Source organism: Telopea speciosissima, chromosome 5 (genome assembly GCF_018873765.1).
Source record: "Telopea speciosissima isolate NSW1024214 ecotype Mountain lineage chromosome 5, Tspe_v1, whole genome shotgun sequence".
NCBI lineage: Eukaryota > Viridiplantae > Streptophyta > Magnoliopsida > Proteales > Proteaceae > Telopea > Telopea speciosissima.
Window position 1 is genome coordinate 15,316,020 of NC_057920.1, and position 71,635 is coordinate 15,387,654.

Consider the following 71,635-nt stretch of genomic DNA (forward strand, 5'->3'; position numbering starts at 1 on the left):
GAGAGACTATTTAAGTGTGACCATTTGGTCACAATAGAGCAACCTTACCGTTGCACCAAGGCCCCAGGGGGTAATGTTCATATACGTGAACGACTCAGAGCCGTTCAAATTGAATATTATTCTATCTAAACGGCTGTGAATCTTTCACGTACGTGAACATTCCCTGTACTCTGACCACTCTCTTTCCCATGACTTCCCCCACTAAATACATTACTTGAATTACTACCTCATGTGGACTCAACCCATACCCATAAGATACTTACTATGCACATGTATACATTGCATGTACACATAACAGGAACCGAGTAGATTTTAGTGGGAGAAAGTATAGGTTGAGCGATTCAAGAGAGAACTGTTGTGGCCCTGTGAGAATGAGAACTGTTCCGTGGGTAACATTCGTAGTTTGGAAAGAAAGAGGAGTTGTTACCTAGGGTTGTAAACGGATCGGATTCGGCTCGGATAGTGCTATATCCGCATCCGCATCCGATTAGCTATCGGACGGATTCGAATAGTGCTAAATAGATACGGACACGGATACGGATCGGATATTTTATCCGTTTACATGTAAATATAACTTTTCGGATAGCCATAGCCTATCCGTTTCCTCATCCATTTAGCTTTCGAACGGATTCGAGTAGTGTTAAGCGGATATGGATACGAACCCCTTTTACCTGTATACGGAAACGAATTTCGGTTATTCATTTACACCCCTATTACCTTCCTTTATTGTAGTGATTCTATTATGGTTTAGTACAAATTAGTAAGAGAACCCCAAAAGATTTTTGTATGTTTTCCCTTCCCTTCTCTGTCTTCTCCCTCCCTGCCGCAGTATTGTTATTAGATTTTCCAGTTGTGCAAAAAACCCTAAACACCACATCACCGCCGCCGACGACGACTCTGCAACACGACGGTACCTACCTCAATTTGAATAGGGAGCGCCGAGAGGGAAAAATAATGGCGTTTATAAGTTTGAAGTCCATCATCGAGATCCCTCTTATCCCTACTCTAACAACAACAAAATCCCATCATCAGTACTTACTACCCAAAACTCCTCGTAACCTTAGTTTTAAATACAACTACAGTTCTTCTTCTTCTTTGCCGTCCCTTTGTTTTTCTAGATCCAACTCTTTTTCTCTGCTATCGACATTCAAATGCAATTATTGTCGGCCATCAACGAAAATTTTCAAACTTGAGCCGGAACCAGTTTTCTCTTCTGTGAAATCCTTTGCGCCGGCGACGATAGTTGACGTGGGCTGCCCGGTCTCTGAAGATATAATCAATTGCGCGATCGATGGCATTGGCAATTATGTTACCGTGGAAATCGACCGGAACGTTCTTCCTGGCAAAATACTAATCCATACCATTAAGAGCGATCATGGCGAAATAGTAATCAATTCCATTGAGAGCGAGTTCGATGACTCTCTACAGAAATACGACACGCCCGACCATCGCTGGTGGCGGCTCCCTAAAATAGCAGCAATGTCCGTCATGGATAGACTGGGAATCATATCCGTCGGTCTTTCGGTTTCTATCGAGAACAACGGATTATCACAGTTGGGGCAAATTGGAACGAGCGCTGGTGCAGCTGTAGCGGCTGCTGTTGCTGTTAATGAGCTTTTTGGCGGGAAATTGTCTCTCTCAGATTTAATCCGAGCAGTTCTCCTTGTACAGCATGAATATCCTGGTGATCGTCCCATGGAAAATTTAATGGCAACATTGATGGGAGGTTTTGTACTGATCAACAACTACGTGCGTCTTGAAATAATTCCTCTTGAATTTCCGGCTGAGAAGAATTTGTTTTTCGTTATAGTAAAACCAGAAACTCAGATGAATGGACCACCTGGTCAAACGAACATGGACGATTGGAGAACCCCTGAACGATTGATTCCTGGTCTTAAAGTGGTGAAGATAGCTGGTGGGGGAGCATTGGGGTGTAGAATATTTTGGGATTCGGCCTTTTGCAGACGTATAGGGTACAAGGAGGAGATGTCTGAGGAGATTAAGTCAACATTAATTCCTGGTATGGTAGAGGTGAAGGACGCGGCATTGGAGAAGGGAGTACTCGGGTGTAAGTTTGTTGGGCCAAATGTTGTTGTTGCAGTCACTGATGATAAGAAGAAGAGTAAGGAGATTGGAAATCGAATGGTGGAAGCTTTCCTCATCCATGGAGGTGTGAAGGCTTCTGCAGTTGTTCACAGTCTTGATCGGGTTGGTGCCAGGGTTATTTCTTCACAGCCGCTATTCAGATGCAGCAGCGATTCTGATCCACTGCAGCGGCGGCGGCCTTTGAGAGGGACAGCCTTCACAATTGAGCCGGAACCAATATTCTCCTATGTGAAATCCTTTGCACCTGCCATAATACCAAACGTCGGTCCGGCGGGGTCTAATCAGATCAATTGCACCATCGATGGCATCGGCTATTATGTTTCTGTTCGCATTGATCCAGAGGTAGATCCCGGTGATTTCACAGTCTCTGCCATTAATGGTGTTGCCCCCGAGAAATATAGTTCTATTAATTGTGCCGCTTCACGAGTAGTACTGTTTATCATGGATCTGCTGGAAATCAAATCCGTCGGTCTTTCCCTCTCTCTTGAGGAGAAGGGATTTCCACCGTTATGGAGTATTGACCAATCGAAAGTTGCTGCCGTTGCTGCAGTTGCTGTTGCTGTTAATGAGCTTTTTGGCGGGATATTGTCCGTCTTAGGATTAATTAATGAGGGTATCAATGGTGCAGCAGATTCTGAAAACTTCCGTGAACGTCATCCCGACTTCGGTAGTAATTTAATGGCAGCACTCAGGGGAGGTTTTGTGATGATCCACAACCACAAATCTCTTGAAATGATTCCTCTTGAATTTCCAGTTGATAAGGAATTGTTTTTCATTTTTGTGAAACCAGAAATCGAAATACATGATGAAGGTGATGATGGAAAGAAGCCTTTTCATTCTGGTTCTGGTTCTGATTCTTGTTCGGTAATGCCTCCTCCGATTGAGTATCCACTAATTCCTGGTTTTGAAGTGATGCACGAAGCGGCGGCGGCGGCCAAGGGGGAAGCAATCGGGTGTAGAATAATTAATAACAGGGTCAGTGATGAATATTTGGAGAAGTGTATGGAGGAGTGTAATGAATCAACAATTCCTGGTCTTGCAGCGGTGACGAAAGTAGCATTGATGGAAGGAGCATTTGGGTGTAAGTTGGTTGGGCATAAGGTTATTGTTGCAGTCACTGATGATATGGAGAAGGGTAAAGAGATTGGATATCGAATGGTGGAAGCTTTCCTCAACCATGGAGGAGGTTTGAAGGCTTCTGCAATGGTTCAGAAGCTTGATCGGGTTGGTGCCAGAGTTATTAGTAGTAGAGAATGATTGAATTCCTTAATTAAATAGCAGTAGTAGTCCTCGTCCCAAACACTATAGATTAGTTAAACAATTTTCCTGAACTTGAGATAGAGAGATAGGGTTTTATTTTGTCATAGTAGGTTCTTCTGATTTCAAATTTCATATATTACTTTTACATTTACAGTGCTTTGTGTAGATCATATAGTTTGAAATGAATCTAATGTGCTAATTATCTGAGGTTTGTTAGTAGTGGCTTGTGTTAGGTATTTTCCAAATGCGACATATGGGTTTAATTAATTATCGGATCGATCATTGATGAGAATTAAGAAATATAAGGGCTGACGTGGCTTACTACTATTTTATTGAGATTGATCGGACCAGCCTGGCCTATTGTAGAAGTGGGTTAGGGTTTGGAGAATATTATAATTACTAATAATGAGGGGTCCCTACAGTTACTATTCTCTTTTCTTTTTTCTCCACAAGAAAAGGAGTTGTGGGAGAGTCTAGAAGACTGTGGAAGATCCATATCGCGATTATCCAAGATTATTCGAGGATTTACAACCATTCTTCATCGGATTATGATTGTTCTTCGGTGTATTCTTATATTTATTCTTCATCAAAATACGTGGGTGTCAGATATGCTTTATTTCCCTGTTCCTTTTATTCAATTGTGTTCTAGATCTTTGTATGGAGATGGATTCAGGTTTGACAAAACCCATTGCTTTTCTAACAAGTGATATCAGAGCCATCCATACAGATCTAGAATCGATTGATTGCTTATTTAAGAACATGAATCGAGTTTTCAACGGCAGAAAACGGATTTTTTTTATCGAATTTATGGTAAACTCGTACGTTTTTTGCTGCTACTAGATTTTTCCACCGGAGATAAATTAAAAATTTTATATGGGTGCATAGAGCTCGTCGAGGTGATCGCGGCAATATGTGGATCGTCACCACCGGCTGTTGGACATGCCAAAACGCACCGGCCGAAGCGGCGAGTGGATCCCATTCGCTGGTTATGTTTAAATTAAAAAAAAATTGTTAGCGATAATGACGTCATCATGACATCGTAGGGCTGACGTCGAGTTTTCTTCCGGGTCACGTTTGACCCGGTCAGAGCTGGACCCGACCCGTGTCAAAGGTGACCCAGACTAGATCAACTGGGCTCGTTCAAAGATTCTCGACACGGCCAACGGTGACCCGACCCGAGACCCGAATTTTATCCCGAGTTTCTGATCCGATAACACGATTGGGTGGACTGGCGGTTCAATACAGTTTGGTTCATTCGCTCCAGTTCAGTTCTGCCTTAAAACACAAAAAAAAGGGGAAATGACCAAAAAACTTCAAATGGCCCGTGTGGGTTCGTTTGGATGAATTTTGAGGTGCAATTTTTTTTTTGTGTCTGTTTTTTCGTGCTCTTTGTTTTGATATGCAATTCAGTATTTCTTGGGTAAATAGAAACTATGATTTTGGCGATTTTTGCGTGTTTCAATAATCTTGAATGTATAGTATATTGACGTGGAGCATTGGATTGAGCTCCGGTTTGGACCGATGTGTCCGATTTTCAACAATGTATTTTGGGCATTCTGTTTGAATAATTTTATTGAACTTATGGGACCCGTTAAAGACGATTATATCACTTTCGAATGGCAAATGGGGCGAATGGAGCATGGAATTGGGCTCTGGTTGGTCTTGTTTCATTCGTAATTTTAAGACCTACCTACTGGTACCAGGCTTTGGGACGTTTAATACTTCTAGGGACCTATTTTGGACGATTACGCTACTTTGAACATATTTGTACTATTTTGGGTTGACTATTGCCACTTGGACTATGAATATGCATGTCACAACACATTATGGACGTTGAATGTGTTTACTTCCACTTACATTGCTGCATATCAGGCTGAAGAATTATGAGAGGGTAAAATGGTGATCCACCAAAGTGGCCCATTGAATTCTGTTATGGTTCTGTCAAGGCAGCGGAATAGGTAACATTAACCCAAAGGCGGTGTTGCCAAAGATTGACGATGTAATATGCACATACATTAGAAGGGATGGTAGTCTAAGGGTTCCTGATGCCCAAATGTGCTGGGATTTCTGAAAACTACTGATATTTTCACGGAAAGGCAAGGTGTCCATCCAAAGATAGTATACTTAAAGAATTTGGGATACGTGGCCTAGGGTTTTCTTATCGCTCAAAGGCGGAGAAAAATTTTTGAAAGTCATCGACATCTCGCGGTATTTGCAGTGCAATAAATTATTGTGAAATTGAGTTGCATAATCTAGGAGTTTTTCTATCACCCAAAAGTGGAGGGAAATTTTTGAAAGTTGTTGCTATCTCGTGGTACTTGCAAAGCGACAGAGATGTGTGCATTTGACCCGAAAGGGCAAGAATGCAATATTATGAAGAAGTATTGTTGATTGATATTTATCATCTAGATTGCATACATATATGTATCTGACGTGTTGTTGATGATAAAAGTATAGAACCACTGATTTTATGATAATATGTTGATACATGTTTGAATGATGAATGAATACGCGATGATAAAAGAACATGTTGATTATGTTGTAAGATACAGAAACCTTTGATATTATGATGTTGTGTTTCTATATGTTGATGGAAAATTATGTTATTAATGAATAATAACTTATTATGGTAGATGAAATAATAAGTGAATGATTATGGTAACTGATGGTTAATTAACGTGCATAATGAATCATGAACGAAATAATCCATCAATAAAAATTGAAATGATGAAAGATTATGTTAAAATCAATTTGTAAACCTATGAGATATAACAGGCCTTGAGCCATTTGACGGAAGCCACTTCGATGGTATGGATTGAAAGCATATCAATAGTATAAAATGATGAAGCCAAACACTGAAATAAAATAAGAAATAATGAAGAGGAATGAATGAGCGAATAAAATCACGAAGAACATATTAAAAACAAATTGATGCACTTAACAAACTATGATTATACCCTTAAAGGAATTGATATCTAATTGTGCACAAGAAGAATACTGAGAATGGTGACTTAACTGAGAACAAAAGATATAATCAGTTCGATAGTTTTGATTATTTTATACAGAATTTATGGTTTGAATCTTTACTTTCAAACTTGGCTGATTCGGTTTGTTTGATTCTCTTGATCAGTGGGAGTACTTCTTTACATGATTGATCTGTTTGTGGATTGAGAATTCTTCTTTATTTGATTGATATGCCTGTTGAGTGGGAGAACTTAAAGGATATATTTTTCGTTTTGATTATGATGCTTCTGCTTGATGTGATGAATAGCACTTGCATGCATGCATATATCGTTTGATGTGTTGAAAGTCATTTTGGTCTAAGGATATTCGATTGGCGACGAGTCAAGTCGTTCGGCTATTTCTAACCATGGATGTTCGATTGGTGATAAGCCAAATCGTTCGATTACTGACGAATATGATGATATTCAAAGGTAATCTATGAGTCGTACGACGCTCATGATACGTTTGAGGACCCACAAGGAATGATGACAATATTTATGTGATCACAGATGTGTAGGACATTCCTTGTACAAAATTATCTCAAGGCGATTTATGTTAGTAAGTAAATCTTTGTTAGTGGCTAACAGAAAGTGATATGCCGTATGTTGAGGTGTATTTTTTGCTGTTGCTTGACATTGATGTATTTGTTAACTGGATCAAGGTTTAGTAGCATTATAGTTGTATTGAGATTCCATGGCCACATCTGATAATGATGACCTTACAATTAATCTAGCCCAATTGGGAGATTGTTAGGTGTTTTTCAAATGCGACATGTGGGCTTAATTAATTATCGGGTCGATCATTGATGAGAATAAAAAAATACAAGGGCTGACGAGGCTTGCTACTATTTTATTGAGATGGACCGGACCAGCCTGGCCCATTGTGGAAGTGGGTTAGGGTTTGGAGAGTATTATAAATACTAATGATGAGGGGTCCCTGTAGTCACTATTTTCTTTTTCCGTTTCTCTACAAGAAAGGGAGCTACGAGAGAGTCTAGGAGACTGTGGAAGATCCCCATCGCGGTTATCCAAGATTATTCGAGGATTCGTAACGATTTTTCATTGGATTATGATTGTTCATCGACGTATTCTTATATTTATTCTTCACCAACATACATGGGTCTTAGGTACACCTTATTTTCCTGTTCTTTTTATTCATTCGTGTTCTAGATTTTGTGTGGGGATGGATTCGGATTTGACAAAATCCAATGTTTTTTTAATAGCTTATTAAAACTTGCCGAGGTTGTGTGGTTTGCTAGCTTCTCCCTTGGCTTTCAAGATTCTCCATTAATACTCGTTGTCTTTCAATTTCTCTGATTGGATCAACTCTTGGGAAACTTTCAAGTCCCTGGGTAAGGAGGCCAAGTTTCATTTCAGCAAGGCCTCATTGCTTACACGGCATGGTATATCTGACTGGCCAGAACGATACCTCCTTCGGTTGACAGAACAAGAGCCCAGCAGAGGTTGCATCTGCGACTGTTATAGGCCACCAGGAATTCAATCATCAGCTGGCTCAATCCACCATCTCCACAGGCCCACTCCTCCTCGTCCTCCCAACCTCAGTTTCCCTCATCAGCATGGACCACAGTAACCCCCTCCCACGTGCCTTACACGTAGGGCTGCAATAGGGTCGGGTTGAGCCAAGTTTTTTGGTGGTATCGGGAAATTAAGGTTGAAATTAGGCTCAAGACATCCAGCAAAAATACAAATTTTTTTACATTATACTTGTTGGTCATTATTATCTAATCGACCCGGGTTCTCCCCCCATGCAATTATATTAAAACTGGCTCATATATATTAAGGTTGGTGTTGTATTAAAGCTGCTTGCTGTTCTATTGCTTCTCTTTTCGACCAACTTCGTAAAGAAATGTGAGAAGTGCTCGATCAGGAAGAAAATTTGTTGCGATTGAGTGTGGTTGTGGTTCTTGTTCAGTTTAGTTGTATATTAAATGAAAAAGATTCATTCATGTTGAGGTAGGTATATTATATATTTGTTTTTTTTGTGTTCTTGAAGATGGTAATCTCTTTATTAATTATATATGGTTTATCAATAGGTAGTAGTGAGTGAAAACAGTTATATATCCCTTGGAACTCGATCACTTTTTGTTTATATTGTATATTTGATTATAATATTGATGATGTTAATCCCTTTATGTGATAATATGTCCCTTGGAAGTTGGAACTCACTTTTTGTTTGGGATATGTATATCAATAGATTGTCGTAGTAGTAGTAGTAGTAGTAGTAGTAGTAGTAGTAGTAGTATATGCCTTCAACGCCTTTGATTTTCTTCTTATTCCGTTTTGTTAGAAGTGGAATTATGAATATTTCCAGCTTTACAACATATATGCATTTTTGCGGTTTGGGTAATGATGCAGCTAGTGAGGTATTAACCGAGGCGCGTCCAATTGCTGGTTCAAAACTATTTTTCAGGGGACAGAGGCATCATTTCACGGTGCCTTTTGAGGGAGCGAGAACGTAGAAAACACCATAAAGATCTTTTTTTTCCATTATTTGAAATAGAAAAAAAAAAAAAAAAAAAAACTACTTAAATCAATTATTTATAATCCAATTTAGGTATCCGAAACCCAATATATGAAATATTGGGTATCTAAACTATAATTTGTAAAAACCTTAGGTACTTTGAGTGTCATTTACCCTTAAAAAAAAAAGGTTCTTTGAGCCATTGAGACCATGGTTCGTGATCTCGATATCGACTAGATCGGATCGGCCGATTCGTATCAGGATCGCCCAAACTGAGGCAAATATGACACGTTTGTCCTTGTTTTCTTATAAAAAATCTATTTTTTTTTTTTACATTTTTAGCACTGTTTGTACACGGGGTGTCAATCGATCGGTCTCGGTTGGGCCTAGCTGGGCCTCACCAATTTTATAGGCTGCACCATGTCCCACCATTTAGGCATTCGGGCTTGCCTTGGGTGGGTATGGTACGGTTTCATTTCGGTCGATCGGTGTTCGGTCTTTAATCGGGGCAGCTTTATTTGGACTAAACAGGCCTAAAACGAGTTAATGAACCGTTTAACTCTAAACGGTCTTTAAACGGTGTGGGCTTACTAATTGACATGCAACCAGAATTTTAAGTTCAAACTATCACACCGTTGGACAGTCATTGTACACCTCAACTCAAAGTCAAATAAAGTTTATCCCAACTAAAATAGCAGCACAACACCGAATAGAAGCACATCTGACAAAGTCAGTAGAGGGAAAAATAATAGCAACACAACATCAAATAGAAACACATCTAACAAAGCAAGTAGAGGGGAATAAAAAAAATAGCAGCACAACACCGAATAGAAGCACATCTAACAAAGTAAAATCTAAAAACTAAAACTAAGCCTCATCCGTTAAGTGTATATAACCAATAAATGTCAAAGACCAACAAAGAAACAAACAAAAGAAAGGAAATTTAGAGGGAAGGGGAGGGGAAGTTTATAAGTTAAAGGGTTGGATTGGGTCGGGCTGTAACAGGACGGTCGAGGTCGGGCCTAGAATCGGTCGGTTCGATCGGACACCCGATGGGCTAGGACCCCACACCGGGACCAATCGATTACTAAACGTGTCGGGCTTACCGGACACGTTTAGTAATCGGGCCGGGCCAGGCTAGGATTTAATCAGGCGGGCTCTGTCGGGCCTGGAATTGACACCCCTAGTTTGTACAGTTGGATCAAATCGGTATCAGGATCGGTCTTGGCTGAACTTTTTTTTTTGTTTTTTGATGAAATAAAGTGTAATCACACAAACCACACACCAATCCCAAAAGGTTAACCGACTTTTGGGACCGTGGAATGGCGGATATACACAACACACACCACACACACACACCCGATCTGGGACTAAACCCGTCTTGGCTGAACTTTTGTTCCTGCATCTATTGCATGATTTACAGTTGTATCCGTTGAGTCATTCGCAAAAGCAGCTCTTTCAAAAGCACCCAAATCTGATGAAGGAACTGTGGCCTCTTCCCCCAACAACATATTTGTATTTTATGATCAAATCAAATCAAACCCAATAAGAGATTTAAACCCTTAAAATCTAAAACCAAGAAACAAAGAACAGAAGATAGAAAGAGAGAAACTTGGCGAGCAAGAGAAAGAGAGAGTGATGGGAAAGGGTGGAGAGTGGAGAAGGAGAGGAAGAGGGAGAGGGGAAGATAAACAGAGGGCCAGAAGATGGATTCAGGGAGAAGCAAAATCTAGACCGTTCCTTTCGGGCCCTCCAATTTCGTCCTGTGATCTTCCTGCTGTAATGCAGAGTATACCCTCCATCAACATTAAACTTGCGGTCTCGATTCAGATAGACCTCGAATCTGTTATCATCATAAAGCACATATCCAATGGCACCTTCTGGGAGAATCCCTCTTGGGAAATTGAATTTCTTCTTGATTTCTGATTCAAAAACTCATCTTCCCCAAATCGTTGCGATTTGGGGAAGATGAGTTGCAGGTTTTTTTTTTGTGTTTTTTTTTCCCAGGTAAGGTTATTTTGGTCATTTTACCTTATTCAGGGGCAGAATGGTCCATCGAAGTTCAAAAACTGGAATCCGTTATGTTATAACGTCTCTGTCTAACGGCAGAGACTATAGTGGTACTTAGTTTGGAAAGTAAGGATGCACGTGGAATTAGTGAAAGTTCAGGGGGGCAACTATAAGTTTGACCATTTTTAGGGAGTCATTTGGAAATAACCCTTTCAAGAAAGAAGTTCTCAATGGGAGGGAGTGTTCCGCCCACACCTAGAAACTGTGTGGGGATGGGGGAAATGATTGCCTACCCCCTATGAAAGGTGAAAATCCCGTCTCCATGATGCTCCTGCTTGCACTCTCATTGGCCCTCGCACACGCACAAGGGCCACACTCCCCCACAAAGAATGCTCTCCCATCCTTTTATATCTCTATCTTAAAGAATTTCCTTGGCTGCCAGCCTTGTAGCAGCAAAATTTCGTCCAATTAAAAGAGGGTGTCATTGTGTCAAGTTCTAAATACACCTATAGAGGAATCATTTAAACACTCCCATAAAAGAAAGAGTACTTTATGTATTTTTTTTATGAACAAACAAGTGTGTAGTTTTTTTATAGCATCTTACTTGCTATCACCAATAGTTGTTGAGCGCAGTTGGTCATGGTGTTTCTCATTGAAGTACCAATCGCTGGCATGTTTCGTGTTCGAGACATCCCCTCCCCCTCTCTAGTTGGACAATTGACCCTCCCTTCCGCCCTCCCCCTCTTGTTGTCCTATGGGCATCTGACTTGCTATCGCCAACAGCTTCCTAGCTCACAATTTGGATCCTCTACTGCTGAGCTGCCCATCCTACACCGTGCTATGAAGACACAACAAGGAGTGAAATGACCGCCTTATCCCTGCCCGAGTGGGGGTAAGGCGATCATTTCGCATCTTGTTGTGTTTGCGCAGCAGGACACTTGAGGCAGCTCGACAGTAGAGGATCCGGATCCGCTTAGTGCACCTCCATCCATCCCTCTAGTTGACCTATGGGCCCTTGTATAGGATTTTAAAAAAAAAAACCTTTCTATCTAGTACGTAATACTATCTTCGGTTTCTCATGTTTATTGCAAAGGAGTGTCGCTAAAAATAAGTAAAGAGTTGCTTCTTCTGGGTATTTGGGCCTCTTTATCGAGTACGGAATTCGGATCACTTCCTTGTACAAGAGAGCAGTTACTCTCCTTGCACTCTATATGGCTCACATGTGTCCTTCACAAAAATCATATGGTTTGTCATTGCTATCTTTTTTTTAAGGGTCCTTCTAGGCATCACTATGTTTGCTAAAGTACATTGCTTCATTATTTGCCACTTGAAAGTACATGGGTTAGTCCATGTGATAGAGGGGGTTAATCCATGTGATTGAGGACTGTAGAAAACATTTCAATGCACAAATTTTAATCTATAGTAAGCAAGAAAAGCTACTCAAACTCTATTTGAAAGTTTTAATAAAATTATCAAAATGCCATCAAATGGAGATAAAATATAAAATACAAAATGACATCTTTTATAATTTTAGTTACTTCATCTATTCATTTTAAGCTAAAATTGTACCACTGAGTTGTTTGTCTGATCCTCTATCACATGGACTAACCCATGTACTACCATGTGCCAAATAATGAAACGTACTTTATACTTCACAAGGCAAAGGAATTGGGAAGAAAACTCTTTTTTAATAGATATCAGAAAAATAAGTGGGATCAACTTATTCTTTATTCTCACTTTATTTTTTTCTTCTTCTTGGCATTCTCTTTGCCAGTGCTGTTCAAGGACTTCGCCTGGAGAGGAGCTGGGGCAGGGTTGCAGAGGGGGTTGGGGAGAAAAAACAGAGGGAGGTGGGGTGGAGTTGCGAGACAGGACGAAGGCGGGGGTAAGAAGAACATGAATCTAGATCACCTCCCTAGTCGGGTGGGGTGAGAGTAAGGGAGGATAAATATGTAGGGCGGGTGTAGGGCGGCAAGTTGCAAAGGGGTTGCAAACATGGAGGGAAGAATGGGGAGTAAGGGTAGTGGGGGTTGGGAACGAGGGGAGAGGGGAGATGTTGAGGGTGTCGAGTAGGAATCGTTATCCCCTCCAATTCCTCCAATTCCTCACATGGGAGCAGAAATGACCACCCTACCTCCTGCCAAAAACACTGCCAAAAGTGGGATCCACTCCCCCCTATTAGAGGAATTGGAGGTGCCCACAAATTGGAAGTGTTAATTATACGTCGAGTAGCTTGATTCAAGCTTCTTCTTCTACTTGTAATTCCCTCTTCTTTTTTTCAGAATGAAAAGAAGGAGAAAAGGTAGTCCAATTTTTTTATATTAAAAAAACAAAAAAGAACATTACTTGGTCGAGTGGCCCCCACGCTTAAACACAAAGGATGTGAAATGACCACCCCACCCCATGGAAAGGTGGAAATCCCACCCCCACATGGAATGCACGGCATGCTTCCATTGACCCCATGCTGGCACAGGGGCTATGCAACCAGGTAGCGTTCTCTTGCCCCCAATAAAATAAAATAAAATAAGACTAATAACAATTGGTTGCTGGTCATTGGTTTGATACATGCTGGCTCACTACCATACAAGGAGAGCAAGTACGCGAAGGTGATCCGGACTCCTTCGCTGACGGGAAAGCTGGTCAGGGTTTAATCGATCATCCCATGCAGGGAAATATGATATTATACAATGATAAGTTTTCCCGATGTAATGATCTTAGGCTTAGGCTCTCAGCTCCTGTAATGATCTCATAAATCGAGTTCTGCTCTGTTTCCTGTAATGAAGACAAAGCCAATTGCTTTACAAAATTCAGAAACTTATTCCAGACGACAATAAGAATGAAAATGCTAACTTTACAGAATCCGTGAGCCTCATGAGCCTTACAGAGCCCAATCACCCATTTGACAATAATTTTATTTTTTCTTCCCCCTACTTAACTGGGTTCCTGGTGCCCAGTAATCCCATCTGACTTGTCTTGTTCTTATAGGGCAGTGAACAACCTATGAGATTAGCAGAACTCCAACAAGAAAGAGTATTGGGTCACCCTCCTCTCCTAGAATTGATTTCTATATCTGGAGTTTGCAGCAGCAAGCAGAGATGCTCCGATTCCAGACCCATCTTTTGTATGTTCTATGATTACATTCTTTGATATTTCAGATCCTAGAAGCTCTATTACTGCATCTTGGAGATATCTTCTATACTGAGGGTAGTGTTCATATAAGCCTCCATCCATTGCCACCACTGTCCTTTTCCCGAATATGAGACCATTAGTATCCTGTTCCATTTTTTGGAGAATCCCAACAATTCCTGCTCCAGCCAGTCGTCCACCTCGCTTCACAATGGTATCACAGACTTCTAGTACTATCTTCCTTGCACTTAAATTGGCACTCACCTAGCCATGGTTCACACCAAATTGTATCATAAGTTCATAACTATATACAAATCTTGAATTCATTAGAGTTATAGAACAAGGTTTACCCCAAAAATGTCTCTTAAAATCAAGCCAACTGCTTCCAGATCATCAGATTTGTCCTGCTGCATGGTACATAAATCAGGTGTCCTACAAAAAGAAATTAAGGTGAAGACTTCAGACTGAGCATGCAGTAGTTCACAGAAGGATACATGATATTGAGAATAACCTGATCAAAAGTTTGGTATTTTGTCTATCTCAGTTAAAATTCTGAAGAAAATGGTGACGAACATGAAAACTTATCAACTAAGAACCAGGAAATCATAGAAGAACAGTGGTTATTTGTAGTAGGCGAGGAAGATTTACTCTTGGGGCTTATGACTTTGCTTGGAATCCACAGAAAAAGATTTATCAAGAAATATTTATTCTATTTCTTATTCAAAATAGCACTCCATAAGCGAGCCATCTATAACCTTGGTAAAGGATGAGGGAACTTCATTCAGGCCATCTTGTTGAAGTTTCACAAAGTCACTTCAATTGATCATCTGAATTGATTTCTAGAATTGAGATAAGCAAGATCCTGTACACAAGTAATAGATGCATTCTAGTAACATGCAATAAGCTATATGATCAAGAATGATAGAGTTACTCCTCTTCTCCTTTTACAGATGGGTGCTATTGTCTACCTTTTGTCCCTTTAAAACCTTGCTCTCATTCTCAAAGCGGACCTTGATCGTTTGAAATAAATTTTGGGATTGAAATCAACTATAGTAATAGAACATTCTAGCAATTAATATATTCATGTTAGCTGAACCTACTGTGTTTCATAAACTTGTAAGAAGTCAATGTTGATCCATTGATGGGCTAGTGGGCATCATCTATGATCTACATCCATACAGTTACCCAATTCTTTACTGATCTTCCCACTCAAATTTGATTACAGGGGTATCAGTTATCCAAAGGCCATAGTAATACCTAGATGAGCTGTCAAAGTTTGATTTGATGCTTGGAGCTTATTTCATACCTGTATGGAGTAGGAAGTATTATTTCTGGACCTAAAATTCTGAGCAAGTTATTCCAGGTAGTTCTAATAATGGTGTTGAAATTTTTTTGGTGATAATGTTTCTCAATCTTATGAAGCAAAACATTAAGATATTCTCAATCAAAAGATGCATCAATCTTTTCCAGCAAATATAAGTCTACTTTGTCTACCTCAAAAAAAGTGTATGGTATTATATGAACACATTTTGCAGAAACTCCCATATTGCAGTTAGTAAAGACTGGCTCTCAGATTTATGACTCATTAAACACTAAGGCAACTTGCCATTGCAAATGGATTAGCTAAGTTTCATGAACCATCTATATTCCTCTTGGATATCAAAAAATCTGCTGGTCCACACGACACCAAATATTAACAATATATTACAGTCAAGTCAGAACTGAACTCAGCTCTCATTGGACAATTTTGGTTCAGACAAGTGACTACGACTCATCAGAGTCTTAAGGATCATATCAACTAGCTATTTTCAAGTGTATTAACAGAAGTAATCAGAAGCTTGCCTTAATATGAAAGGTGTGGGGAGCTTTTCTGGAACAGATTCACCAAATAAAGCACCACATTCAGCCATTTTGACTAACACTCTTCTGACGATTTCACCAAGGTACATACCAGATATTGTCTTCTCAAATATCTGCTCAATTATAAGAGGAAAATATATCATACCAAAGAAGAATTCAGAACATCAGATAACTTATGCATAATTATTCAAAAACAGAAAAAATGGCAAAAATAATTTTTACCTGTTCACCAGGATTTATGCTTGCAGCATCCATTTCTTTATCAAATTCTGTTAAAGGAAGACCATTTGAAAAAGCTCCCCACTCAGTATTGATAATCTGCATGTATGAAGAGAAAATACAGTGTTACCAAAAACAAATTTCAGGAAGAAAGGAAAAGACAATGAACCTTGGAAATCTAGGCACCATAAATTTACACATAACAAGTGGTTACGCTACCTATCGTTATCCTGAGTAATTCTCAACAGCTACCTCATTTCACATATAATTTGTGGTAATCCATGCAAAAAAATTCCACAACTGAAGTCTTAATCCTTGTGAACCCACCACCCACCCCAAAAGGGGATGTTGCATGCAGTTGGGTCATCCAATACCCTTCTGCAGCTCAGAGGTGAATTTGTTGATTGGTTGAGTCTCCACAACTTAGTGAAAATTTCATTGCTTCAAATATTTATAATTTGATGAATGACTGCATACATACCGTTCTTCCATAACTAGGCCTCTGACCCTGCAGTTTTGGAATAGCATCCATATGTTCTACATAGCATGCATTCGTTCCAGTCCCCAAAATGACGGCAACCATTACATCATCATCCCAGTATCTTGCCCCAGCAAGTGTCCCAACTGTATCATTGACCTACTTTACAGGAATTGAAACAGATTGATCACTCCATGCATGATGAGTATTAATCCAAATAAAGAACATAAGCTTCAACATCCATGTCAGCATTGGCAGAGCCTACCAAGGCAGATACGTGCATGTCTAATTGTTGTCTTTCCATAGCTTCATTCAAGCAAGCAACTACATCTTTTCCTGCCTGTCAAGAATCAACAGTTCACTTATGTTTTGCAATTAGAGAAAGTCATAGCTCATGAATGAAAAAGGATTTATGCAAATCCTCACAAGGGCAAACAAAGGGTAGAGCCGGTACTAATAACTGTCACATTGGGTTGAAAAAATAAAAACAAACAAAAATAAACATTCTTTTTATGCAGGGCTTTCAATGATGTACTCTTCCAGCAATAACCTTGAACGTTAGAGTTTCTATAGGGCCACAGGCTAAAGTGGGCATTCTTCTCCAGCTGGCTCACTGATGGATTAACTTAGCTTCTAACAACACCACCCCCCCACCCCAAAAAAAAAAAAAAAAAAAAAAAGAAGAGGGGGGGGGGGGAGGGGAGAAGACAAAAGGGGTAAAAAGTATTGCAAGAGAAAAAGAAGTTGATTCAGTCAGATTCAATGTGAATATAGTCATAACGCCAGAGTTAAAGTTATAGGTTTGCTGCGTTCAGAACTCCGACTTCTGTTATTGCTTATCAAACCCATTAGCAATGCAAACCAAGCATTCCTAGGTCTCAAACAGTTAGTCTGGTTTCCAAGCTTCTTTCTTTTGAGAGTCACTTAGCTCCATTCTGGGATTCTACAAGAATGGCCATCCTTTGTTAGGTTTAATGAATATAGCGTAAGACAAAATACTGACGTGGAGGAATGTGAAACTTACCTCCATTAGGATTGACAATCCTGCAGTTCTGTCGAACGAATTCTTTGTTTTCTCTAGTGACAGCAACGACGACTTTTTCGGCAATAGATGAATGGTGCTTCTGGTTCCTTGTTTCTCAGGCATAGGGAGAGATGGATATCACTGTACGTCACTGGAATTAGGGACCAACTAGAAAAATTAATAATTCCCTCTCGTAACCACCTCCCATCAAGGTGGCTATGTGGTGGTTACCCAACTCGCACTCAACTGCTATTTGCAATTGATGCTGATGTAGCAATGTAGGCCACATCAGCTCTTACATTCTCCCACTTGACCTATATTTCCAAATGCCAAGCAAACGTGATAAGTTCTTAACTTAATGTGGACTAAATTGCCACATCAGCATCAACTGTTCCTTAGCAGTTGAATTGGAGGAGTTATGCGACCAACTCTAGAAACTACCTTCATGGGAGGTGTTATGGCAAGGTGGTATATGAACAAGAGATGGTCACTGGTTTCAGTTGACACAAGGAAACACATCATCAATGTTGCTGCCTGAAGGAAAACCAAGAAACCAAAAGCACCATACTCCACTATCGGTGTCGCCAGAGAAGACATTCATTCGTTGGATAGACACTCGAGATTGTCGATTCTAATGGAGGTAAGTTCCACATTCCTCCACTTCAGTAATGGGATTTGGGCTACATATAGATGTAATCATGAACAGTCTAAGAGTCCTCAAAAGAAATTTACGACAAAACATAGCAAATGTACAGAAACATTTAACAAAGAAGTCAAATGACCTATTAGACCGCTCATAGATACAGAAATGCAAAGTTGGAATAACACAAACCGTTCCCGAGACCGCAAAGCCCTTGGTCCATTTGATTAATGTGCCAGAATCAATAGAAGTTTGATTGATAGGAAAAGAAAACGTAAACCCAATCTCTCTTTTCCTCCCATGATGCAGGTGAAATCTTCCCCCCTCCTTTTGTACAAAATTAGCCAACCCTGTTGCAATGAAATCGAACAATTCCTGCAGTATGTGGCTTAATTAATAAATATTGCATTCTCAACAAAAAAAACAAGAGAAAGGAAGTAGATGAAAGATATTGGCATTCATAGAACGTACTGAAACAAAATGAACAAGTAGAAGCTGACCTCAGAGGTACCAAACATCAATTCTTGAGGAATGGTTACTTGTTCAAATTCAGTGTCAATGACACGGTTGTCTTTTCCTCCCAATTGAACCCTTAACACCCGGAAGTTGGTGCCACCAAGATCCAAAGCGTAAAACAAGCCCTTCTCATCCCTTTTCCAGAATACAAATAATCATTATTAGATCTATAGCAAGTGAGTTCAAAGTGAATTTATCATTGAGTAAAACACAAATTTCCACCTTTTTTTTAAGTTATGCTCTAAAACTTGAGCTTCAAAATCTGATAGCAAAAGGAAATCTAATGCCCATATCAAATAAAACTTCAGATTTTGCTCAAGGGTTCACACAAGACTGACGATTTGAGCTAAGTAAATAAAAACTTTTTCAAAAAAGAGAGAGATAAAAGGCAGAGACAAAAGCAGTTCAAGCAAAAAGAGAGAAGTTCAAAGTTAGTTTTAACACACCCAGAAGGCAAGCTATCGACGTAGCTGAGAATCATCTTAAGATCGCTGCCCCCATCCACAGCGAGCCCAGCTCGCATATCGGCAGTCATGGCGTCTGCCACTAGGCGCAGGACAGGTAGAGGTGTGGCGCAAGTGTTTTGTAGACTAATCAGCATAGGGACGACAGAAAGGCCGGTAGATCGGACGGCCATCCTTGCCCGGGGTCTCCTACTCGGAGATGTTGCGGAGTAGAACGACACTACGGTAGCTGAAGGTGCAGCGACCGCCATTATTGTTGGTAGTTAAGATCTAGCAAACAGAGGAGATGAAAGAAGAAGAAAAAGCAGAAAAAGAAGGTTTAATGATGATGGAGAAACAGAGGGAGGTGCATTGAGAGATCTCTAATTCCAAACGGAAAATAAAAATTCAAGTTAACGGGTTCAAGCTTTCCAATGTCCAACATCCACTACCTGGTTGTTGGTCAGTGTAGGATTATTCCTACACTGACGACAGCTATCTGACATATGTATCCAACGGTCAGAATTATGAAATTAATTTTCTTGTTGAAGAATAGCCTTTGGCGGGAAGGAAAGTTTCCTTCACCGCCGGCAAAGATTGTTATTACTGATTACATGGATTGTCCATGTGTCAACGCCTACGTTAGGAGAGGTTTGAAATTTGGGCGGATGTTACGATGATGAACGCTGCTGACCTTCTGGCATTATTATTCTTTGTTCCCAGTTTTGATAATGGTGGGGCCGTCATGTTTTGATGGGATCCGATGTATTAGTTATTGAATTCAAAAAATTGATTTTAGAATTCTTATCGAAACGATGAAAATGGATTAATTCAAGAGAATCGATATGCTGACTCTAATTTCTCAAAACATGGACCCCAGGCCCAAAGGTCCAAAGCATTTGAAGGACGCAGAGTACTGAATTCAATAATTAAATTGGTTTCTATTAAAAAAAAATAATAATAAGAATTAAATTGATCTTTCTAGGTGTCACTATGCGTAGTGAATTATAATGCTTCATTATTTACCACTTTGTAGTACATGGGTAGTCCATATGTAGATGACCCTACATATATCTCAATTGTTAAATTCCAATCCAGAGTAAGTAAGGGAAGTTATTCAAACTTTGATTCAAAATTTTAATAAAATCATCAAAATATTATCAAATGAAGATGAATATAAATATAAATTGGTAACTTTTTTAATTTTAACTTTCTCTACTCCTGTTGAGTGGCCTCCTTTACATGCTGTTTTGCATTTGGATGGGGCGTAGAGTGATGGCTCTGGATATGGCGGTCAAGGTTTGATCCTTCTCTCCAAGTTAATTTCAATCATATTAAAAAAGGGGTTAGAAGTTCACGATGACACAAGAGTTCAATCACATCACCACATCACCACATCACCAGTAGAGAAGGAATTCTTCCTTCTATACCGGCAAATTAGAAAAATTTAGTCTACATGTTCATTAGAAAAGATTGGGCATACCGTCAATGTGTATCGTAAGCTAACACCCACTGTGTATATCTTTTCTCCCTTCCCAAACCCTAGAAATTATTATTTATTTTTTTGGTTTTGAAGGGTGGGGTGTTTTGGGGGAAACAATTGTAGGAAAAGAAGGAAGAGAGAATCAAGACCGTCCACCAACCGACTTCACCTTCAAATAACAGAATATGTATACCAGTGAAGTGGACGCCAAGAAACGAAGCACATGATTTTTATTAAGTCCCCACTCTTCCCTTAAAGCAAATAATCTCTTCCCCCACTTCATTCTAACGACGTCCTTCATCTCTCTCTCTCTCTCTCTCTCACAGTAGATGCTAGCTGTAGGTGATCAATTTCATTCTAATCCCAGGAAGTCACTTATAAGAGTACAAAGGCATGGCCACTGATACTGAAGAAGGGGTGGTGGTGGTGATGAAGAGAGCAGAGATTGATACAACCGCTCCCTTTCGCTCTGTTAAGGAAGCTGTGGTGTTGTTTGGAGAGAGAGTTTTAGCTGGCGAGGTCTATGCCAAACAGCTTAAACAGGTTCCTCACTTGCTCTCCATATACATCCATTGCCCTCTCTCTCTTTCTTTCCTCATTCACTCTACATTATTGTTATTATTTCCTGCTTTTAGTTTATATTGTGTTCTTTCCTCATCATTAAAGCCACCACAAAATAGGAAAATTATATGTTCTTTTATATGAATTAGAAACCTTGATTTTGAACTTAACTTGAATATATGATTGTGTAGAAAAACGAACCTAAAATAATATAGAAAATAATGAAAATCACAAACAAACAATCACATAATCAAACACAAGAATTTAAGTGGTTTGATAAGATTGCCTACGTTTAATGAAAAATCTGTAAGTTGATGTGGCCTAAGTGCCACGTCATCATTAGGTCGTGAAGATTGGGAAAATGTCTAACTAATAACCACCTTGATAGGAGAGTCCCTAGTTTTGGATTATGGGTATTAACTCTTCCATTAGAAACCCCAAAAACTAGAAGACTTATTTCAGAATATAAGCACTCGAATAAGAATAACACAAATTGGAATTGGACTCCAGGCAACCTTCGATCCTACAATGGAGAGGTAAGTCTGCATTCTCTCCATTTAATTTCTTATAAAATAGGGTTATAGTCGCTTGTCCTCGCACCTCTCTCAAATTGATTACAGAGAAAAAACCATTGCTAAGAAATTATAGCGAAACCTTATAGCCTCTTAACTATCCTTATGAATCAACCCACTTATGCAAGCAATGGAATACAACAAATTGATAGATTAATAACATTTGATCTAATCATAATCCACTCTCAAAAATAAATTAGAACATACAGAATAGGCATTTCATGTTGCTTGTACATTAATCAAAGTCTCCTTTGTGTAATTTAGCTGTGATTGCATTGTGCAACACTTAACTTTGGCTTTTCTTTATCATGGGAGAGCATATATAGTATTATTCTTAGTAAAACTTTTTCTTTCCTCTTTATCTATAATTTATGCAAGAAAGGTGAACCAAACTATTTCATAAATAATAAACATAGTAAAAGAGATATCTCATTGTGATATTCTAAAAGCTTCCACTTAAGCTCTGGGTTTAGGTAAGAATCAATCTATTTTGCTTTTGAGGAAAAGAAATGCCTTAGCCCAATAACCTGACTTAAGTGTTAAGACTCAGTCTACAACTAACTTTGAGTTGCTTTATTAGATGGGAGAAGGTGAAATGGGTCATGGCCAATCCAAGCTAGGAACTATCACTGCCGAGCTTGAAGAGACAAAGCAAAGCCTTCAAATAGCAAGAGAAGAAGGTATGATGATGGCAAGTTGCCTTTCTTCTCTAAGTGAAGAGCTAGAGAAGACAAAAATGGAGTTGCAACAAATGAAGGTCAAGGAAACCCAGAAACAACCAATTTACTCAGAGATGGAAGACCTCAAGTTTGTCGAGAATGCGAAAACGATTGAAGCGGAGACACCAAGAGTTAAAGAAGAAGATGAACCAGAACTCCAGAGGAGAACATATGTTAAGTTTGCCCGCCCTCCTTCATTGGCTCAAGTTGTGAGCCCGGAAGGCCGTGGTGAAGTACTTGAGAGACAACCTTCTTTGCAAACAAAGAACAAGAAGAAGACTATAATCCCTCTAATAGGATTGATTTTCTCTAAGAAGAAGGGAACTCTTCATGATGGTACTACATCCCCAAGAGTACCCCCTCGACCTCGTTAAAGGAATGGGGGAAGAAGGGATCTTTATCGTCTCTATTTATCTGCCCCTCCATTTCCTCCATTACATCTCATAGGGGGCGGAAATGATCACCCTATCCCCTGCCCGAACACACAACTCGGGTGGGGTCCACTCCCCCCTATTAGATGTAATGGAGGAAATGGAGGGACAGATAAATGGAGATGATAATTTTTCGGGAAGAAGGATAACCAAAAAAAAAAAAACCCCCCACGATATAATTTTTTTTTTTTTTTTAAAGAGAGTTTCTTGAAGGCAGGTGTAAAAAGGAATTTGTGTGTCACACCAATGAGAGTTTGAAGAATGGTATCATCTACATGAGGCTATAATCGTCAAAATAAGAGAGAATATCAGTGTGGATCAGTGGATCCCACAACTCATTATGTGAGAGGACGTATATTGGAATTTGTATTATAGGGGTGAATGTTTCTTTTCTTTGATTTTTTGTTCAATTAGAACGGCATTTAGGTGCCCTGAGGGTAAGTGGGGTCGAGGTAAATGTAATACAATAAAACATCATACTTGTACACAATGGAAATTAATTTTTTTTGTTTTGTTGATCTATTTTTGGGTAAAAACGAGTTTAGCTCGTCTCCAAGGAGCCCAGCACCCCCAGGGTGTTGCTAGTCTTTGGGCTGTGCAACACACATTCCTAGGCATACGTCGAGATGTGTGCGGCACAACTCAATCGTTGGATGCCCCTTGGCAGCACCCTGGGCGCTGGGCTCCCTCGAGACGATCCTGATCAATTTGTAGAATTGTTGAACTATGAAAAACTAGGGCAAGAGATCAGTATCTAATCATGTAGCATTTGCACCAACGCAGGGGCTAATAAAAACACGCACAAGAGTATCAACATGTATGGTAATTTCTTTTACAAGGGTGGAACAGTAATTTTGCACACCCTTGTGTCAAGGTGCGGGAGCCACGCACCAGACAACGTTGTTTTTCCCGTAAAACTATTAGAAGTGAAAGGATCAATAGATATACGAAAACTCACAAAGTCCCAGATTGAATGAAGGACCAACAAGTATAAAAAGATATAGAGTCCTAGACGGCTAGACTGAACCAATGTGAAATTATTTCTAACAATAATTTTCATAGAAACTTTTATTTATTTATAATGATTAACTATGGTTCGGGAGCAAAACTTTTTAAAACATGAAGTTCAGATTACTTTTTTGACTTGGAAGTAAGAAAAATGATATTTAAAAAAAAGAAAAAAAAGAATTGATATATATGGAATCTGACCTCCAATACCATGAGAACACGTGTAATAAGATTGAGTCAAGGGATGGTCCAGGGTTAAGGACCTATAACCCAGTCGAACCACCAGCCACAGTCTCACGTTTGAAGATTGCTCAAAGAACTTTACACGTGGCCAGCCAAAGGCACATCACTGAAAATATTTACAAATTTGGTTAACTGTTCCTACTGTGATCTCCCGCCTAAAATACACAACCCTAAGGAAGGGTAACAAGAAGAGAACATCACAAATAATAAAAGAACAGGAGCAGAGGAGAAGGTAAGCATCTGCAGACTGTTTCATTAATTGAGACCCGAAAGCTCTAGAACCAAACTTCCCATCTCCGGTCCTGTTAACTGTTGTATTGCTTTAAGATCTGACTTAGACATCAGAGAGTCCTCCCCCGGAACCCATTCTGGGGCACTCACCCACTCTGCCCTTTGGTTCTATTGTGTGTAGGATCGAACAAGGAAGATCAATCGGGGCTGCAACAAGAATAGTGGGCCTTTGAATTAATTCCATGTAAGAAATGAACCGAATTGAAAACACTGAAACAGGTTATCCATGGCACTTCTTAACTACAATGGGCGTTTGAATTTAGCCTATAATATGTAGTTATCCAATATTTACAATTAGGACCAATATATATATATATATATATATATATTTACATTTAGGATGTAATTTGATCCATTTTAAATTAGATAAACAGTTATCCATATGAGTTCGATCTACTATCAATATTCGAGTTTATCACAAAAAAAAAGATCTACTATCAATGGACATTACAGTTTGGGCCTTGGAAAATCTCAACCCAGCCCAAATAACAGCTTGGGCCTATTTTGTGGCTGGGTTTTGGGCCCAATATTGAGTAGAGCAGAATCAGCCATGATTGATCCTGATTTTGGGCGATCTCGAGTGATCGATTCTAGGGTTTTTGGCTCCAGATTGTTGGGTTTTCAGATCTGAAGGGTCTGTTTTGGGCCTATTTCGTGGCTGGTTTTTGGGCTCAACATTGGGCAGAGCAGAATCTGCCATAATTGATCCTGATTCTGGGTGATGTCAAGTGGCCGATTCTAGGGTTTTTGGTGCCAGATTGATGGGTTTTCAGATCTGAAGGGCCAATTCTAGGGGTTTTAGGACCGGTTCAGACCGGAATCAATTTTCTACCCCCAATTCCAGGTTTAAAATTTTTGCTATAAATGTTCTTTGATCTTCATTTTCTAACCCCCCCCCCTCTTTCTTGTTCTTCTTCTAGTCAATAAAATTTACCTTTTGTAGTTAGATTTGCAAAACTTTTGAATCATTAACTGCAAAAAATCACAGTTAGATGCAATTATTTGCTTCTTCTTCTTGATTCTAATTTCTAGGATTCCAATAATAGATTGGAATCGAAATCAATAGAACCCTATCTCATTTCCAAATCTAAAATTTTAAACTTGGTCCAGTTCAAAGTTCTAAACAAAACAAGGGTTCTCCTTTTGAATTGAATAGACGTATATACATAGGGATGGCATGAAGCATGATCTGTATTAAAAGATAATTAGGTAATGCACATGTAACCATGTGACCCTTCTTACCATTACTCTCTACTTAAGACAAACACCAATGCCAAGCCCATAAGCCGCCTAACCAATAGAGACACTAACTAATTATTATTTATTAATGTTACTAATTCTAAACTACTAGGAGAGACAAACACTATCCAAGGAGCCTCTAAGTGGGAGGACCATTGGACCTAATTCATAGACAGATTGCACAAGTTTGGGCTGATTTACATATTTGAATTGGCATTAGATGAGTCCAAATCTTTCCTTAATCCCAATTTTTAGGGAAATTTTCTTGAAGGGCCAATAGTTGACTAAGGGAGATTCTTGGTCCCACACTCCCCCACCCCCCCCCCCCCCCATCCGGCACCACCTTCCTTCCCTCTTTACAGCTCCCTTATAAGGTTCTAGACTTTCTCAATCCATATTTCCAGCCAAAATTTCTGACAACTAATCATCTTCTTGTGGCGAATGGGTCCCAACTCCCCAAGTCAATTAAATAATGAGATTGTCAAATTCTTCAATCCGGTGGTTTAAAAATTTAGCAGCAGTGAGTGAAACCGGTTCATGTCATGTTGTCTGAACCAAATGGTCGATGATTCAAATGGTCCAAAAAAGTGGAAGGTGGGAGGTGGGAGGTGGGAGGTGGGAGGTGGGAGGTGGGGGGTGGGGGAGAAGGCTGCCATGTTGTGTGGTACCTGCGCTGCTTGACATAAGTGAAATGATCAACCCACCCCGTGAAATGAAAAATCTCATCTCTGTTGGATGCCCTTGCACACTATCATTGGCCCTGACAGCAATTCCCCTTCCAAAAAATGGAAATGGAATGGGACCTGATCACGTATGGCTCCTGCACCTAGACAAGGGCTGTGCAAATGACCCTATATCTAGGTGCAAGAGCCACGCGCCGTATGCGATCAACCAGGTGGCGTTCTTCCCCTCCTCCCTCGCATCGGGGTCCTCTACTGCCGAGCTGCCCCTACTGCCGTGTGTGCCCCAAACACAACAAGGTGGTGAAAAGACCGCCTTGCCCAAGCAGAGGTAAGGCAGTCTTTTCTGCATTGCTTTGTGTGGGCCGCACGAAAGTAGGGGCAGCTCGGAAATAGAGGATCCAAATCAACCCCCCCCCCCCCCCCAAAAAAAAAAACAAAAGAAAAAAGGTATAGAATTGATCAAATATTTCAAAAGATTGGTCAGACCTGGGTTGGGCCATCTTCTCAGCCGGATTTGATTCTCTTAAGCCTATTATAGTTGTAAGAAGTACAAACCATGCACATTTACACACTCCGCCAGCAATGTAGGTTTGACCGGTTCATTAGAAAACTACCCCAAATCGGACAAGCAACCAATCATATTTTAGTTTCTAAATGCTCTGTCTTTTTTTTTTTTCTTTTCTTCTTTTTTTCTTTTTTAATGTAGATAAAATGCTATGCCTCAATAGAGCGAAACACCATAGTGGAAGGATCACAAAGGTTCCAGATCCTTTGATTGTACCCCACAGATCCAAGAGATCTAGATCAACTTAGAGAGATCATAAGTTGCGGTTGTATACTATCATTGCTCGCTCATATATATAAAGCCAACCCAAGCTGAGACTTCAAATAATTAACAATATGAAGAGCTCCTTCTTCTGTATTCCAAGAATCAAAGACAACAACACCAATGGCAAAACCAACCGTTTATCTCCGATCTCGTTGTTAGATCGTCTTCGTGACGCTGTTTTCCGACTCATAATGCTCTCTGCTCTCTCCAAAGCCACTACAGAGCATACCGGAACCACCAGTAAACCAGTACCGCAGGCTTATTATTACCCACCGGACCAGCATCACAGTGATGCAGTTGCAGATTGTATAGAATTCATCAAGAAGAAGTCAGTCTCGTCGTCTCCCGATGGAAACCGCCATGATTCGCAGTTTATGTGTTGATAGATAAAGAGATTGTTGAATTGGTTAGTTAACTGTTAACTATATTTTGGTTTTTCAGTTGTGTTTAGTCTTCAGTGTGAGATGTAGATAGTAATGGAAGTTGGGTTATGAAATATACAGAGAATCACAGATTCTTCTTCTTCTTCTTCTAATTTTCTTAAGTTTAGGTGTTTTCTTGTTGCTTTGCTGCAAAATCATGTACTGTAATTGTGTGTTTAGAAATTGATTAGGGTTTTGACGAGTTTGCCTTGGCTTTCTAAGGCTATGTTTGGATGCCAAGAAAAGAAAAAATAAAATAAAATAAGATATTCAAAAGATTTTGAATTTGAGGAAAGAGGTAGACACATACATTGTGTCATCATGAATTGTGTTTTATTGTGTTTTTTAACTTTTCAAGAAGCTCATCCCCGCCACATAAAAGCAAGCAAAGTTTCTTTTCACTTTTAATGTGGAACTAAAACTCAAAGCTATATGTGCACTACTTGTCCAATAGCTCTTGGGTTCAAGTCACTTAAAACACATTTCCAACAAAAACAAAACAAGTTTTATTTTTAGCCCATGTGTAGTTTTTGTCAAATATTTGGTTCTTATTCGGGTGAGAGTGCCTGAAAGTTCCATTATGAAGTGTTTATTGATGCAGCTGATATGAGAAATGTTTTTTTTTTTTTAGATAGGTAAAAAGAAATGAAAAAAATATGGAAGAAAGGTTTTTTTTTTTTTTGGGGTAAACAAAGAACTTATCTTCTGTTTTTTTCTTCCTGATTTTCCAATAAAATTTTCAAGGTTATATCATTTAAAGCCCGTTTAGATTTAAACAGGCCCATAGCCCGGTTAAGACCCGATTATAGCTTGAATCCGACCAGGCCCAGCCCAATTATCTGAACGTGCGTCACAGTGTAGGCTTCAAGCTTGGTTAAGCCCGGTAGTTAGGCCCAACCAGTTGGTACCCCTAATTGTCAGATATTTTATGTCGCCAAAGACAAAAAATACCCCTTCTTTGATTTTTGTACACTGTGAAATAGAAATTTTGGAATAGGGGTAGTGTGGTTTCAATTTTGAAATTGAAATTAATTCTATGGGAAAGAGAATAGTACCTGGGCGCGAGAAATGACTGTCGCACCTCTGAAAAATCAAGTCTTTCCATGGGGGCTCAGTGGTAATTTCATGCACACCGCACGCATCCAATTAGCGTTCTTTCTCCCTAATTTTATTTTTTCTCTTTAACAATCACATGGTTAATTTGATGAGCAAAGCAGTAATTTCATGTTAAAATAAAACAATACCCTTCTTCTTATCCCAATTGTCTCAACACCACCCCTTCCCGACCCCACCCCACCCCCGCCCCTATGGTGGTGGGGAAGCGGGGAACAGGGGGTGGGGGTTGGGGAAGGAACAAAGGGAGGGGGAGACAGGGAGGGTGGGGTATGGCGGTGGTTTGTGTTGTAACAGGGGTTAGGGGTGGGTAGGATTGGGTTAGGCTGCAACAGGGGTGGGGCCTTAGGGTTTGCAGGAAGAAGAAGAAGAGGGGATGATCATGTGGGTCCTATTAGATTTTTATATTAAAAAAAGAGCAAGAGTTCTCTGTGGGGGAGCGTGACTCCTACGCGCACAAAAGCATCATAGGGGTGGAATTTCTACCTTTCATTAGGGACGAGGCAATCATTTCGCCCCCCCCCCACCGTAGTCTGTTTGGGTGCGGGTGATACATTCCCCAATAAGAAACTTTTGTCCTAAAAAAATAAAAATAAGTTATTTAAAAGGATAAAATTGAAAATAAAAAAATAATCCTTAAGCAAATTGACTTGGCAAATAAAGCATGAAGAATGAGCAAGTTTTTTTGAGCCAAGTTCATAAATGATGATGGGTCTTACCCCACCCTTTTCCAAGACCCTTTCTTGGCCGCAGGTAGCCCTTTCCTAGGGGCTCGCATTCTGGCACCAGGTCGCCCCTCCCAAGTAGCCAACCTCAAAGGACGAGTCAATGAAAACACCAATTGATACGATTGGAAGAACGCACCCTCATAAACCAGTCTACAAGGGCAGGGAACCCAATATTATATATGCCCACATCCAATCCCTTATGGGACCGATGTGGGACTATTGTACATAACACCGAGGCTACCATTAACGTGGTGCAGATTTGCTGCCCGCATTTGCTTCGCGGCCACCATAAGCAAAGCATGGCTGAATGGGTGTAATGATGATTTGCACATTAAGATTTTTTTTAAAAAAAATTCATTACAGAAGCCACTCATAAAGAAGCCCGTAAGGGCTGTGCAGCCATGAATGCACATAGCCGCAAGGACTGTGCAGCCATGAACGCACGTAGCCGCAAGGGCTGTGCAGCCATGAATGGACTTTAGGGTACCCATAGGATGTTGCTAATCCTTTGAAATTCAAACATTACTTTAATCAACCATTATCTTGATCCCGTGGATCCCATAAAATAACAAAGCAATCAAAACTAGGGGTGCCAATGGGTCGGGTTGGGCCGGGCCTGCCTAAACCCTGACCCTGACCCAACCCTGGCAGGGCCAAGAAACCCTCAACCCTGACCCGACCCTGCCAGGGTTTTCCCTAACCCGGCCTAGCCCGTTAGGGTAGGGCAGGGTCGGGTTGGCCCTGATTGACCCTGACCTTGACTTTATTTATTTATTTATTTATTTTGGGAAATGATTTTTCTTATGCCTGTAATAATTTTTACTATGTCAAAGTTGATCAGATTGTAATTTTCTAGGATTTGTCAGCATTGCAAGTAAAATATTTTAACTTAATTTGAAGCAGTAAAAATGAACAGCTTATAAACAGTGCACTCAATGAATCTCGTTCGATTGTCCTATGGTCAATCTCGATAAGGCAACACCATGACCGATCAAAAAGCCAAGTAAGAGAAAGAAACAGGGCAATAAGCTCACAATACTCAAATTAAGATCATTAAAGCCTTAACCAATATAACATCTTATACAAATATAAAAAATTCAGAGTATAGAGTCTGAGTAGTTCATGCCGAAGATACCCAAGGCTAAGACCCACTCCAATCCACCTCTCTTGAAACCTTATGAAAGCAGGATTCATACTACATCATATCATTATTTAGTGTCGCATTAAGCTGACAAAAAACAGGGGAACCATCATCAATCTCATGACTATGTAACCATCACACTAACCCGAAGGTCGGGTTACTAAAAGCCACACAAAAAAATATTCAATAATGCAAAATAAAGAACGATATGAAGAAGGGTATTAGAAAAATAGAGGAAGAGTGTACGGAAAGGGAAGGGAGGGAACCATGGAAAAAAGAATGGGAATGGAAAGGAAATCTATTTGTATGGTAATGGATACAGAAAATGGGACACCTAAAACCTAAAACCTAAATCCGATATAACCGACCAGAAATAGGTAGGGGATGATGAGACTTGACTCTTTGAGTCTTCAAATGGCGACACTTTGGCATTTTAGGTTTTTGATTGTTCTGTTAAGCTAATATAATGGAAGAAGAGTTGGGCTCACTGGGTCGAGTTACAGGCTCCAAGAGATGCTTTGATCCAAGAGCTAATATAATGGAAGAAGAGTTGGGCACTTAGGCTCACAGATTTTATTTATTTATTTTTTTAATATTTTCTTAATACGAGAAAAAATTGGAGAGATATAAAGAGAAAATGTCATCGACATTACCTGAGCGAAATCAATCCGTCAATCACTTGCAGAAGCTGGTTGCGGCCGCTGCTATGGAAGAATTAGAAGTGTCGCTAGGAGTGAGGGAGAGCGGAGAGGTACAACGCAAGCTGCTAGATTGCCACTATGAGTGAAGGAGAGGAAGGTCGCAGGTTGTTGCTTGCCTCCGAAAACTTTGGTCGTCGATTTTTGCCGTTGTGCATGTAGCTTTTGGTCAGCCTTCTCCTCCAAAGTCCAAACGAGAACGATTGATGAGGCTAATCCAGACATCACAGAGGGAACGAGATGGGGTTTGGAGACGGCGCATGAAGGGAAAGAGATGGGGTGAGTGAAATGTGAATCGCTTTTAGGTTTTGAGTGTTTTTTTATTATTTTTTGTTAGGATAAAGAAGAATAAAATATATATAAATATCTATATATCTATATATTGTATATATAAAAGTACATATATATACTTATAAACAATTCAGGGTCGGGCAGGGCAGGGTCGGGCTTAACCCGAGGCCTAAACCCGATCCGACCCGACCTTGCCAGGGTCAAGCTATTTCTAAACCCTGACCCGCCCTTCGGGCTGAAAAATCAAGGTCGGGTCCGGGCCGGGCTCAGGGTAGGTTCGGCCCGAGCTGACTTTATTGACACCCCTAATCAAAACACAAGGACCTTTTTGAAACTTAAAAAAAATAGAGGACCTTTTAATTCTAATAATTCCTCACAAGTTTCTAAACGACACGAAAAACACATGCTGTGACTGTATTAGACACTATAGGACATATCGTTGTAGATGTCTTCCGGACTTGAACCTACACTAGGTTTAATGGACCGCGCTACAAAGTACGGGTAGATTAAGACTCCTTGAATCTTTCCTCATTGGTGTAGTTGATCGACCCATCAACTATATCCCATAGGTCGACTTTTGAGCTACCCTCATATAACCACTTTGGACTTTTGAACCGATCATATCCCTTATCTTGAACTCATGAATGTTTTAGAGATCTTATTTATAAGTTCTCATCGACGGCGGTCACACCCCTACAATCACTTAGGTTAGTCCCCGGTGTGCACCATAAATAACACACCCCCACATATCCTAGGATTAGACTAATTAAGAGCTTTGTCGTTTAACCTTTTTCTTTGTGGTGGTACTACTTTCATCATCTATAGCCTAGAATAGATACTTATAAAAGTAGTAGTCCAGAACCGGTCAACCGGTGACTTCGTTTGTTCCCCTTAAACCTAATTCAGACATTTAGCCTCTTTACATAGGTAGGGTGTTCGTCACATGACCTAAAGATTAGGTATTAACCCCATTCCTGTAGATGCACTACACAAGTTTTTGACAGACATAGGCTTTGTGAACTTGTCAGCTTTGTTACTTTATGACTTCACATAATTGATAGCTATCATTCCTTCATCTATGTACTATCTCACAAGATTGTGTCTTAGGCGTGTGTGCCTCCTTTTACCATTGTATATCTGGTTCTTAGCTAGATGCATAACCCCTTGGTTATCATAATATAGTGATACCGATGGCGTCGATTTTTGTCACAAAGGAATATTTGCCATTAAGTTTCTAAGCTATTCGACTTCCATTCCCATCTTTTCCAAGGTTATGAACTCAACTTGCATGGTAGAGTCCGTCCTACAAGATTGCTTTGTGGATTTCCATGAGATTGCACCGCCTACTAATGTAAATACATATCCACTAGTAGCTAAGGACTCGTTTGTATCCGAGATCTAATTTGCATCACAGTATCTTTCCAAAATCGCTGGTTTATCACTATAGTGTAAACTATAGTTTATATTACCTTTTAGGTACCTTAGCAACCTATCAACCACGTTTCAATGTTCCTTATTTGGATTGTGAGTATGTTGACTTAACTTTCTTACCACAAGGGCAATATCTGGGCGTGTACAATTCATTAGATATGTGACTGAACCAATAATTTAAGCATATCTTTTTTGATTCACTGGTTCACCCATGTTTCTTTTCAAACATCTCATGTCAAAAGGTGTTTTAACCGCTGAAACTTCATGGTACTCATACCTTTTAAGTATGTTTTCTGCATAACGAGTTTGGGTTAATGAAATATGATTTTCTTGCTTGATGATCTTGATTCCAAGGATCACATCGACCTCTCTTAAGTCCTTTGTGTCAAAACTCATCATCATAAGTTTCTTAGTTTGATTCACTATTTCTAAGTCCGTTCTCATTATAAGCATATCATCTACATATAGTAATATAAATATGACCCTACCACCATAGAATTTGCTATATCTATCCATGTTTTATATATTAGGTTTTTAATTGATTATTCAAATGTTTTCTATTTTCAATTTTACTCTAATATAAAAACTTAATGGGACCTACATCACTTTCTCCTTTTCTTCTTTTTCCTCCGGCAACCTCAGAGGCCCCATCCCCTTCCGCAACCTAACTTGATCCCACCCACCCCTAATCTTTGCCACCCAACCCACTTCCACATCCCTCTCTCCCTATCTCCCCCTTCCTCTTTTCTAGTGGTGTCAATCGGTCGATTTGGGTTGAATCGGTTTCGGTGTAGGAATAGTGAAACCGAAACCAAACCAATAAGGAAAGTTTGGTTTCAAGTTTGGTTCAATTTGATTTCAGGTTTTCATCAGTTTCTTGTATCAGTTTGTTACTAGGACGACTTTGGTTTAAGCCCTGTTTAGGTTCGGCTTAACATACACATTTATATAAAACTATAGAAAAATACGATTTTAATGGGTTCCAGGTGTTATCGGTTTCTTATCGAAGTAGATCGGTTTGGTTTCGAGTTCTTTTGGTTTTTGATTTGGTTTAGGGGTCAGAATCCTTCAAACCGATGCAACATACAAAGACCTTGATTCGGATCAAGCTATTTTGGTTTGGTTTGGGTCGGTTTACCCCCAGTTTGATCCTAACTTTGATACTCGTACTCTGCTCCTTTCCCAAACCCCACCCCCTTGCTTCCCCACCACCCACACCTCCAAGGGGTGGTGGCGGGGCGGGGCCGAGAATGGATGGTGGGGGTAAATACCAACATGATAAGAAGAAGGGTTGTTTTTTTATTTTTAACATGAAATTACTTGCTTTGTCCATCAAATTAACCATGTGCTCATTAAAGAGTAAAATGAATTCAATTTTAATTTTAAAATTGAAACTACTCTCAACAGATTAATTTCTATTTTTCACAAAAATAATGTAAAAAAATCAAATAAAATAATTTCCAAATTAAAATCATCCCGTCAAATCAAAATAGAAATCGTACCAAATAATTTCTATTTTTATTTTCATTCACAGTGAGAGAAATTAATGATCAAAATATCGACCCGACCTCCTGTACAAAGTCGGTCGTGCCCCTGGCCCCCTGGGAGTCCGATCGGACCACAAAGGTCTTTCTTGCCTTTGGCGGCATAATATTTCTTGCAATTCCAAGTCCGAACTCCGGTCGATTGGTCCATTTGATAATATAGAACAGAAATCAATACCAAAAACGACATTTTCCCTGCCATCCCTTTTCGCGGTTTTCCCACTACTCCCCGGAAAATAATCACCTCATATGTTCGACCAAACGTCTACGTGAGCAGAAATCATGAAACCCTAGTTGTTCACGGCGACGACAAATCTGGATTGTTCGTGAACCAGTAAAAGAAGACTGGGCTCAACCTCTGAGCTAACAACAGCTATTGCAGTTGCCCCGTCTCTCATTACTAATTTGGTGGACGTCGCATAGCGTCAAAGCCACCTTCGCTCTACTCGAATTGGTAAATTCTGAGCATAACTGGCTTCTGCAACAGTTGCAAGCTATCACGTAGGTGTAGCAGAGGGAGAAATTTTAAACGATCCACTTCGCTTTGAGTCTTTTAGCTCTATCTTTCATCTGAGAAGTAGCGTCAAACTTCAGATTAACGATGGCAGGTGGTGATCTACCTGATTCTGCTTATTAATGCACATATACACCACTTAGAATTTTTTTGTCTCTGCTTCCAACATTTAATGTTGCGAGGGTTGAGGATTTTATTTAAATTCCTCGCTCCTGTTTTTGGCAGGGGGACAACCCGAAAGAGAAGATAAGGTATCGATGGAGCTAACCGAAGAAATCATCCAAAGCATGGAAGTTGGTATGGCCTTTCGAGATTACGTGAGTTCCTTTGCTCTCTCGCTCTACCTCTCTCCCATCCTCATCTCACTTATTTGATCGATTGATGGATGACAACGATTCTTCTCGAATCATAAAAACCGAAAAAACACATACATAAATACCTGGGATTAGGGAAATCAGCTATATGTTGATTGGTTCTTTTATGAATTCTGAATACCTAACTTTTTAGACGAAGAGTTCTGATTGAGAATTCAATATCCCTCTCTTAATTCTCATCTTGTTATGTCTATCTTTTTATCTGTTAAAATTTCAGCTGTATTTTACTTTCACTTGCAGAAGATTTAATGAGTTAGTATTGTATTACATTATGCTTTCTCTAATCTTTTATTTAAATATAAGCCCTTGCACCCTAACTGGACGCCTCTATGTACAGAATGGTAGAATTAGTTCAATGGATTTTCACAAGGCAACAAGTTATCTTGTGACAGCCAGTGATGATGAATCAATTCGCCTTTATGATGTTTCCACAGCAAGGTATGCTTCTTTCTGACTTAATTCTTTAAAAAAAAAAATTGTGTTTGTACCTATACTCTCTAGACATTTCACTAGTTCAGGAAGAACATCCCAATAAAAGCTCATGATAGGAGGACCAAACTTCTCTTCTCTAATTGGAATAACTTTTCAAAACATTTGAATTCCAATTTTATCATTTTGTATACAGAAACTCGAAATAAAAATGAAGCAAAAAAATAAAGAAAGAGAAAGGATGGAATATTCTCCCTTCCCTTTCTGTTTTTTCTTATTCTCCAATTTCCTTTTCTTTCTTCTATCATTGATCAAGTCCTCAGTCTTCTAAAAATGATAAAGCACAGATCAATCACTGTTTTTCTGCTACGGAATCCTCTTAATTTTTCTATTCTAATCTGCTTTTCTTGAGTCTCGCTCTCTAGGAACTCGAAGTCGGACTAATTCATTCAGGTTGTTAGAGAAAGGCAGATGGGATTTCACATAAGCTGAAATTGTGGCAATGTCATGCTGATATGGAAGACATTCCCATTGTTATTAGAGTGTCTGTAGCTCTATAGGCATTTTGGCTTCTTCTTTTTCTTTTAATTTTAGTAAAAGCTTATTTACAGCCATTTTGTTCAATATGATAAACAGCATATCAGAGGTCTTAGTATTAGGTTGAAAAACTGATTATATGCCTTCAGCTTTTTCTGGAGTCTAAGAAATTATTTTTCCCTTGCTTCAAACTGTTATCCACGGAGTTGAGGATTTAATGACAAAATCTCTAATTAGAATGGAGACGATGCCACTGCTTCCGAATTGAAGATTTTCTGTTCAATCTCTCTCATCTACTGTGTTCCACTTGAAGACTAAAACACGGGTCAAGGACATTCCACTTTTGAATCATTGCTGTGTCATACATGTGTTATTCAGAAGTGCATGGATGTGCCCTCTTTTTTTTTGGGATTTAGGACCTAGTTTTTCTTAAGTACCTTATGGTTAGTGATGTTTTCAACAGAAGAAACTTTCTGCCAACAAATTTTTAAATATCAAGGGTAACCTAGTTTAGATGATGACAAAAGGATGTGGTTCAGGATTGCAGAAGGGATTCATAAGCAAAAAGTGCTAGAAACCCATTTCGAAGACCACGACACTTGGAAATTGATTGGATCACAATATGGACAAAACTGATAGATGATAAGAGAAATTCAATATACGAAAACCAATAATCTGTTTAGGCCAAATTTATGGTTAGGTATAGAGAGTGACCACTGACCAGTACTATCAATATATGTATAAATCTTGGAAATCGGAATTATCAGATGATAGATGAAACCTGGCTTGCTTGAGATTCAAGCTATAGTCAATAATTCTGAAATTCTAATTAGAAACCAAGATTTGATCTGATAAACCAATTAATTAAGATGTAAACAAAGTCCTGCTAATCAATTTGAAGAGAAAAAAAACTAAGATTCAGAAGGTATGTAATTAGAACTAACCAATCAATATAAGGATTGGAAGGGAGGGATAAAAAGTATGAAAGAAACAATAGGAGAAGAAGATGAATATGATGAAGGAATAATGGAAATATATCACCTTGTTGCAGAGGTGAACCAGAACTGAAAAATAAAAAAGAGTATGTAATCAGACAGACAGCTCACCAGTCACATGTCCACAGCGCAGCAGATGCAACTTTAGAAAAAAAATATTCATTTTTCTATCCAATAAAATCAAATGAATAAATGGGGAAATCACTATTGATTCTAACAATTGATTGCAGAGTTGATCATTTGGACCTTTCAATTCATAGATGTGGATCTTGGACCTTTGAATGAGGATATTCCTGAACCTCATGAAGAAAAAGGATAGTGACTTAGATGAATCTTACATATAAATTGACTCTCCAAAAGACAAATTTCGACCCACATAGGGACTCCTATTCACAAACTTAAATTGATTAACATATTCAAAAACTAAACTGGACTCAAAACTACTCTGCCCCCAGCCTTAGAAGTCCCTTAACTCCCTTACATTGACTCAAACTAAATAACTCTTTCTAAGTAGTACCTATCGACGATACATGGGGCCCACATAAATTTCATTTCCTAAAAGATTAAACTACCCTTGGACTGTTGCCAGCCCCTGTTAGACCCAAAATACGGGCCTGCAGCCTGTGTTCTTGGCCTGGTTTCTCTTCAGCATGGGCCTCCAAACAATGTTCTTGCCTATCCATTCATGTGGGGGCCTCTGCTGCTGAATCAAAATCTGCAATTTTCTTTGGTCACCTGGATAGGAAGAAGAAAGGACATGCAAATTTTTATACTTCCAAGGAATGATAAGGTCCTCTCTGGCCATGTGAAGGGTGTTGTATATTACTTTAAATCTGAGTTGATTGAGCACTCATTGACTTCTCACATTAATTGAAAGCAGGAGTGAGAGAGAAAATGCCATGAGACATTAATTGAATAATAAGATGCTTCTTTTGTCCCTCACCACTCAAATTCTCTAGTGGTGAGGGTCCTTGTAGGCTTCACTATGCTTTATTGAAGAGCTTCTTTTGTTCCTCACCATTCAAATTCTCTAGTGGTGAGGGTCCTTGTAGGCGTCACTATGCCTTTTGAAGCGCTACGCTACCACATGGCAGTACATGGGTGGGTCCATCTGATAGAGGGCTCCATACCTACCTTAGTGGTAAAATTTTAGCCCAAAATAAGTAAGGAAAATTGTTCAAAGTTTGATCCAAAGTTTCAATAAAATTAGAAAATGCCATCAGACATAAAAGAATTTAAAAATACTAAATGACCTCTCCGTTATTTTAGCCGCTTCCTCTATTCATTTTCAGCTGAAATTGTACCATTGAGATGGCTGTGGCCCTCCATCACATGGACCCATCCATGTACTGCCACGTGGCAGATGGTGATGTATTTTGCTTCACTAGGCCATGGTGAAGTGTAGGTTTTCCACAAAATTAAATGAGGGGGCTAAAGGAAACTGATAAAACATTAAAACAGAAGTACAGTAGACATGGACTTGCCAATTGATTGAACTGGAAAAATAAGAACGTATCCTCTGAATTAAATGGATATCCTATTAACTGATTGTTCCATTTAGTTATCATAGAAATTGCCTAAAACTGCAGTAACTTAAATGGATCAGATGGTATGGCCATCAACTAGGTTGCCCGAACCTAGTTTATTTAGATTTCTGTCCTTTTTCTTTAAATTTAAAAAGAAAGGTGATAGAGAGAGGTTTTTGATTAAGGGTGTTTTAGTAACTGTCTGTTTAAGGAAGCCCCACAAAATTGTCTAGAACATTCTTTGGGAAATTTCATAAGCTGTGTAAATATATTATTTTGGAAGTAGTCAACGTTGTAAATTTACCACAGCTTAATGTGGTTACAAGTATAAACACATTTCCACAAATACTGTCTATTAATCTAGGAGAAGTTAAAGACGAATGTCTTAATTTTTAGCTTGTTTCATTGCCTTTTTGGATAATTCATTTTAGTTTGGACCTTGTTGTGAAGGGAAATGTTGTTCATTTCTGTCTTCCCTACACTAATGCCGTGCTGAATTTATTATTTTTTCCTTAAGATCTCAAATCTATTTGCCCTTGCCAGTTGCTTGAAGACCATTAACAGCAAAAAATATGGGGTTGATCTGGTTTGCTTCACTTCTCATCCAACAACAGTCATATACTCCTCAAAAAATGGCTGGGATGGTAGGATTTTGATAAGATTATTTGTATTATCATATAATTTATTTTGATGATTTGATCCATTTATTTTTTTGATCAATTGATTCAGAATCTCTGCGGCTTCTGTCCTTACATGATAATAAGTACTTGCGGTACTTTAAAGGCCACCATGACAGGTATTGCTTCGCAACACTATTGGTTGCTCTTCACTCTCTAGATGGGCGATTGTATTTAGTTCCTAATGATGTAGTATGCAATAACAGTTAGATTTTGTTTCAATATTTTATCCTAGGGTTGTGTCACTCAGCCTGTGCTTTCGAAAGGAGTGCTTTATCTCCGGATCTCTGGATCGAACTGTTCTACTTTGGGATCAACGAGCTGAGAAGTGTCAGGTGGGTGTCCTGGCATGCCATAGTCATTTTAGAAATATATTCTTTTAAGGTAGATCAATGATTATATTTTCTGTACTTCAGGGCCTTCTACGTGTACAAGGAAGGCCTGCAATTGCTTATGATGAACAAGGACTGGTTTTTGCAATTGCCTTTGGAGGATATGTAAGAGTGTTTGATGCTCGGAAATATGAGAAGGTCAGTAGGTTCAAATGTTCATTGCCTATTCTTGTCAATTATTTGCACATGCTAATTTTGAAAATGTCCATTTTTCATAGGGTCCTTTTGACATCTTTTCTGTTGGGGGAGATATATCTGATGCCAATGTAGTAAAATTCAGTAATGATGGGAGGCTCATGCTTGTGACCACTATGGATGGGCATATTCATGTACTTGATTCATTCCGTGGCACACTTGTAAGTCCTTGTTCTTGCTTTCAACTTTCAACAAATCCCGCATCCCCCAAATGGCTAGTTTGCTTGCTGTAGCAGGACTTCATTACTTCTCTTTAATTTATTTTTATGGTTAAAAAAAAGTCCCCCCCCCCCCCCCCCAAAAAAAATAAAAAATATTCTTGCCATGGATTTATGCTGACTTTCTTTCTGCAACTATTATTTAGTTATCCACGTACAATGTCAAGCCAGTTTCAAGTGATTCCACGTTGGAGGCATCTTTCAGTCCTGAAGGGACGTTTGTGATATCAGGTACCATATCAAATTTATAATCTTTTTTTTTTTTTTTGGGGTGGGGGGGGTGGAGGGTTTGTTTTCGAGAGGTCCTGAACATTTTGCATTATGTCGTTTTGGAGGTATTGTATTGTGAACACATCAGAAGTATTAAAGAGTGCAATTCTTGACCCATCCTCCAAATGCTTTCCCATTTTCTCTGGGTTCCATGTGCTGTACATTATCCTATCTTGTTAATGGGTCACTGCTGTAAGCTCATGGTTGCAGGAAAGCGTCCTGTTCCAGTTCATGAACAACTTTCCTAGTGTTCCATATTAAGTTTGGCTTATGTCAACCTGGCTAGTAATCATATCAAGTTTGGATTGATCATTTACTCAGAGGGGTGAAGGCCAACATGATACTCTGTTACTAGCTGACCAGATCCACTGTCTACCTTATTAGGTTGACCCAACAATATGAGAAAATATCGCACTGCTTGCTGTGTAAAAAAATGTTTCTTGAAATATGATGCCTTAAGATAGCTCCAGATAACTGATTATTGGCATACAATACTTTTAGATTTAGCCTGTGAGATCCACTTGTGAAAATAGACTGAAATGGCGTCCCCGTACCACCTCAGTTTTCTGCAATGGTAAAATAATGTTAAGCTCTTTCATTTGTGAGTGCCTCGAGTTTCTTGCATTTTATTCTCTCGATTGCATGAAGAAGACCTATTTTCTGTTATCAGTTGTATTTTGATTTTTCGTCCTCACTTGTTGGCAGGTTCAGGTGACGGCAGTGTCTATGCCTGGAGTGTCAGAACTGGGAAGGAAGTATGTATAAGAAACACTTCTTGCTGTTGGTTCTGTTTTTCTGATTTTCATCTCTGCTCTTCCATATTGCACTTTTCTATGGCTATGTTTATTTGTCAAGAATGTGAGAAGGTGATGCTAAACTAACTTTTTAACATAGTTGTCAAAGTGCTAGGCAAACCAAGGAGTTGGAGGGGTGGGGGGGGGGGTGCAAAAACTAAGGCGACATGAACAAAGCTCCTAGGCGTCCATCCAAAAAAAAGTGCCTGGATGCCTTGGTGACGTCTTGACAACTATGCTTTCCAAGCATTTGGTTGTTTGGAGAATTTGTACCTTGAAAATTGCCACCTCTCGAACACTCCCTAATGCAGAATAAATCGTGGATATGCTGGTGGTGGGTCAGATTGATGGAAGAATAGGAGAAGAAGAGGGAGAAGAAAGAAGAAAACCAGAAAACCCTATCGTAGGGAGGAGAAAGAGGGGAGTGAGCAAAAGAGGCAACAGCCTCGGTATTAACTAAATCAACTAATTTCCATTCATCAAATCATGGGATGGCCTTAGGCCTCCATTGCTTTAAATAAAACTGAAAACTAAATCAAGATAGAACTCTACACACGCCAATCAATGGGCTGATGTGGCATTATACTGAATTGATGAAATAATTAGCAAACGATAAAAGCAACCTCTCCCATGCCTGGTCAGCAAAAGGAGGGGACCTGGACACAATTAAAGAAACCCAAACAGACTCTAATACATGACTGGAGTAAATGGTCCTTTGTCCAATCAACTACAAATTCGTAAACTAATCCCACAATCTGTTTGTAAAGAGATGAGAAATCTCTGCACGAGGCTGAAGATAAGGTCCCCATGGTCTCCACAAGTTGCGTACTGATAAAATTCCTAAAATCTGGGAATCCTTGGATTGAAAGCCTAAAAAGGGGGGAGGGGGTGTGTGGTAATTTCCTAGATCTACAAGATAAGAAAAAGAATTACAAAACAAGTAGGTTTACAAGGCAAAGTCAGTGTAAAACAATGTCAAAACTACTTGTTTTGTCATTAATTTTCGGGAAAGAAATCACTGCCTGGTCGCGTGGCCCTTACACCAGTGCGGGGACCAATGAGAGCGTGTGTAGACGCATCAACATAAATGGGATTATTTATGTCATGGGGGGCAGGATGGTAAATTCGTGTGCTCCTGTGCCTGGGTGCAGGGGCCACATGACCAGGCAGCGTTCTCTTTCGCTTAATTTTCTTATCTCATAGATCTAGGCAATTTCCCCCCAAAAATGTCCCTATATAACTCCATGAGATCTGAACTGATAAGGTTTCTTGAAGGAATCCGAAAACTTGATCTGATCTGGTCAGATTTGTTATATCTGAACACTAAATGTAATCACATTGAGGGGACCAAGTTTGAACTAAGAAACTGGTACAGAACTGGACCAAACCAACCCAAACCAAAACTGTCCTGCATTACTCTCTCCAATTTCCAGAAATGGCTTGTTACAAAGTCTGTCCAATTCTGGGGGAACTCAAAATGTCTCTCATTTTCTTCCATTCCACTTCACTTCCTAACTTTCCTTTGCTTAAACTTCTTCCACTTTCTAGAGATCTTCCGAGTCTTGACAACCAAACACAGCCTCGAGATTTTCTGTTATGTTGTTAGTTTAGTACCTGATAAGGCTTTAGTGCTTATAAGGTGTCTTCCCCAACCTTCTTTTTGGGCTTGTTTTAGAACTTTCAGTGTCACATCTAATGTTTGTTGCCTGCCCAGGTTGCAAGTTGGATGAGTTCTGAGGTTGAACCTCCAGTCATAAAATGGGCTCCAGGAAGCCTGATGTTTGTTACTGGATCTTCAGAACTATCATTTTGGATTCCAGACTTATCCAAATTGGGCTCTTATGTTGGAACAAAATAGAGTTTATGGGAGAGGTTCACAGCTTCAAATTTAAGCTATCAACAGGTTGGTCATTTTTTGATATAATGCATAATTTTATGATCATTCATTGTGTTATTTCTTTGTACCGGTGAAACGAGTATGCCAAAATGGTCTTTTTTACTTGGACTGATCGTAATTATTTGAAAGTTGGATTCATTGGCAGAAACAGAAGCGTACAGCTTATCCTGAAGAGGATTTTTTATTTATGGGGAGCAGGTTCTACACAGGCACATCTAGAGAGTTTCTTCATGTGAGCACCTAGTTCTGTTTCATGGCAAGTCAGATGAGGCTGAATTTTTTTTCCCGACAAAACCAGCCCTGCGATCTCCTGCTGACATTACAAGCTTCAACCCAAAGGAGTTGGCCAAGTGGAAGGACAAAATTTAGAAAAAAAAAAAAAAAGAACTACGGAGAGGATGCATGCCAATATCTAAATGGATGAAAAATACGATGGAAGATGCTAATCAATGGGAGGATATATGATTGAATTTGTCTATAATTGGACATGTGACAATTCTAGAGGATTTCTCAAATATTTAACGGCTGGAATTGCTGCATCACCTTCCACATGGCCGGAACTGGGTGTCCATCTAGATAACCTCTATATGTGTCCATCTACGAACACTTTGGCCAAGTATTATGTATGGCAGTCCCGGGATTAACTGTAACACTCCATTTGGGAGCCAAGCGTTCCTCTCTCACAATCTCCCCGTTCCCTTTTTTCTGCCCCATTTCTCCCAAGGCCCCCAGGAATGTTCTTGCTGTATCATTGTAAGTCATACAATACAAATTGATGATGGTGAAGTCTTTCTCTGTTTGTGATGCTCATCCTTGTGATCATGACCTAGCTAGGTTTATATAGAACCTTCACAACTCAATTTTGTTAAGAGAGGTCAGTTTTATGATTTTACAAACTGAAACTAATTTTGTTGTAGGATCTGATAAATTGTTAATAAATCTAATCTACCATAGAATAAAAGATAGAAGAGACCCTGGAGTGAATCCCAAGCCCATCCTATCCAGTGCTGAGAAACACTAACTTGAAGTGTCATCAGCGGATCCTTGTGAGATATATTTGGATTTTAATTAATCATGAATGAAACTATGGATAGAGTTGTTTGGAGGACAAGGATTTATGTAGCCGATCTCTTGTAGGGGATATTTCTGGGATGCTGTTTTAAGTTTCTTCGTCTTCTTATTTTCTTTTTTATTTTTTTTTTTATTTCTTTTGGTTCTACTATTGTCATAGCTTATATCGAATCTATATAGCAGATCCCATTTAGTTGGGATTAGGTTTGATTAGAGAGGAATTATTATTTAAAATTAAATTTTGAAATGGAGGACAAATTAACTGTACCTCTCTAGTACCTCGATTAGCTATGATATCCATTGGAAGAGCACAATTTGAGCTGTCAGTCGTCGCGTGCTACTAAACCTGAAGTAAGTGAAATTTACTGTTCTATCTCATCCTGAATTATATAGTTTTTTTTTAGAAATGAAATTTAATTAAATTAGTAGGCATGCAGATTGCAGGCAGGTTAGACAAATGGAAGTTCCTAAAGTGAGCTGAAGGTGATTGGTCCTTCTGATTAATTCAGAATAGTTTTGTTTTATTAAACAAAAAAATAAACTCACTTGGAAACACTAAAACAAAAAGGATTAATTAATAGGGAAGTCTTCATCCTTAATAATTGTTTTTGCATGTGTAGAAACCATATAAAACAAAGATGGGGGCAGTGTGAGTGTGGTCGAAGATTCCAAAACAGGAGAGAAAGAAATGAAGAAGCAGAGAGAAAGAGAAAGAACTTTTGGTGGGCATGCTTGTGTAAACAATTATCATCCATTTCTTTTTATCTATCAACTAAGCTTTCTTTTTCATTACAGCAGGTAATGCACTACCCCTTGCCTCTCTCTCCTTCTCTTCATTTTTTGTGGTCAAAACTCAAAACACATAATAAATACAACCATCATAAGTTGTAGTCATATCCCATATCTCACGGAATAGAGCACCACGTGCTCCTTAATAATTCTGCTTTCTCTCTCTCTCTCTTCATACCCAGATGAAGTTTACACGAGAGAGAAGAGAGAAACAGAGAAAGAGAGAAGTACTATATCTATGTGATGATAATGATGGCCATCGTTTCCCACGAGACACTTAGCCCAATACTTAATAATTGGTCCTTGGATCCATCCTCAGTTCTTCTGCATTAATTAGACTAGAAGTGAACATGGAAAGATTTAAGAGGGCTAAAAGTAAACAAACACGCATGGATTTTTAATATAAAGGGTCCGGCCTGGTTTCAAAAATTGGGCTAGAATCGGTCAAAATTAATTGGACTTGGTTTTCCTCCAATCATGGCGGGAACTAGAGGATCCAGCCCAGTTAAAATAAGGGGTTTAGTTATTTCATAGGCAATTTTCATCTTCTACTGTCAAGCTACTTGTCTTGCGCCGTGTTGCATAAACACAACAAGGCGCATAATGATCACCTTACCCCTGTCTAGGCGTCTTGCCTGGATGGGGGTAAGACGGTTATTTTGCACCTTACTGTGTCTCTGTAGTGAGGCAGTTGGGACAGCTTGGCAGTAGACGATTCGAATCTTTTTACAGGGGGGGGGACACCTATGAATCTAGCCAAACACCCCTGTTTTGACCGGACCGGATCCTCCAGCTCCAGCCATAGCTCGAGAAGAGCCAAAATTTGATTTCTAAACCCTTCTTTTGATTTGCTTTTTTTGCCTTCTAATCAGTAAAATAGTATTCTTACTAATTTAAACTGATTATGGACCTATTACGACTTTCAAATCGAAAATTCCACCCCCCCTAAAAATATAGTTTTTACTGGTTCTATTTTCCAGGTTTTGGCCAATTTCAACTGATTCTGAACCTATTCTGGTTCGAATGACGGCTGACCCGAGTAGGTATTTAGGTTAACCTCTACTCTGCCTCATCTCAAAGTCAAGTTCCACTTTAGAGAAACAAACAAACGCAGACACAGACGCACGAGCTTTTTTATGATGAGGGAGGACCAGAGTTTACTTTCGTTTAAGCAGTAGAGACTTAAAGAGACTGGAGAGAGAGAGAGAGAATGGCGTAGATATGCCGTGGGGTCACTGAGAGAGAAAGAAAGAGGGAATCATTCATATACCAAGGAATTAATAGACAAAAAGGAATATCAAACAAGTTGCTTATTCGTTCTTTATGATCTCCCAATCCAAATCTTTTAATTTTATTCTTTTTGCTCTCAAGCCCATCAATCCTCTCACTTCATACGATATAATTTGCCCTGTCTTCCTTTTAAATAACAAAAGCATTCACTACCACTCACAATGGTCTTCTTCTTCCTCATCTATTGGATTTTTATTTTTTGAAACACTACTTAGATTAAACTCATTAATAAAGTACTTAACCCATAATTCAAAAGCACCTAAAAAGGATAAATCTCAAGTAAAGCTAACCTCCCCTGAAATCATTAAATATTCCTTTGTAGAACATTGAATACAAACTCAAACCTCACCACCCCAAAAAAAAAAATCTGAATTAAAAATCTATCTATTTACATACAGAGACACAAGTAATTTCTTCTCAACTAACCCTCCAAACCCTAATTTGTTCTTCTTCTTTGTATTATACAAAGCTAACCACTAACTTACCTTACTCATAAGGTCAGTCTAGAGCTTTGTATATAACGACAAAACAAGGAAGGATAGCCTTTGGATTAAAAACGAAGAGCTCCTCAAGATTCGAGTACGCTCCGGCGATTCCGGCAACCGAATCGTAAATCCCAGTGGCCGACCCGCTCTCTTCTTCCGTCGCCGGATCGTCCGTGATCCGCTTAACCCTCCCAGCGATCACCCGACACACTAGCATAGCCCTTCTCCCTTCCGTACAAACCTCAAGACAGTCGTGGGCCCTACCGCTACTAGCTGTAGTACGCACCCCTTTCCCATCCTGCGCCTTCCCAGGGAATCCATGCCTGATGATGGTGCACACTCCACACCCAGGCAAAGAGCCGCAAAGACTGGAAGATCCACGTGCGCCTAGTGCGCAGCTTAAGGTGGTGCAGTGAAACCTAAGCAACTCGTTCCCGTCGGCGGCGCATCTTGGGTTTTTCTTAGTGTTATTCACCACACGTCCCTTAACCGCGTCTCTACACTCCTCAAACCGTTGGATCGTTCTCTGGGTGTTTTGCACCTTTAATATCCGTTCGATCTTGCAGATTGGATTATCCTTCTTTAACCAACTTGATTTGAAGATTATCTCCACTATGTTTCTCCCTGAATCCTCCGGTTCTAGTTCTGTAACTGCGTTTGATAATTATCAAAGATAAGTAAGTTTAAAACACAAAAATAGAAATTAAATTTGGTAAAGCAAGACAATGGATTATAAATTTATAATTACCGGCATGCCTAACAGCTTGATGAAGCTCCAGGCTTTCAATTTTGGGGAAGACTTCTCCACATTGAGAGCAAGCAGAGATTGTTGTTCTTGGAGATGGGTACCTGTAATTTTTTTTAAAGAAACCAATTAAACCACAAAATTAAACAATAACGAAGAAGATTAATTGGGTAATTAATCAGATATGGAATACCTGCTAGGATCAATGATGGTGTGGCATTCGTAACAACCAGAAAGCTTCCTTAATTGAATTCCTCTTGAAGATGAAGAGTATGTTCCTCCGCCATGGTTGGACCTGGTTGAACCATTCACCGGTTTCCGGCTAAGAAGAGCGGTTTCTTGACCCAGAGAACTGCTTTCCGGCGAGTTATCAGCTCTGTGAACCACTCTTGTGTTGCCGTGAACTACGTCACGGAAGGTACAGATAGAACCACAAGTAGAGCCAAGCTTCGAGTACCCACCACCGATTACGTTCTTTGAAGAAGGGTCATGGACTTGTGAACCTTCGATTTGTTTGCAGGTGAGCAAGCTTTTGATTTGATCCCATGAAGAGGGTTGTTTTTGCTTTTTCTCTTTTCGCTTATTTCGTTTGGAGATTTGTTGTTCTTTGGGTTTTGAGGTAGTGATTGGAACGAAAGTGGAAACAGCCATGAAGAGAAAAGCAAGTAATTTCAAGAGAGAAGAAGAAGAAGATCAAGAACAGAAATTTGGGGAGCGAGCTTTGAACCAAGGGAGGAAATAATTTGCAGACAAAGCAGGTGGAAATAAGTAGTGGGTCTTCTTTAGTTTCTAATTCCCTTTAGTTTCTAATTGTGTGAGTCTCAAACAAACTCACTTTACACACACCTTAATATGAAGTTGAGTTTGATCATTGGATTTATCCGTGGTTTTAGTCAAAGTGTCAAATCTTCTAAAAAGAGTTGTTTGATTGAATGGTTATGATTGCATCACGGCCCCACAATACTTGTGCCTTTTTTTTTTTTTTTTTTTTTAATAGATACTTACTTTATCCTATTCTCAGTATTTGTACTTTTTGGCTTTCCACTTCAATTAATATTTGAAGGTACTTATTACATCTTACTTATTGTTAGATTGTGATCCTTTATTGTGTGATAATATAGTTTAGTGACCAAAAACTAAGTAAAAAGCCCCAACTATTTATATTAGGAAAAATCTTATTTGCCCTTTATAATGAGAACTCTTGAGACTTGAGAGTATGGGTGGAACAAGGCTGGATTGGGCCGGGATTTTTAAAAACCTAGTCCAACCCTGAGTCCTCTTAGCTCAACCCAAGCCCAACTCGATCCTTGATCGGGTTGATATATCTCAGCCCAGGGTCAACCCCATCGGGCTCAGCCCAGCCCGGCATGACCCTGATTGACCTTGATTTTCAAGGCCTTGATTGGCTATTAGATTTTTCTTTGGGTTAAAAAACTTAGTCCAATCTTAAAATTTTAAATATTTTTGTTCAATAGATAATTAGTATTTTTTTTCTATTATTTTTGATAAACCAATAGATAATTAGGTACTAAACAAAAATTACAAAATATAATCAATAGATTCTAAAACATAATCTGACATCGGACCGGGCTGGGCTGGGCTTAGCTCAAGGTGTCAACCCTGGACCAACCCGACCTTGACCTCAGGCTTGAAAATTTCAACCCTAACCTGCCCTTAGGGTTGAAAAATCCAACCCAGTCCCTGTTCAGCTCAGGGCGGGCTCGGACCGATAAGGCCAAACTTACACCACTACTTGAGAGGCACATAATGGTAAATTATTTTTGAACACCATTTTTTATCTTCGAATTTAAACAATTTTTGGGAACACGATAATAGTCAATCAAAACAAGATCACAAATTTTCAGTTCACCACTTTGGTTACAACAAAATGTACTCATTTTACATTAATATTAGGACAAAGTTTTCCTCCACTCATACAGGATGGTTCACCCACCATCCTAGGGTTCACAAACCTCTCTTAGGGTTTTAGTAGTTTTAGTATGTTCCAAAATACCCTCTCGATACCTATTCCCGCCTTCTCACGACCCTCGGTGAATGGGATCCCATTCAATGTGGGTGGAGGGAAACTCGATCCTTAATATTATCTCGACTTTATATTTTTTTTAAGCTCTATTTTTTTAAGTTATAAAACGTTAACAAGTCAAACTTCGAGAGAGCGTTCCAGTGCACGAGGCTCCCACTACTAGAGGGTATGGAAGGAGAAAATATACACAACTTTACCCCTACTTTGCTACAACTTCATATCTGAAAAATGTTATAAGTTTTCCAATGGTTGTTTGTAGCATGTAAAATGTGCTCAAAGATGCTTTATAGTTTATAACGTTCTATAATTAGTGTGTGGCGACATTCAAATGGAGTCTTTTGAAAGAAAAAAAAAAATTTAATTCAAAAATTTGTTAACCCAAAATCTAGAAAAGTAGGTAGTCCCCGTTTAGAAATTTTCGCCTAATTTTCTTTATTGGGTGACAAACAAGAAACACAACTTACAACTGTGAGAGGAATCATTTCTATTGGAGTACAAGGAACTACGGTGTCTACCAGTCGGGATCGGTTGGTTTCAGTTGGGCCTAATTGATGCACATCTATTGGACCGAATCAAGCTAAACGGGCTAATCGGGGCATATATAGGTTGCTCAAACTATAAACGGGCTAATCGAGGCATATATAGGTTGCCCAAACTATAAACGGGCTATAAATGGTTGGTTACCAGTCCTGGTTGGGCATCCATTGGGCTACTTACTACCCAGGTTGGGCTGGACTGAGGCGGGCTCAGCTCAAGTACTCAACCCTGACCCGGCTCGGCCCTGACTCCTGGCCAGAAATTCTCAATCCTTACCCGCCCTCCAAATCAGAGTATCTCAACCTACTTATTCAGGCTCAGGGCGGGCCAGGGTGGGCTTGGGCCGTTAGGCCCAAACTTTCACCCCAACCTTAAAGGCTCAAACACAAGATATGCAGGCACGGACCCCTTGTACAGGGCTGATATATATTTTTTCTTTTTCTGAGAACCAAAGCATTATATTAAATAAAAAGAAGAGAAGAACAAGCGGAAATAGTAAGAAGTATTGCAACACCCAAAACATCATTACAAAGAAAATGAACAAGAAATAAGGGAAGATATAACTCCCAAATAACAAAGAACTGATGCCAAACTCCGAAGGAGACCAATAAATATCATATCAGTAAGGGATAATAATTTTATGTATTAATTTGTAAGGATGATGAGGTTTATCCTTTGACCTACCCAACTGATTTAGAGATTTTTTTTTTTTTTTTTTTTTTGATAGAACTGATTTAGAGAATCATATATATATATAAAAGTTGTTGCATGCTTGCACTCCTTAGCGAGCCAAGCACCCTTTATTTTCTTAATTGAATGAAAAAAACGTTTCACCAGACCAACGATATCAATTAAAAGATTCTCAACATGAGGTCAGTTTTGGTCGACTCTTGTGCTATATAAAATACTTAAATGATCTATCTCTAACCAGCACAGGTAGAGAGTTTTTATTTATTTTTTTTTTTGGAGAATCATATATATATATATTTTGCAACGTGGAAAGTTATTTTTGTGATTGTGATAGTTAGATATGTAGGGATTACTCTAAATTAATTAGTGACGGTGAAGGATGATTTAGTGATTGTGATTGTGATTGTGATAATTAGATATGTAGGGATTGGTCCAAATTTATTATTGACAATGTAATAAAATTTTTCCTTAATTCCCTTGTAATACCTCTCAGGCTCCCAGTGTACAGTGTACGAGTATACATCTCTTTGGTGATCCACACATGCTCTGATAAAAATAAATAATAAAAAAAAATTTATTCTCAGAGATCTTTATTTATTTTTTCATTATTTTATTTTGTCACTTGGCAAACTTCGTTTAGGTTAAAACTTTATATGTAAACATGGGACATTATGATTTATATGTCCATTAAATTTGAGTTATCTAAAATTTTCATGTGGCATAGAGAAGTGCAGAAAATTTGAACTCGTAGATTGTTTGGAATTAAAAAAAAAATCTTATGGCATATTTGTTAGCAAACAAGTCTCTTTTTTTTTTTTTTTGGTTATTATAACAAAGTAGCGTCATTAGGAAAAATAATGCATTGGAACGTCTACACATAAGTTAATAAAAATAGTATGATTAGTTTTTAAGGATGAGTTATAGCATATAAAATTTCTAACAAATGATATTAGAGTTGGAATGTCAGTTCTAAATGATTAATTAATTAGGTTGTTGATTAGTTTTTAAGGATGAGTTATAGCATATAAAATTTCTAACAAATGATATTAGAGTTGGAATGTCAGTTCTAAATGACTAATTAATTAGGTTGTCGATCAACTTCTAATGACTCAAGAATGGTCAAAACATATAATTAGGAAAGAAAATGCTATCTAAGTGCATGCGGTGCGTTACCCCTGCGCCTAGACATAGGAGCAAGCGAAATGACCGTCACAACCCCGAGAATTTTCACCTATTCATGGGGGCGTGGCAATCATTTCGCATGCCCCTGTGTCTGGGTGCAGGGGCAATGCACCGGACACACCCAAGTAGCATTATTTCTCCCATACAATTAATAAAAAAATGAAATAAGAACAAATAAAGCCTAAATTAATCTCGTGTTATAGGAATTGACTTTGGAATCCTAATTAATTCTAAAAATAGATTCCTTAAAAGCTAACAAACAATCAGTTCGACTGGGTAGAGCTACAAACTCTAAATGAACCACTCCTCCATTTTAAGACCTCGATCTATGTAAGCTGTGAGAAGAGTACGTGGAGGTTCATAGCTATCAGACTTCTTCATTAAATTAAAAGGAAAAAGGTTAATTTCCATGTAGAATCTAGTAGTTAGAATCATATCTAATCTGATTAAAACGCCCTGAGACACCAAAACCTTTCATTAACTCTTGCATTGATTCTGGAATTTATTGGGTAGTGAGGTTTTGTAGGTTTTCTCTTGTCCAGCACTTCTTGTCGCCGTCAACAACAAAGAATATAAAGTGCGAATACAAGTCTGGTTCGTTTATGAAAATCACAAACAATATGTCAAGAAACTTCAATTCATACCTAACCTATTAGCTAAATATATAATTAACTCCAATCGATCTTGGATCTTGCAATCAAATTAACAAGACTAAGTTAAAGGAATTGTGTAATAAAAGCACAACTGAGAGGATATAAAACAATACATGAACTACTCGGCCAAGACATTAGGTGGAGAGCGTTTCTCAAGTATATAAAAGCGCCAAGGACTAGAACAAACCGATATAAAACTATAACTCTATAATTCTCAACATCTCAACACAAAGTTTTGAAATCCATGACTATTGAGGGGATATAAAACAATGCATGAACTACTCGGCCAAGAAACTCTATTTTGTCAATGAACTCTTGCATTTAAGGTTACATTCAAATTCAATCCACTCCATCGTGACAATTAATTAAACTTTAAGCCATAAGACAGATATGGTTTTGTGGTCTGATCATCATTATAAATTAAAAAAGGGAGAAAGAATGCCACCCGGTCATGTGTTGTGGCATGTATTTGTACCCAAATACAGTTAGACGTGAAATGATCGACACACCCCTGTCTTTCCATGGGGGAGGAACGATCATTTTGCATCCGATTGTGTCTAGGTGCTAGTATAGGCAACAACACATGATCGGGTGGTGTTCTTTTTCCCACATATATATATTAAAAAAAAAAAATCTAAATCAAACATAAGATAATTCTTTAAACAAAAGAGGAAAGCATCTTTTATAATATTGGGGCAGTTGGATTTTTGGATGATAGGTATTGGATTACTGGTTTGGCGTTCAATGCCAAAAGGGAGGGTGAAAGATGGGCAATTGGTGCTACCTCCCTTGTCCTCTTTCTTTTCATACTAAAAATCTATATTTTTCCAACATAGAAATTGTCGCCTTCTCTATTGATTAATGCTTACTTGCTCCACATACCAATCTATGGAATCCTTCAATAATGTTTGGAAATTCATTCGAAAAGAAAAGGAAAGGAAGAAGACTTGCACCACTTAATTGCATTTTGACTTTTCTTCTCTATACAATCACTTGAATAGAAGATTCTTCTATATTTGTAAATTATGATCAAAGGACATTGCGAATATATACTTACATCTACAGGAGATAATTAGAGAATTTTTTACTAAGTCAAAAAAACCTCTCTACATCACTCTTCTTTATTATGTAATCTTTTTTATTTATGTTTAGGGTTTTCATCACAGAGACAATATATAGGAAATCCTAATCCCTACATAATTATAATTTTATATCTATACATTTAATGGACTCAAACCTCGATCCAAACATGTACAACCCAAATAATAATTATATCTAATACATAAAACCTAACAATCTTCACCTTAGCAACAATGTTGATGTTTGTAAGCTTCACCATTATCTGTAATTTTCTGTTATACCCAAACCAACATGGACACCCCCCTCCCCCCCGCTTGGGGTGCTATGCATAATTCACCACCGCACGATGTCCCGTGGTTCCACCTCTTCTACCACTACAATCTAATTAGAGATCGAGGTCACTATACTTTTCGAAATTGTTCGTCATTTTAATCGTACCACTATCACATGCATAATATATTGCAAACTAATCATTGATTGAACACATAAAATGAGCAACCAAAATCTAAAATTGAATCCAAAATTTCCGTATTTGATGAAGTAATGAGAAAGATATTTCCATCACTTCAGGAGTCTTCCCCGATAGCAACATTGAATGATTTATATTAAAAACCTAATCCCACTGTAACAGTTGCTTATAAGATTTGTTATAATCTTTTGTTTTAGCTAATTATCTAATACTAATTAAGTTTACTTTCTTTATATAGTCCAAATTAGCCCACAATACATAGGTTGTGCTGTTAACATCCAATAACTTTTGACTTTTGAATTTTAATTTCCTTATCAAATTGCTATTTCCTTGTAATTGTTTGTTAATGAGTTTTTAATACTAGTGATGAGGTGATTGTCATTAGTTTGCAAAGCATCGATGGTATGGGTCACTTGACTTGTTGGGGAATCACACGACATGAAATAATAATAATAATCCCTTTTTAAGATCGATCTTAAAAAAAAAAAGCATTACAAAAGTTAGATCTATTTATACTTAATTAATTTGTGTCAAATCCAGTTTAACGTTGGATGGATGGAATTGATCTTGATTGTCTCTAATTTACCAACCAGTGTTTGATTGACTATTACATCGAATGGCTGTAGACCGTTACCCTAATCCACAGTTTTTGTAGATTTATTTCCGGTTAGATCATTGGGCCATATTGGTTCAGAAATTGGATCGTAATTGACTGACTCTAATTCTGATTATATTTGATTTCTAAAACTCTTTTTTGAGTCGACAACGATTGCACTTAAATTTTCATTTCTGATCTCTCCTCCCCCTCCTTTCTTTCTTTTATTCAGTATAGTAACAGAAAATTAATGAAACTTATCTTTTCTAGCAAAATCTACAAGATTTTTTAATTGAAAAAAAAAAAAAAAACACATGGAAATTAGGGCTGCAAAGGGTCGAGTTGATTTGGGCTTTTTAAAACCCTAGCCTAATCGTGAGCCCCCCCTGAATTAGGGCCTTAAAATCCAACCATAACCCTGAGTCAGGGTCGGGCCAGGCTGACCTTGATTGATCCTAATTATGGGGAGGGAGTTGGATTTGGCCGATGAGAATATTATCAATTTTACATCATATAATACTATAATAAAAAATATGTTACATCACTGATTATCTTCATATATAATGTATTATATAACAAAATGTGTGTGACGTTTAAAGTTTATAATATATAATATATATTTTACTGTATAACTTAAAATAGGATAGGGTTGGGCCGGGCTGGGCTCAGCACGAGGCCTCAACTCTAGCTTGACCCGAACCTGACTCAGGGTCAGAAATTGCAGCCTTGATCCACCCTCGGGGCCAGGGTACCTCAGCCTAGGCCCTATTCGAACTCAGGACGGGTTCAGGCCAACTGGGCCTAAGTTGCACCCCTAATGGAAACCTTCGTTTATTCTTTCCAATCTGATTTCTAAATTTCTGATCTAATTCAAACCAGAATTGATGGAGACCAATGCTAAAAATCCTATAGAATTTCCTCAAGGATGTCGTAGGACTTAGGGTGTATGACTTACCTCTTCTCCTACAGCAAATATAAGAGTGAAGTACCTACACACTTATATCCCTAGGTGATGTGTGATTTTCCGTGGTTCTACATTAACGCTTCTATAGGCAATGTGAAATTTTGTGGTTCTATATCGATGCTTCTAATGCGAAAATATTCCCGATAGTCAAACACATCCCTGGTTTTGATACCAATGAAGTGTCATGAACATCACATCAAGTACAGTAGACATATCATCATATATGCGCATTTAATGACGCATCCCCAGACGATGTGAGATTTTCCATGGTTCTACAGAGAGGACAGTGAGAACTTAGGACATAGGTCAGCAGATTTTTTCCAGAAGTTCAACCCCTTATCTTCCTAACTCGAAGAGATTGGAATCTTTTCATTGGAACTGCAGCAATTGAATGTGGATTTTACAACAGGCTTGCGGTTTGGACTATGATGAGATCAGAAAAGGGATGTAAATTGGGCTGGTAAGTGTAAATCATTATCTGGCCCAGCAACCTGATTTTTTTTGCTGGGTTGGGCTTTGAAAGTTTTTGGATGTCATAGTCCTCAAAAAAGTTGTTGTATGACTTGTATCTCAGTAAATGGTACAATTTCCACTCTTGAGCACCATCAGTACTATCCTATGGTTGGAGTCTATTCCTCAACCTTTCAAACTTTTTACTAAATTTTGTTGCCATTCATGTCCAAAAACCCAAAAGGGGTTTTCTTTCCTATCATTATGCCTAGTGAAGTACAATGCTTCACTATTTGCCACATGGTTTAGTACGTGGGGTTAGTACATGGGTTAGTCCATATGATGGAGGACCAAACAAGCATCTCATTGGTACAATTTCAACTTAAAATGAGTAGAAGAAGTAGCTAAAATTACAAAAGATGTAATTTCGTATTTTGTATTCATCTTCATTTGATGGTATTTTGGTAAATTTTAGTAAAACTTTGAATCAGAATTTGAGCAACTTTCCTTGCTTCCTTAATTTGGACTAAAATTTGGCCATTGAGATGTATGTGAGATCCTTTATCACGTGGACAAACTCATGTACTGCCAAGTGATAAATAGTGAAGCATTATACTTCACTAGGCATAGTTGTTAAAAAAACCAACGCCCAGAATGGCGATTTGCAGAAGAAAACGAAAAACGGGGAAGACACACGTGGTTCACCCCCAAGATGGGAAGCTACATCCACGGCCGAGCAATAGAAGAGATTTCACTATCCTTTGGAAATATTACAAAACCTTTCATACAGTCCTCCCGGAGATAAGAACATTATATAGAGAAACCCTGACCCGAGAAAGTACAGAAGTGCCCCCAGACCCAAAAATGTCAAATTGGATAAAGTCTAACCAAAACATAACATATATCCCAAAATATACCGTTTCGAAGACCTCGATGAGCCCAACACAACTCACTGCGTCCAGTGGTCAAGTACGCCATTTTTCGGCAATCCGAGGTTGTTTCGAGACCGAAACGACCCTCCGAAGATCCCAACTACACTTTCTGGACCGAAATCAAGCTTCACCAATAACAATGACACCTAAAAGGGTCAAAAAGAGGGGGGGGGGATGGAAAAAGAAGAAGAAAGGAAGCAGGGTGACGCACAATTGGAGCCAAATATTCCAATTGAAGAGGCTTTTTGGTCATATGGGAAGACACCTATGGAAGTGTCCAGTGGTCCAGGCTTGTTTAAGTGTTAGATCTTCACTGTGTTCTCTTTAGTTGCTGTTCTATGTTCTGTTGTGTATAATTCTTGTTTTTCTTTATTGTGGCAAGCAATAAAGACATCAAATTAAGTAGAGGGAAAAAGTTTTATACAGCGCCAGCTTAAAAGTGAAATTACACACCCCCTCACATATGATATGTCATAAATACCCCTCCCCCTTTTGTCAGATTCCTAAAGGAGTTCCCTTATTCGCTCGAAACTACACTCAGGCAGTGTAGGAAACCCTCTCTCGTAAGTTCAAAGTTTTCTTTAGGTATGCAAATCTTAGAAGCTTGACCAAGTGAATATAAGGTCGACTTGTTTGATCGTACTTATGCTCTCCTTCACCAATTTGGAAATTTCATCTGGATTTGAGTTTTCTTCAAGTAATTTAATTTCTAAGCAAGGTTCATCCAATGGTGAAGCGATGTATGAAGGAGGTGCAACTCAGGTGGGCTGGAATAGGTTGGATCTTTGAAACCCAGGCCCGGCTGAGGCCATTTTTCCCAAATTAACCAAGCCCATTGTGCATGACCAGGGAGGCGGTGACTAAAAAATAGGATCAGATCGGCCCAATTGGAATCGGTAGAGGTCGATCCTTATCAGAAACTGCCCTAATGGATCTACGGATTCTGGATTGAAATTGGCCGGGACCGATCTTGATTCTTAACTTTTAAACCCTGTGCATGATAGTCATGGAAAGATATTTTTATCCTCTCAAGTGCGGTGCATTGCCCAGTTTACCACACTTGAGCATCCGACGGTAGCCATGAGATTGAGAGGATGAACTTTAAAGGTGCACTGCCCAGTTCACCGTCGAATGCACGAGTGAGGTGCACTGGGCAGTACACCGCAGTTGACAGGATAAAGATCCCATGGAAAGTAAGGAAATAATTAATTTGACCGTCGAATGCACAAGTGAGGTACACTGGACAGTACACTGCACTTGACATGATAAAGATCCCATGGAAAGTAAGGAAATAATTGTTAGATACATATCGGTGGTATGGGCCCTTATTGGACCGATTCCAGATCAAAGCCTCACTTTTTGTAAAGAAGTTAAATTGTGTTTTTTTTATCATATCGGTCACCATCAAAATCGATAATTTGAGGTCTATGTCATATGGAATAACTGAGACTTCATCTTTGGAGGCACATTGGGTTCCCATGTCCTGACTTTCTGTTGCAATCTTGGTTCTAATACCACTTATGAAGGACTTGAGTAGAACTCATCCTCAAAAGATAGGTATTAAGAAGAGGATGTCCAAATACCTATAAGCTTCCAAATCGAACTACTCACATCCGATGTGAAATTAATACTTTCACCTTCCGCATGGAACCCAACAGTTAGAATGAAATAATAAGATTTTAAGTAAACAACTAAAAAACACATTTATAGTTTCAGACCTTATGATTTTGTTGTTTACCCACCCGCCTCCCCACCCCCCCTTGCCCCCCCCCCCCCCCAAAAAAAAAAAAAAAAAAAAACTTATTATGATTTGGCTTTATTATTATTATTTATTTTTTCTTCATGGCGCATGCTTTGCCCTCATCTTACTAAGACTGGAGGTTACAAAGTTGAAGCCTCAAAAAGCTAAAAAGATATCTTCTTGGATCTAAAACTAAATCTCTTATTATCTATCTACTACGTAAAGAAGCATAATATGTACTCTTTCTATTTTCTCTATTTCTCTGGATCTGTCTGAGAGAAACCAGGTGGGTCTGTACAAGCTAGTGATGTAAAGTGGAATCATGATATCAGTACCCAAAATGACATTTAAGGTCACCACAAATTAAGGGTATTATATCATATGGGAAGTAAAGGTAATATACCAAATAAGGAATGCATCCAAGACTTGTCTAATTCTCAAAATCTTCTCGATTGAGACCTTCAAGATTGATCGATCCATCCATTGCTAGAAAAGCTGTGCTGAGTTGTTGTTGTTGGTAGGGCTTAGTTAGAAGCCCCAAGAAGATTTATTTATTGAACTGAATGGATCGAGAAATATCAATTGAGATGAAAGGAATGATTATTATGTCTATCACCTGAAAATCTTAAAGTGAAACCATCCCTATCCATTTACAGTTTTACACACTCTCTCTTTCTCTCTCTGCTATTGATTCAAGCTGAATATAGTTCAATTCACTTGTATACCTTTTCAACCCTAAGAAAGAAACAAAGAGAGAGAGAGAGAGAGAGAGATTTATTTCTGAATCTAAACTGGAACTTGGAATCATGGCTATGGTGTAAATATATAATTGGAACAACATTCTAATAAAATTAGGAGTTGTAACAGTTTTAAATGAGAACCAATTGTAAGGTATTCACCAAGGAAAAAATCCTCTGTAGTGCTCTAATCTGGCGGTGCACTGCAGTGCAGGTCTGAGAGCTCGATTTGCGGAAGATGCGACATCCAACAGTGCCAAGCTCAAGAACAAAGAAAAGATAAAAAAAAAAATCTACCTTGCATCAAGCTTGCACGAATGAAGCTTCTTCCAAGTGTCAAGCTATCAGGGTCGTACTACAGTGCACCGCCAGATGCTTGCACTGTAGAGGATTTTAATCCGTCTTTACCATGTACAGGTTAGCACCTCATTGATTTTGACAGGATTAGAAGAGGGTGTTGTAGACTGCTGAGTTTGGTTTTGATGAAACCCTTGTCAGGAAGTGATCTCTTTAATAGGTCATGGGCTTTAGTTAAACCATCTTAAAAGTGCGAAGTAAGTTTGTATGTATGCGCTTATTTGCAATTATGCTTTAGGAAAAAGGTGAGTTTGGTTCACCAGCATGTACCAACAGGTGAACAGACATGTGAGACCCAATCACATTTTAATTTTGTTTTCATAAAAACACCTCTTCTCCTTGTAAATGGCAAAAATAGGACAGGTGGTTGGCTCTCACATGTACGTTTACCTGTTGGTACATCATACGTGCAGATGATCCATTCTCGGAAAAGATTGGGCATGCATCCGAGGTTCCTAACATTTATCATCCTCTATCCTCCCCCTTTAAAAAAGACTCATTTGCCCTCATATGTCCAGTTCTGTGATTGGTGGCTAGCTTATCGAAAACTGGTGGCATACCCAATCCTCTCCCTATGCCTGCCTTATTATGGGAGAGACCATAATTGTTTTTACATACAAGGTTGGTCCCTACTCTCCTCACTCTATGTATTGTTCGCATTGACCCATTAGATGTCAACACTAGTTAACCATTGTTTTGAGAAGAGAAGTGGGTAGACAATATCCAACAAGCTTCTTCAAGGGAGATTAATCAAGTTGAAGGAGATGGCTCTTCAACTCTACTTTGGCAAGAGGGATCTGAATATGTAATTATTCGAATCTTATTGCTTGTATGTTCATAGATTCATCATGGTTGTTTTATATCATGGTTTGCATGATTGAATGTCTCGATCCATGCATGTATAATTTTATCACCCAATGTCTGAAAAATTAAACAACTACAATTCTATGACTAGGAAGCACAACTTCAAAAAATTAAAGGATTTTGAAATGAAAAAATGAATGTCTAAAATTACTGCTATTTGTATGACTGCAAAGCTACCATACTTCCGTATGGGGAATTGTTGGAAATGTACGAATCAAATTCATATTTATATAGAATATATAAAAATCAATTTACATGATTTAATAACGAGCATTAGTAGTCCTTAGGTTCTAACTTTAAATTGTTCAAGAGTAGGGACAGGATTGGACACTTTGAGTATATTATCGTTGCACTGTGTGTACCTTGGAATGGAGATTTTAGGGTACAAGTCTGAGTGTACATACGGTGTATACATTGAATCGGATCATACGAGAATTTCACATTTATATTACTGTCAGTTAAATTGAAATAAAACTCTCGCCTGTAGTGTACGTCGGTTCCTTGATCTAAGGGGGTTCTTATCGATGTGGTTAAACATTTCAAGTTTTGGCGCACCAACAGTTGATTTCTCCTTAACTATGTAACGGTGTACTGGATTCGTAGCTTTGAGATGTATTCAAAATAAAAGTTCAACATGGAATCCATTGTCCTAATCAAGAAAATATCAAGGAAAGAGAATGTTTGTAATTGATTGGATACAAATCCGATACCTTTGACATTTTGGTAGATTGTTATAGAGTTTTCAAAATTTATATTGTTTTTTAATATTTATTTCACAAATAATTTTAGAAAATGTTTTTTATGGGTTCAATTCGTATTACAGAATCTCTTATATGAAATTTACTATAGATTATGGTTACGACAGATCACGCATGCCCAATGGTCTATAATATGATATTGCAGTGTAAGGGCTGATGCATAATTATCTATTTAAATTGGGAATTATTAGTTACACCTACATGGCTATGTCCATATTGATAATTGCCATATTGTGAATTTGACATACAATTGACATGTGGCATGCTAGATGGAAACCCAATGGAATCCTACGCCTTTTCTATTAATCTAACCCATACAGATATGTCATATGTAGCACATCTATGAATTGGTCATTGGCTATTTAGAGCTATTGGATGGGAATCTTTATGTAAGATGAGATCTCACATAGGATTAAGGGAGATGTAAAGAAAGAGAATCTTTTCTCTACACCTGTGGGATTATGATTTTTAATGATAACTATATCATATCTTAGCTATATATGATATACAAGAACTATAACTTTACTAGTTATTGTGATTGGTTCCATTTTTTACTTCTAGACTCTTCAAGAGCTGTGGGAGAATGATATTTTTTATCTTTATTTTTTTTTTTTTTGGTTTACAATTCAATGATATTTTTTATCACCACCCAAGTCTCTTTGTCTCTCTCAAAACTAGACCTTTATCCGCTGCTGTGCACTGCAACGCTGCTGTTCCATCGTGTGTCGTAGCAGCGGCCATATGTGCACAGTGGGATTCGTTATGCACACATGGCCGCTGCTGCACCGTAGGATGGCACATCAATGTTGCAGTGCACAACAGCGGATAAAATTTCCTCAAAAATTTTTTTTTTTTAAAAATTTTTTTTTTTCTGAAATTGGAGAGCTTTATTAATAAAGGGGGGATAGGGGATGGAAATAGACCCCAAAGTGATTTGAACTCATGATCTCTTATTTGAGGAGTTGGTCTTTTGCCAATTGAACTGACCCCTTAGGGTAGTTTCCTCAAAACTTGTTTTGTTCCTCTGAGACAGAGACCATGTCCATCATAGGATTGGCTTAGAAAATTAATGGGCTGTTATAGACTTATAGGTTATATAGCCCGATGATTCCTTTCTAATTCCGATTTAAAATTGGAAAAAAATAAAATAAAATCGACCCTTTTTATAGGATTCAGAGTCGAGAGTCTAGACCGATTTGCATTGTAGGTGAATGGGAAAGCATGAGAATAATAAAAAAAGCACATTTTCCCATGCTATTTTTTTTTGGTTGGGTTCAAACTTCCAAATTTATACTCATCACCACCACCAATGACTCACTCACTCACTCACAGTGATTGACAACGCCGGCCGCACATATACATTACTGTCTGCGCAGTCAATCGTCCACTCTATCTCTCTCTCTCTCTCCCCTGCTTCTCCTTTAATCTAATCTAAGGCAGTCTAGTCTAGTACTCTAGTCTGGTCTAGTATAGTGTAGTCGTCCTCTTCTTATTTTCTCAAGGGAAGGAGAATTTTGATCTTTTTTGTCTCCCACCCTTGGAATCATTTTCTCATCCACTACTATTAATACTACTACCCTACCCCTCCTCTTCTTATCACTGGATTCCCGTCTTATCAACACCTATCTCTCCGTCTTTTAACCCTTGGATTGGAATCTTCCCCTAAACGCTAAATCTTCAAAAATTAATTTTGACCAGTCAAACATTTAAATAAGGGACAATGATCCAAATACAAATAAGAGGAGTACTATTACTGATATTAACCTAGATAGATAGCTACAAATGAGATTTTGATTAATTTCAAGGCAAATTCAGGAAGAAGAATCTGGCGATCTTGGGCTGTAAGAGTTGAGGCTGAGCTCAAGCGATGTTCGAGAACACACACCATTTCCATTGGGGTCGTTCTTAGGTGGTGGTCCTCCTCCTCCATACCATCCTGTGTAGTTCCAATCGGCGGTGCCGGAATTGAACTTTGCAGAGCAGAATCCACCAGGTATGTTCTCTCCGTGCATGGGGAAGAGAGGAAGCGTTTCCATGGCGTTATCATGACTATTATCACCTCCTTCTTCTTCTTCTTCTTCTTCATTCTGCTCTTCTCCATAAAACATTCTTCTCTTGTCGTAGAGTGTATAAGTTGCAGAATACGGATCCACACCTGCCCATCCAAGGTTATTGTTGTTCCTCATAGACCCACCAACACCATTGCCACCGCCACCACCAGAAATCGAACAGTCCTGATGGTTCATTCATAGTTGATTCACAGCATAGAATAATCAGAGATGAAGCAAATCAGTTTTAGAGAATTAATTACACAAATGGAGACAAATTGGAACTTGAAAGAGTGGATTCTATGTGTTTGTGTATGTGTCTGTGAGAGAGAGAGACCAACTTGAAAGAGTGGATTCTGTGTGTTTGTGTATGTGTCTGAGAGAGAGAGAGAGTGGATTCTGTGTGTTTGTGTATGTGTCTGAGAGAGAGAGTGTTGAAACTATAGATAGATATTTGGTCCATGTTGTGATATTTATTACATATACACATGCACATAGCTTTCATGTCTGTTCCTTATCATTCCTATATGGTATAGAAAGGTAGACAACAAGACTGTGAGTGTAAATTTGAAGGCACCAACCAGACCTTTCTTTAAAAACTTACCCCAAAGCTCTTCTCCATGAGAAATGATCCATTCCCAGAGATACCCATCTGCCTCATACCAAGTGCACCAGTTGAAGTAGATGAAGGAGAACATACCCCTGCACACACCACCCCCAACAGTAAAATGGAAGAAGATAAAGATTTTAAAACAGAGAAGCATTCAACTTTAAAAGAAAGGATTAGATCATAACCAGGAGTGATGCAAGTGTACTTCTTGTGACTGGAGTCCTCAGACTTCCACACACCACCACCACCACCAGCTCCTCTTTGCATGGACATATCAACAGTGAATCTCTTCTTTTGCCTTTCACGAGCTTTATGGTTCTGAAACCAATAGAAGACATTCTTACCCTCTATCTTCCCGTACTGTCTTAAACGAGCTGAGATTTTCTGTATCTGTTCAGCACTTGGAGACCTAATTCCGTTGTTGTAGTAAAGTTCCTTCAATATTCTTATCTGGTCAGTTGTGGGTGTCCACCTTGAACTACTCTGCCTGCAAAGGAAGTTGTTCCCTTTGCTATTACTGCTACTGCTGCTATCTTCGTTTGGCTGTGGCTGTGGCTGTGGCTGCATTTGTTGTTGTGGGTGTTGTTGAGGTTCCATTGCAGACAGAAAAAACAATAAGAAGAAAACAAAAGAGAGAGAGAGGAGAAGAGAGAAGATGTAGTAAAGTAGGTGTGCATGAAATGGAGAACAGAAGAGGGGTTATAACTTATAGGAGGAAGTGAGTGGTGCATAAGAGAGAGGTAAATTAAAGAGAGGAGATCAAAGAGATATCTGAGAGAGAAGGACTGAAGTTGACAGAGAGGGGCTTATAAAAAGAAGGGGACAAAAGAGGGATTAGAAAGCTAGAGCTTCAGGGGAATTGCTTGGGTGAAAAGGCATAGCAGAAGTATGATTAAGAGAGTGAAGTCTGAGAGAGAAAGAGACAGAAAGAAATTGAACTGAAATCTATAATTTAAAGAAATAATTTCATCTTAATGAATGAATGAATGCATAGCAACAAAACAGAAAAAAAAAAAAAAAAAAAAAAAGGTGGCTGTGAAGTTTATAAGGTTCTGTTCTCACTTCTCATGGAGGGGATTGTTCTATCCCTGTCATCCAGACAAATCCCATTTTTCTTTTTCTTTTTTATTTTATTTTTTATTTTTCTGAAAAGGAATAAAAAAGCTTTGTACTTAGCCAAGGGTCTCATCTGATCTTGTCAGGTGAGTTGAACCCTGCATCGAATAGTCCCACCAATGATAATTCTATGATTAGCCTAATCATCCATCTAATACAAAATAGTGATCTTAATCATAAAAATCTGTTCTTTGATTGGTGACTTTTTTTGTTACTTAGTATCAGTCATCATTTTTTTTAATTAGGCTTTTATTCTACATCACATGTCTCTAAGAAATTCTTCACAAATCAGATTGGAACCTGGGTTCTCGAGCCAGATGATTATGAGTTCATAGTTTTTGCCCTTCCCCACTGTCACTCTGTAGTGTCTTACCTCCCCAGAACTCACGGTTGAGCTTGTTTAGGTTAGGCTTAGGGTCACAGACTTAGGGTACTAGGGTTTGTGTTTCAGCATCTACATGATTAGTGATGGTTAAAATGACAATTAAATCCGGGTTAGTGAGTCAGGACTCGGTGGGCTCAGCAGAAGAAGATGTACTTAACAAAAGGAAGGAAGGATAAGGGATTAATTTGGTTCAGTCAAATAAAGAAGTTGTGGGTGATTGTCATTCTGGTTCAATTGATGGATTTGTTTGGCCACTTTCTCTATTATGTCTAAGCATTCAATTCATCTTTCTATGAATTTAATTTTGTAAGATGCTTTTGGCAATACTATTGAGGAAGGTGAAGGCATTTCTTTTGGCTTCCATCATTTATGATTTAGTACATTAAGAATATTTGAGGAAAATATAGAAACTTAGGCTGCGTTTGGTATGCATTTTTAAAATGCATTCTAGGTTGATTTGGCATTCTTGAACGATACAAACAATTATTTTTATCATTCGAGAATGCAAAAATAAACCTAGATGTGTCCCAAGAATGCATAACAAACGCAACCTTAATCTCCCATGCTGATGCTCCATTTTAATGGGAGGAAGAAAACTTCATTTTGAGATTAATTTTATATGTCTCCTTTCATTCTAATGACTCCGTTTTAATTACCAAGAAACAAATCCCATTTATCATCACATGATTGATAGGGGTCTTTGGTTTGAAGTGCAGTGAGTGAAAATACCAAAAGGTGAACTAATCAACAAACTAAACATCAAATTTTCCACACATTTGTTTCTGATAATTTTCCCAATAAATATAAAACGAAAAGAAAAAACCTACCATACCCTTGTTTTTTATTTTTGGGTAAAAGAACTCTATCTGTTACGCCAACACTCCCATGAGTATATCTCTCTCCTCATATGAAAAGACGCTTCGTTTGGGAGTGTGGCGTAGGCCCCACTCTCGGATAGAAAACTATTTTCCTTTATTTTTTATGAGGGATTTGTTGTTCTAACCCTAAGTGATTATAATAAGAAAATTTGACCCCAATTTTCCTTTGTTTGATTGCAAAGGAAATTAAAAGGAAGGAAAGTAAACCTTTCAAGCCTTAAAAAGAAAATTTTTGTAATCATTACCCTATATGAGTACATCAGTGAGTCCAAATTATTCCATATTTAGTTATTAAATTTCACTTTACTTTGCATCTTAAAAAGTAAAATTAAAAATACCATTATAAGAAATTTAAGTAATTTATAAAATCATATGGGGTAAATAAGATTACAAAAGTTTATAAAATCGTATGGAATAAGTAGTTTAATTTCAACTCCGTTTGCTTTCATTTTGCAACCAAAGGGAGCCAAATTTAGTAGTATGAGTTGGGTCAAATGTACTCACACCTTCATGAGGATGGAAACCACTTGACCTTTTTTGCCTGTCGCCTACTTGGAAGTTGGCTGTTCTTATAGATGAAAAATGATAGTATAGTGAAGATCTCCAATAAAGTATGGGCATCATTCATATAAAGGCAATATACATGATTTACAAATTAAAGATTAACAACTCTCTGTCTCTTAGCTGAAACATCCAATAAGTTTCATATTATTTTACTATTGTTGTCTTCAAATCCAAAACAAAACAAGCATAGCAAGGCACCCACGCAACATATATATTACTACCCTTCTCTTAACTTCATCTGAGAAGGAAAAAAGAAAGAAATATATGTCAATAAATGACATGTTTGAGGGCAATTTCGTCTTTTAGGGTTTTCCTCTCTTCCCTTTCTTTTGGAGAATAAAGGAGATCTTAAATTAAATCCCCAATCTCTCCATAAATTCATGTCTCTCTCTCTCTCTCTCTCTGTCTGGGTATCTCAGTTTCGAGTGATTTGTGTTTATTTGCTTGACATTGACACCACCATCATGAGATTTTCCTTTCCTTATCATGCAATTACCTCTCTCTCTCTATAGTTTTGATGTGGCAGACTGGCAGTGAAGCTAAGTGGATATCCTTTTAACCTATCCTGAACAGCTTACCTCATAAGGGGAGCCCCTAGGGTACAGCCGCTCTGGTACAACCCTTTTCTTTCGGGTAATCATCTTGTGATGTTTCTCTTCAGATCTCAAAAAGATACATCCAGATATCATTAAAGATCCTCTCTCTCTCTCTTTTTCTCTTTCTCTCTTTCTCTCTTTCTATAGGAGCCCTGTATATGTAGGGTACTATTCTCCCTTCTTTTATTTAGGTCAGAACCAGAAAATACTCTTTGAAGGAAGGATACTTGGTGGGTCTCTGATTCTTCTTCTTACTACCCACTTCCCATTTCCCACAGAGAAAACTCTTTCTCTAGTAAGATTATTAACCTTCTTAATCTTTCTTCTTTCTCCATGGGTGTAGGAAAACTTAAATCTATATTCTTTTAATTAGGGTTTTAAATTAAGGGTTTTACTGGTTATATATATATTTGATGTTTAAAGACTAAATGTATGTCCATTATTATACATATTTGATGGAGCTGAATTTCAACCAGAAAATGTTACTTTCATGCAGTTAATACATAAAACCCTAGTTCTAGATACTTAGGGTGGACCCCCCTAGTGAGAATCAACTAGGGTTTCATGCAGTTAATACCTAATAAAAACCCTCCTAGTTCAAATTCATTCCATTCTTATTTTCTTCTGCAACTCCAAGCTTCTACTTGTATGTCTTAAGTTGACTGCATCTCCTATGGACCACAAAAGTATAATTCTTTCACAACGTGATCTCTCTGCTCCTGTGGCTCCTGTTAAATGCTTTGTTGACCCAGCTTCCCAAAATCTCTCATTGACTGGTTATTAGTAATTTTTGGGTTTAAAATTCTCAATTTTTCGGTTTAAAATTCTCTCTCTCTCTCTCTCTCTCTCTCCCTCTCATGATTTAAGGTCCAAAACCCTGGAAAACAGAATATATTGACTTCACCATCTATGTCCAGCCAAAAGCAAGAGCAAGAATAGAGTGTCCTCAAAAATCAACTTTTTAGAAAGACTTAATGGGTAAATTGGTTGTTTGTAGAAAGCAGAAAGGTTGAGAAGAAGAGAAGAGACAAATTGACAAGCTAATCACATGTAAGGATGTGAAATTTCATGATCATCATCAGATTCATTAAAGTCACCTTTTTTAAGGACTTTTGTGTCTCAATCATATAGAGGTTAAAAGTAAGCAATTGTTGAATCTTGTAAAGTTAGTGCTGTTTAGTGCAAACCTAGGTTTCAGATAAACCCAAACACAAATTCCAATCAAATTTTAGAACCTAATAGTTGTTTTGGTAAAGGTTTTAGAACCTAATAGTGAGAGCAGACTTTAGTCTCTCTCTCTCTCTCTCTCTCTCTCTCTCTCTCTCTCCTAGCTATTTCAATAAACATAAATTGAAACTTAGCCATTGCCTTAAATCTTGTACTTGTTGAAAACAAAAAATATTTCTCTCTCCATTTGTTAAAACCATAACCCTTCTTTGCCTACAAAAGCCTATTCCACATTAAAAACATGGGCATGTTTGTAATTTTTGTAAATTTATAAGTCATATAAAAATGGATGGATTGAGCTCCTCTGCAGGGAGCCCAGTGACCAGGGAGTGGCCAAGGGGCATTCGATGGCTGGACTGTATCGCAAACATCCCATGGCTGATTGGACACACATTGGGATGTGTGTAGCACAACCCTGCCATTGGATGTCCCTCTGGACCCCAAGCACTACCTAAGTGCTGGGCTCCCTGGAGAGGAGCCAGATCCTAAAGAAATTGGAATCATGATATCTCAAATTAATGCAAGACCTTAAAAGTTAACCCATCTTTCAAAAATCATCTTGCAATTAAAATATAATCAACAAAAATTATGAATACATGATATAAGATATACATGTATAATATACATAACTAGTAGAAGGATTTGGGTATCAAGAGAGAGGCTCAACTTTTACTTGTCAGTCAACAATTCAATTTGATTTATGGGAGAATGTTTTCTGTGCTAGGGCGCAAGCTGCGCCCAGACACATGGGGAGGGTGAAATGACCACCCTGCCCCCCTGAATGGTAGGTCCATGTGTCTAGGGGCATGTTGCGCTGCAGCACAAAGAACATCAGCTCTTGATTTATATAGTAGAGTGTAATAAGGGGAATAAAACTTATTGGACTTAAAATAACAAATTGGGAAAAAGAACGGTACTAGAATGCATGAAATTACCACTCCATCTCATGTGAAATAACAAATTCCATTCAGATAGATGCATTGTGTTGTGTGTGCATTTTCATTGGCCTCCGTGCTAGTGCATGGACTACATGACCGGACAGTGATCTCTTGCCTTAACAAATACAAAAAGAAAAAAGATGCAAATACATTGATAGTATATGATTGAGTTTGGTCACCCTAGATCATTCCTTTCTTACCCAATGATTGGATTCCTTCTTCAAATCATTCTCCCATGTGGCACTTCAGGTAGTTAATCCAAGGAGGCTTGCTTCTGTGGATTGTCCCACCCCACCCCAAGGTTATAAAACAAGGTATCGGGTATTATATCGGTCATTTATACCGATATTAATAATAAAGTATGTATCAATTGAATCGGTCTATATTGGTCCGATTCGAGATCAACATCACTTTTTGATTGCATCAATCGATTTGTATCGATGCTGTACTAGTATCGTGCAAGACGATACCGATACCTAGAACAAGGAGTCCACCTCGACTTATGGTTTGGTGTGTAACGGACCATGAATCCATGATTAGGGTTACGACCCGCTTCATTTTATTTTATAAAAACAAGAACCACGTACCCAACAGCAACAACTAACTTTCATTATTAAGAAAAAAAAAAAATCCAACAAGTAATTTGACATTGACAAAAATGCCCACGAAGATGAAATCCGTTAAGGGGTGATTGAAGTAATTTGGAGAATGTCAGTTAATCTAAAATTAGGGATGTAAATGAATAGTCGAAATCCGTTTTCGTATCCGTGTCCATATCTATTTAGCATTGTCCGATTCCATCCGAAAGTTAAACGGATATGGATAAGCTATAGCTATTCAAAAAGCTATATTTACATGTACTATCTGAATCCGTTCGAAAATTAATCAAATGCGAATGCGGATATAGCACTATCCGAGCTGAATCCGATCCGTTTACATCCCTGGCGAATACCCACAGTGGATTCCTCAGGAAATAATTTGGATTGAGATCCCTCAAAAAAAAAGAAAAAATAATAAAAGTCCATAAGATTGACCATTGGTTGTCACACTTTAGGAATTGAAGAGGATCAACTTGTCTCGCGATTTCTGATTAGTATTAAGAATTCCTCCGACGATGCCAAGAAGTCAAGTAGGGTTTTAGTAGAAGAGAATAAGAAGAAAGAAGCAGTGGAAAAAAGCAAAACCCTAGATGCAGACGACAAGCTTGCCCGCCGGGACTTCTCCCACTGTAAAGGTGAGTCTTGAGTCTGCCGGAGAGAATGTGGGTGGCGATGAAGAGAGCGGCGGTGCGATTAGTGAGCAATAGACGGAAGTTGGTAGTGGTGTTCATAAGGAAGATAGTATGGGCGTCGCTGCAATTGAAGAGAAGGATTGGTAGGGTCAGGAAATTAAAAAGAAATAGAAGCCAAGTGCAGCAGGTGAAGTACGA

General features: G+C 38.6%; 5 protein-coding genes and 1 pseudogene across 6 annotated transcripts; 3 read left to right on the forward strand and 3 right to left on the reverse strand.

The window, feature by feature from the left end:
- Nucleotides 1-8,717: 8,717 nt before the first annotated feature.
- On the forward strand, nt 8,718-8,889 carry LOC122663481 (annotated as a pseudogene).
- Nucleotides 8,890-13,888: 4,999 nt separating this feature from the next.
- Nucleotides 13,889-19,535, reverse strand: LOC122663436 (hexokinase-2, chloroplastic-like). The gene is made up of 9 exons (XM_043859148.1): nt 19,170-19,535; nt 18,708-18,858; nt 18,400-18,582; nt 16,809-16,883; nt 16,547-16,702; nt 16,069-16,164; nt 15,829-15,959; nt 14,337-14,418; nt 13,889-14,250 (listed from the first exon to the last, which is right to left on the reverse strand). Exons 1-9 carry the CDS (start codon nt 19,436-19,438, stop codon nt 13,912-13,914), a joined length of 1,482 nt encoding a protein of 493 aa, XP_043715083.1. The 5' UTR covers nt 19,439-19,535; the 3' UTR covers nt 13,889-13,911.
- A 1,455-nt stretch (nt 19,536-20,990) lies between these two features.
- Nucleotides 20,991-22,882, forward strand: LOC122662290 (WEB family protein At1g75720-like). The gene is made up of 2 exons (XM_043857879.1): nt 20,991-21,192; nt 22,363-22,882. Exons 1-2 carry the CDS (start codon nt 21,043-21,045, stop codon nt 22,873-22,875), a joined length of 663 nt encoding a protein of 220 aa, XP_043713814.1. The 5' UTR covers nt 20,991-21,042; the 3' UTR covers nt 22,876-22,882.
- A 12,080-nt stretch (nt 22,883-34,962) lies between these two features.
- On the forward strand, nt 34,963-43,456 carry LOC122662751 (protein ANTHESIS POMOTING FACTOR 1). 2 transcript variants are annotated; one of them, XM_043858473.1, is made up of 11 exons: nt 34,963-35,201; nt 35,333-35,424; nt 35,819-35,919; nt 39,512-39,612; nt 39,698-39,764; nt 39,881-39,980; nt 40,062-40,175; nt 40,256-40,393; nt 40,597-40,681; nt 41,426-41,475; nt 43,229-43,456. In XM_043858473.1, exons 1-11 carry the CDS (start codon nt 35,195-35,197, stop codon nt 43,370-43,372), a joined length of 999 nt encoding a protein of 332 aa, XP_043714408.1. In that variant the 5' UTR covers nt 34,963-35,194; the 3' UTR covers nt 43,373-43,456. The 2 variants fall into 2 exon arrangements, with proteins under 2 accessions (XP_043714408.1, XP_043714407.1); XM_043858472.1 differs by having other exon boundaries at nt 34,964-35,204.
- Nucleotides 43,457-47,012: 3,556 nt separating this feature from the next.
- LOC122661173 lies at nt 47,013-48,442 on the reverse strand. The gene is made up of 3 exons (XM_043856511.1): nt 47,985-48,442; nt 47,795-47,895; nt 47,013-47,697 (listed from the first exon to the last, which is right to left on the reverse strand). The coding sequence occupies exons 1-3, from the start codon at nt 48,440-48,442 to the stop codon at nt 47,060-47,062; spliced, it is 1,197 nt and encodes a 398-aa protein (XP_043712446.1). The 3' UTR covers nt 47,013-47,059.
- A 15,213-nt stretch (nt 48,443-63,655) lies between these two features.
- Nucleotides 63,656-65,099, reverse strand: LOC122662815 (protein WUSCHEL-like). Its single transcript, XM_043858528.1, has 3 exons — nt 64,688-65,099; nt 64,497-64,594; nt 63,656-64,078 (listed from the first exon to the last, which is right to left on the reverse strand). The coding sequence occupies exons 1-3, from the start codon at nt 65,097-65,099 to the stop codon at nt 63,656-63,658; spliced, it is 933 nt and encodes a 310-aa protein (XP_043714463.1).
- Between the last annotated feature and the right edge of the window lie 6,536 nt (nt 65,100-71,635).

Bases quoted from the DNA above. Each gene is read 5' to 3' on its own strand.
- LOC122663436 (XM_043859148.1), bottom strand. From the start codon at position 19,438: ATGGCGGTCGCTGCACCTTCAGCTACCGTAGTGTCGTTCTACTCCGCA. The intron at 18,583-18,707 runs GTCAGCTTCTAC...CACATACTGCAG, and splicing joins TGATGTTTGGTACCTCTGAG to GAATTGTTCGATTTCATTGC. The intron at 14,419-15,828 runs GCAAGCTTCTGA...TTCTTTTTGTAG, and splicing joins CCCACACCTTTCATATTAAG to GACACCTGATTTATGTACCA.
- LOC122662290 (XM_043857879.1), top strand. From the start codon at position 21,043: ATGGCCACTGATACTGAAGAAGGGGTGGTGGTGGTGATGAAGAGAGCA. The intron at 21,193-22,362 runs GTTCCTCACTTG...TTGCTTTATTAG, and splicing joins ATGCCAAACAGCTTAAACAG to ATGGGAGAAGGTGAAATGGG.
- LOC122662751 (XM_043858472.1), top strand. The intron at 35,920-39,511 runs GTATGCTTCTTT...TGCCCTTGCCAG, and splicing joins TATGATGTTTCCACAGCAAG to TTGCTTGAAGACCATTAACA. The intron at 39,765-39,880 runs GTATTGCTTCGC...ATTTTATCCTAG, and splicing joins TTTAAAGGCCACCATGACAG to GGTTGTGTCACTCAGCCTGT.
- LOC122661173 (XM_043856511.1), bottom strand. From the start codon at position 48,442: ATGGCTGTTTCCACTTTCGTTCCAATCACTACCTCAAAACCCAAAGAA. The intron at 47,896-47,984 runs GTATTCCATATC...AAAAAATTACAG, and splicing joins ACCATCATTGATCCTAGCAG to GTACCCATCTCCAAGAACAA. The intron at 47,698-47,794 runs GTAATTATAAAT...TATCAAACGCAG, and splicing joins TCAAGCTGTTAGGCATGCCG to TTACAGAACTAGAACCGGAG.
- LOC122662815 (XM_043858528.1), bottom strand. From the start codon at position 65,099: ATGGAACCTCAACAACACCCACAACAACAAATGCAGCCACAGCCACAG. The intron at 64,595-64,687 runs GTTATGATCTAA...TGGTGTGTGCAG, and splicing joins GTACACTTGCATCACTCCTG to GGGTATGTTCTCCTTCATCT. The intron at 64,079-64,496 runs GTAAGTTTTTAA...ATGAACCATCAG, and splicing joins TCATGGAGAAGAGCTTTGGG to GACTGTTCGATTTCTGGTGG.